The sequence below is a fragment of the Chrysemys picta genome, chromosome 13 (assembly GCF_011386835.1).
Source record: "Chrysemys picta bellii isolate R12L10 chromosome 13, ASM1138683v2, whole genome shotgun sequence".
In the NCBI taxonomy this organism is placed as follows: domain Eukaryota; kingdom Metazoa; phylum Chordata; order Testudines; family Emydidae; genus Chrysemys; species Chrysemys picta.
In genome coordinates, this window is record NC_088803.1 from 15873033 (window position 1) to 15945121 (window position 72089).

General features: G+C 44.2%; 1 protein-coding gene across 1 annotated transcript; it reads left to right on the top strand.

The window, feature by feature from the left end:
* Positions 1–21182: 21182 nt before the first annotated feature.
* LOC101952898 (olfactory receptor 5J3-like) lies at positions 21183–29806 on the top strand. Its single transcript, XM_065565206.1, has 6 exons — positions 21183–22073; positions 25385–25413; positions 26087–26154; positions 27728–27793; positions 28443–28628; positions 29775–29806. Exons 1-6 carry the CDS (start codon positions 21183–21185, stop codon positions 29804–29806), a joined length of 1272 nt encoding a protein of 423 aa, XP_065421278.1.
* The last annotated feature ends 42283 nt before the right edge of the window (positions 29807–72089 follow it).

Consider the following 72089-nt stretch of genomic DNA (forward strand, 5'->3'; position numbering starts at 1 on the left):
CCATTTTCTCTTTATTCCAACTCACGTTGACTCCATGGGAGCCATGCATGTATTTCCATGGTTAGAATTTGGCCCTGATATCCTACACACATGCAGTCAAATAAATAATCAACTATCCTAACAAGCACCACCCAAGATACACAAGGTTATGATAGTACTGTTCTGTATTCTCTTGCAGATTGTAGAATTCTCATCCACAGATTTGCGGAATGGTAGCTCAGTGACAGAATTCATTATCCTCAATTTGAGCAGTACCTGAGAGATACAGGTTTCACTCTTCATCCTCTTCTTAGCAATGTATCTCCTCACCATAATGGGCATAATCACGTCACTAAGGATGGACAGCCGACTCCACACCCCCATGTACTTCTTCCTGGGGAATTTGTCCTTTCTGGACATGGACTACACCTCAGCCACAGTCCCCAAGATGCTCCCATCCTGCTCACACAGGTGTGAACTATCTCCTTTGCTGGCTATGTATTGCAATCTTACTTCTTCTTCCTTGGCACAACTGAGTGTTTCCTTCTGGCGGTGATGTCCTATGACCAATACATGACCATATGTTACCCTCTCAGATACTCAACCATCACGACCAAAAGGACATGCACACAGCTGGTGATAGGCTGCTGGATTGGGGGCTGCCTGTCACCACTGATGCCAGCCGTCCTACTGTCTGGTTTATCTTTCTGCGGCTCCATTGTGATCAACCATTTTTTTTGTGATATCCCACCGCTGCCGAAGTTGGCGTATATGGACACCCGTGTGACGCAAAAGCTCATATTCCTGCTTTCTGCCCTGGTGATTTTAGGGACCTTACTGTCTATGGTGGTTTCCTACATCTACATTGTCATCACCATTGTGAAGATCCCTTCAGCAGAAGGCAGACATAAAGGGCAAGTTTACACTGGCAACTCTAAAGTGCTGCCATGGCAGTGTTGCTGCAGCAGCGCTTTAACATGGCTTGTGTAGTCACAGCAGAGCGCTCTCCCATCACTCTAAAAAAACCACCTCCAAGAGGGGCGTGGCTACCAGCACCGAGTGCACAGCTCCCACTGCTAGTGCAATGTCTACACTGGTGCTTTACAGCGCTAAAACTTGCTGTGCTCAGGGGTGTTTTTTCACACCCCTGAGCAAGAAATTTGCAGCACTATAAAGTGCCAGTGAAGACAAGCCCAAAGTCTTCTCTACCTGTGCCTCTCACCTGACTGTGGTCTTGCTCTTCTAATTGCTTTTTCTCCAGCTCCAGTTCCTGCCTTCCCCTTACCACTTCAACCATGTCCGGACATGCATAAAATAATGCCCATGCAGCAGCCACATCCTTTGCACTACCCTGTGGCTTAAAGGTTGTCCAATATTGTTCAAAGCTCAGACTCACTTCAATAAAGGGATTCTCACCCTTAAAACAACCTATTTCCCAGGTGCATTTCCCCTTCTTCATTACCCATATCTCTAACCTGCTGGTTTTCTCCTGTCTCAAGTGAGCAGCCAAGGGAATTTTTTCAGCCATCTCTACTTCTCTTATCTCACTAATGATACCTACCAAAAGCCCTTTCAGGTAGTCACAGTATTGCTCTAAAATCTTTACTTTTAAGACACAACTCTTTAACTCCTTATTGCATGGTCCTACAGTTATTCTAAGCACGATTTTTAACTTAAAAGTTACAGGACATTACCAAATATTCTATGAGAGAGAGACCTCACTAAAGGAGCTTAGTCTAAAAAAGGAAAAGACAGTTTGCTCAGGTCTGTGCCTCAGTTTCTCCACTTCACAGCAACTACTCAACAAGTACCACATGATCACGTGCTGCCCGTGTTCCTCCACCAATTCATTACCAGATTTGCCCATTACTTTGTGGTATGCTCATTTATTAGGGTTATTCTTCTGGGGTGGAGGTTCCTGTACTTGTGTCAATGTACTGCTTGTGTCACTTGTGTTCTCATACAGAGCTCTACTTCTCCCTGTTGCAAGTTCCCTCCCAATGGAGCTATCCTGCAGGACCTAGGTTCTCCAGGGCTGAGTTCATCCACCCACAGAATCAGATGAACACACACATATACACACATGCACACACATTAACAGAGTGCATCTGAGAGTACTAGGTTAATCAGCAGTCCCAAGCTGACCCTGGACTCAGTAGACTGGGTTGAGCATCACTTCCAACCTGTCACCCTCATATGCCATGGGCACCGCACCAGAATAGAGCACACCTGAGCAGACTGGGTCGAGCAGCACTTTCAATCTGCCACCCTCATATGTCCCAAGTTCAGCACATCTCTATCCCCACTTTCACATTACAATTGTTCTGGTAGTAACCCTCTTGATGAGCAAACCCCACAGGATTTTTGGGCACTGCAGGGATCTTTTAGCTTAGGTACAAGGAGTGTTGCTACAGAGCAAATGAGGAAACCAAAAAACACCCAGGGAGGTGTGGGGTGGAGGAGTGTGAGAGAGAGAGAGAGAGAGAGAGAGAGAGAGAAGCAACCAGCTTAATCATGAACGTTATTTATTGCCAGGTAATAGCCACAAAACATTTATAATATTAAATCTAACTTGAACTTGATTATAAAAGTCAAGTTTAGACATTCCATGAAGCTTGAATCAATCGGGGGTCCTAGGTGGTGGTGGTAGCTGAGGGACCAGAGTACTGGAGACAGGCAGAGCACCCAGCATGATCAGTCAGGAGAAGATGAAGTCCCAATGGAACTGATGCAGATTTTGGATCCAGGCCTCAGAACACTTACTTGAGCATGGGTAGGGTTTTTCATAGAGAAACAACAGTGGTTCAAGGGAGAACACTAGATTTATTTATGTGTAGACTGATGGCTCAAGGGAGTGTACCAAAGTTGTTTTGTTCAGGTTAGACAATGGGAGCTGATCATTCCTGGCTTTGGGCGGGGGCTCACAATGCAATTAGGGAGCTTCACTATTTTGGATACCAATAAAGGATTTATTTCTAGAATTGGTCTAATAACTTCTGAGCTGGGTGTGTGCAGTCGTGGGTTCATTAACATATAGAGCAGAGATCCCCCATGATGCAGTGCTTCCCTGATTTTCTGGTCCCAGAGCTCCTTGCAGTTCTTGCCTTGGAATCTCTGTTGTCCATTTTGTATGCTAATGGAGATGCCTCCTTGTCTCATCTCCGATGCAAAGGAGGCTAGGGGAGTTTCCTTAATTCTATCATCTCTATCCCAGGGGGTTAGGTGTGTCTCCCACTGCCTTTTCATTGCTTTTTGTAAGTCTTTCTTCTGATTAGTTTTGGTTCAAGCAGAGGCTGGGTGGGGGGAGGTCTTTTGTGAGTCAGACAGGCTGGGTATTGCACCCTGGTTCCCCAAGAACACAGAGCCGCTGGGTAACAACAGAAGTTTGTCCAATAAAAGCAGAATGTTTTAAAGCCTTCAAGATTCATCGCTAATGTCAAGCGTGCAGCACTTCATATCTGTTGTAACATATAACACTCATTTAATGTAAGTTACTATGGGTCATATTGTGCCATCAGTCTTGAAGTAGAATTCTCCTTTGAAGTTGAGTTCTACTTAAAATCTGATAGTATGGAATTGACCTATCAGAGTAAGAAGAAACAATAATAGGCAGTGTGTGTAATTACTTACAATAAAACTTATCAGAGATCAGATGTGTGACTGAAATAACCTAACACTTCCATTCCCAAAATCCTGACCATCAAGGAAACTTAGAGTTCCAGAATTTTAAAATGTAATTCTGTGTTGTAGATGTTTTAAAAAAAAAAAGAAATCAATGTTTTAAATCCCTGGATTTCAATAGTTCACTATAAATAACTTAATGAGAATTTATCTTAGGGCTTGTCTTCACTAGGGAGAGATCAACGCTGCTGCAATCGATGCAGCAGGGGTCCATTTAGCGAGTCTAGTGAAGACCTGCTAAATCAATGTCACGGTGTTCTCTGGTCGACCCCGGTACTCTAGCTCTCCAAGAAGAGTAAGTGAAGTCGACTGGAGAGTGCCTCCCATCGATGCAGCACAGTGAAGACACCGGAGTAAGTCGACCTAAGCTTCGTCAACTCCAGCAGTAACATAATTTAGATTGACTTACCCAGGTAGGAGACAAGCCCTTAGGAGTGGATCACAGTTCCTTCCCACCAAGTAGCAATTGTGTGAGTGTGGTTATTACTGGCTTTCTCTGCTGATATCCAAAGGGATGCCTCTGTTAGGAATAAAGAAGAACAGGAATACTTGTGGCACCTTAGAGACTAACAAATTTATTAGAGCATAAGCTTTCGTGGACTACAGCCCACTTCTCATGAAGTGGGCTGTAGTCCACGAAAGCTTATGCTCTAATAAATTTGTTAGTCTCTAAGGTGCCACAAGTACTCCTGTTCTTCTTTTTGCGGATACAGACTAACACGGCTAGTACTCTGAAATCTGTTAGGAATGTTAAAGCTTTCATGAGCCATACCATGAACTTTTCTAATTGTGGTACTGAGATCATTACATGGGCTGGATTGTTTCTCTCTTGACCTTGTTGAGGAAATCTCAGTTGAAAAAGTCTAACTTTTGAAAAAGATATTGTAAGATACCTAGGGAATGAATTATCAGGAGTGCTAAGGTTCCACAAACACTAATACATTGCAGTTTTTCAGTTGAAGAACTTTAGCACAGAGAGATAACAGATTTGCCCAAGTTTTCACAGATCTGGGAATTTAATCCAAAGAAAATGATTAGGGGGCTGGGGCAAATGACTTATGAGGAGATGCTGAGGGAACTGGGCTTATTTAGTCTGCAGAAAAGAAGAGTGAGGGGGGATTTGATAGCAGCCTACCTGAATGGGGGTTCCAAGGACGATGGAGCTAGGCTGTTCTCAGTGGTGGCAGATGACAGAACAAGGAGCAATGGTCTCAAGTTGCAGTGGGGGAGGTCTAGGTTGGATATTAGAAAAAACTATTTCACTAGGAGGGTGGTGAAGCACTGGAATGGGTTACCTAGGGAGGTGGTGGAATCTCCATCCTTAGAGGTTTTTAAGGTCTGGCTTGACAAAGCCCTGGCTGGGATGATTTAGTTGGGGGTTGGTCCTGTTTTGAGCAGGGGGTTGGACTAGATGACCTCCTGAGGTCTCCTCCAACCTTAATATTCTATGACTCTATGATTCTATTAATTCCTATCTAGCTCCTTAATACAAAACCTGCTTTTCACTTCCCAGGCTAATAAGGCCATATGTTCAAAAGAGCTTTTGTCACATTTGGATAATAAAATAAGTGGTTATGTGAAATGCTGGGTGCAACTTGGCTATTGAGCTCTGTAAAATATCTGGCCATAAGTCTCACTCTGGGAACTTTGGGATGCTGAGAAATTTTGAAAACATGCCCGTTAGTCGGGGGCTGAAATATGAGCTGTGCTCTTTTGAAAATATGTCCTTGACTCTTTAAATCTTGATCGAAAGTGGAACAGCTTCAACAGGAGAGATTAGAAAGCTCCACAGCCCAGTGGTTAGGTAGGACACTTACTTGAGATGCAGAAGATCCTGTTCAAATCCCTGCTCCCTGTCAAGCAGGGGAGGGGACTTGAACCAGGGATCTTCTACATCCTGAGTGAGTACCCTAACCACTAGGTCAACATTTACCAGGCAGGTTGACCTTCCCCAGGTCCCAGCTGCTTAGGCACCTGACTCTAAGCGAGGCCAGAGAATCCCAAGCAGAGACTGACTTCTTCTTCAGCTGAGATTTATATGCCAAACTCCTTAATAGGGGAAGGGCTTAGGACACATCCATCACCTTAGCATCTCCCATTGCCTAACTTAGGTGGCTTCCCATTTGGCTTGCTCATTTCTATGAATCCTATTCTGGGGTGCCAGCTTCTTCCCTGTCATTGTGGAGGGAGCCTACATTCCTAACTCAGGCCAGGTGAATCTCGTTGACTTTCTAGCTGTCTATAAATGAGGTGCTGCAATGCCCAGCATGAGAATGCCTAAGTCCCTTTGTGAATCTAGCCCTTAATGGGGTTTTGAAAAGCATCTAGGCATTTAACATCCATTTAAATCAACAGGTGTTAGGTGCTTCGGTGATTGTACAAATCACACTTGGAACCTAAATACATTAAATATCTTACCCTTATCTCCTATTTGTGCCTTTCAAAAATCTTCCCCAGACTTCTTCATTATACACAAATAATGCAGTGCACCCCCTCTAAAAATAAAGCACTTTCTCTGTATATGTTTTAAATTATGTACAAGGACATTTCTTAATTAATTTTAGAGTTGAAATTATGGTAAAAGCTGTTTTATCTGCACTTCATCAACCAGAAAGCTCTATAAACTGGAATTTTTGATCTTCATTGAAATTCCAGTTTATAGGCCAATTGGCGCGGGACCGGCAGGGTGTTGGGGAGTGGGAGGGCGTGCAGGGTATAGGCTCTGGGAGGGAGTTTGGGTGCAGGAGGGGACTTGGGCAGCAGGTTGGGGTTTGGGAGGGAGTGCTGGATCCAGGGGCCGCTCCCCTCGGGTGACTCACCTCAAGTGGCGACCTGTCTCGGCTGCTTCTAGGCAGGAACCGCAGCTAATGGGAGTGACAAGGGTGGCAACTGCAGGCGGAGGCAGCACACAGAGCTGCCTGCTGCGCCTCCACCTAGGAGCAGCCGGGACAGGTCGCCGCTTGCGGGGACCCTCCTGAGGTGAGCGCCCCCCATATCCGGCACCCCGCACCCCCTCCCAACCCCAGCCCCACACCCATACTCCCTCTTAGTTAACTGGCATTTTTAAGTTACCGGCACCCCCCATTCCCCCAACATGACAGATAAAACAGCTTTTACTGTAGTTCAAAATGGTTCCTTTGAGAAAGGCAGCACTTGTGTTCTCTTTGCTTTGTCTCAAATGATATTAATAATGGAATAACAGATTCTGTAAGCTTTACATGTAATGAAAATCACTGAAAACTTATGTGGCTCCTGTTGAAGAAATGTGGTTGCAATCACGTTAAATAACAGTATTACTACAGTGAGAGCTACTTTAGCATTTCAGCCCATTGAGTCTCAGATGTGAATTTCCATTGCTTCAAATGTTAGAATTTCTTTTGAATGTAATTGTAAATTGAAGCTGTGACGAACTGGGACTGTTCTTACTGTGGTCTGTGAATGCTGACAGGGGAGTGTGGCTAGGATAGTCTGCATTGGGGGATGGGAGACTGCCCGAAGGAGAATACCTGAGCATGTAACATGAGAACCCAGGAAGGGGTTGGAGGCCAGGTGACACCTTGGCCTGGGAAACTGAACAAAGGCTGTGGGAGGGGTCGCTGAAGGCAGAGTGTTGGAAGCTGGCTGGTGAGATGGCTGGGAGGCAGAGATGGCTCTGACCTCCCAAGGGGTGCTGGGATGCCCTGGGACCCCAAGATGGACCTAACTGAGGGGGTCCTGTTGTCTGTGCCTGCAAGACCTGTCTTGGACTGTATTCCTGTCATCCAAATAAACCTTCTGATTTACTGGCTGGCTGAGAGTCATGGTGAATCGCAGGAAGCCGGGGGTGCAGGGCCCTGAGTTCCCCCACACTCCGTGACAGAAGCGTCTTGTAATATTTGTTTTTGAGATAACTACTGCATTTCGTGATTTTATTTTATTCTTAATTTCCTGATGATTATTCTCAACTTTCACTACAATGTAACACAGATGGCTCTTTTTTTTTTTTTGCCATTTCTCCCTCAGACTTTTTTAAAATTTATTTTAATACAATTTAATTAATTTTAATTTTAATTGATCTAATTTGATTTACTCATTTAAATGTATTTAAATTTAAGTATAAATAGAACAGGAAAAGTTTCCCTTCTCTAGCCTTGGAACTCTAACAGTGAACCCAGACAGCAGCATAAGGAGCCCTCACACCTCAAAACTGAAATCAATATATTTTCTAGCCAAGCAGTGTACCACCACACTCAAAACTCCCAGAAGCCAACAGATTCATGATATTGTGGGCTTCTTCTGGTATAGGAAGGAGACAGTCTGGGCTGGTTTAAATTGCAGTCAGTAAAGACCTATGCTAAACTCCAACTCCTGTAGTCAACAGATTATGTTTAGGCTTGGACAGACATTGGTGGGTCTATTATAGATCACTGACCAGAGAAGAGCAAGAAGAATGATTAAAGGTCTTGAGAACATGACCTATGAAGGAAGGCTGAAAGATTTGGGTTTGTTTAGTTTGGAAAAGAGAAGACTGAGAGGGGACATGATAGCAGTGTTCAGGTATCTAAAAGGGTGTCATAAGGAGGAGGGAGAAAACTTGTTCATCTAAGCCTCTAAGGATAGAACAAGAAGCAATGGGCTTAAACTGCAGCAAGGGAGGTTTAGGTTGGATATTAGGAAAACGTTCCTAACTGTCAGGGTGGTTAAACACTGGAATAAATTGCCTAGGGAGGTTTTGGAATCTCCATCTCTGGAGATATTTAAGAGTAGGTTAGATAAATGTCTATTTGTCTATCAGGGATGGTCTAGACAGTATTTGGTCCTGCCATGAGGGCAGGGGACTGGACTCGATGACCTCTCGAGGTCCCTTCCAGTCCTAGAATCTATGAATCTATGAATCTATGACACCAATATCCTTCCAAGATCATGATGAGCTAACTCCTTCACTATCAGTCTGTAATATGTGAACATTACATTTGTATTATGGAGAACTTCAATTTGGAAGAAATATGCAGATGTAAGAAAATTGCATTAGTGTTTCTAACAAGTACAGATTATAATAAAGGTTATTTCATCCCACATGAGGTTACTATACATTGGAATTCATTATGATGGAGAAAGATGAATTAGTCACTGGACTGGAGGTTGGTGAATGCCTAGGGACCAGTGATCATGACTTGGTTGCACTCAATATGAGCAAATGAAGGACAGTCTCAATCTGTAATGTATATATATACTGGATACTTCAAAAGGGCTAATTTCCCAAGGATGAGGAAAATTATGAATGAAACTTATTGGATGAGGGAAAAAAGAAGGGCAAATGTGAATGAATTTTTAAAGTACTTTAAGAAGAATTTAAGAAATGGCCCAAAAGCCACGATTCTAACATAGACCACCCTCCGACTCCCTATGAATGTAATACATTGTTATTATATTTGTTATTTTTCCAGAATTTCCTCTTCCTAGTGTTTTTAATCATTTACATAATAACTATACTTGAGAATATGGTGATCATGCTGGTGATAAGGGCTGACTCTCATCTCCCCCCACATGTACTTCTTCATGTCCCATTTATCCTTCAATGATATCTGCTATTCCTCAAGCATGCTGCCTTACATGCTGGAGAATTTCCTGGTGGAACAGAAGACAATTCACTTTCATGGCTGCATTACCCACATTTTCTTTTTCATTCTCTTAGGAGTTAGCAAAATTTTCCTCCTCTCAGCCATGGCATCATACTGATAAAGTGCATATGTGACTCATTATGTTATATGCAGACCATGAGGGAGCAGATCAGCAGCCAGCTGATGAATGGTGCATGGTCCATTGGTTTTGTATACAGTTCTGTGGGACCAATGAAATCAGACACTTCAGCTGAAAGCTACTTCAGCTCTTAGGCCTCTCCTGAAATGAGAGTTTTCTCCACCCACTTCCAATGTACAGGGCATGCATATATATTATTTCTATTGAAAACCCTTGGCACACAGACCTTTCTGCCATATACAGGTTTATGCCCTGTGCATTGGAAAGGGTGGAAATGGGGCCTTACTGGAGCTCTGGGTAAGCCAAGCACAACTTCTCCAGAGTCATATGGTGGAGGACTAACTCTGATCCATAGGATGGCACACAAGGGCTCTCACCTCACCCCACTGTGCTCTTCCTTCTGCAACCACTGCCATGTTGGTAAACTCCTGGGAGTGAACTGGGGACATCCAGAGCTGAAAGCACCAGACACCACTATGTGAGGTAAAGAAGCATCTGCTGTAGCTAGTGCCTGTAACACAATCACATCCTGTATGGATCAGAGGGACAGGTAAAGCCAGTAGATTACATCTGAACCCTCTAAGACAGCACCTTCAGGAACACTTACAAGGAGCAGGGATTATTTTCCTAAACACAATTCTGCTCAATCCTGGTGTAGAAGTAAATGTGGAAGGGGCTTAGAATTGCTGTGTGCATTCTCATCCCTTGGTCACTCGTGCACAACATAGCCTGTAGCCCTTGATCAGACATTTCAAGGGAATTGGCTTTTGATTTTCTTCAAACATGTCTTGTTTTATAGATCTCGCTGAAAGCTGAAATTCAACCCAGTTTTGAAGAAAATAAATCCAGTTATTATTATTAATCATATATTTAAATGTTGGGTGTCATGCTGCCTGGAGTGGCTCGTGACCATGAGTGCCTGTCTCAGGGCAGACTGTTAGAAAACAGGGCAGACACCCCAAAATGGTGGTGTGTTCTATAACTAGATTCCACCAAACCAGTATGACATGTGAACTCCTGGATCATTATACCATTATAACCATGGAGTCATAGACAGTTCCCTGAGACTCTCCAGTCTATCTTGCCACCCAAACAAACTGGAATTTGTAATAATTTGTCACTTACAGCAAAAATCACAAATATTCTAGGTTACTTCCAGTCCCAAGAGACCAGTCACTTACCCCAGATCAAGTAGTATCCTAGATCTTACACCAAAGACAATGCTGGTAGCCAATTCCATAGTAAACTAACTAAAGGTTTATTAGCCAAGGAAAAGGAATGAGCCTTATTGAGTGGTTAAAGCATGTAAAATGTATTTACAGGTGAGTCACAATCTATTATTCCAAATGGTAACAGAGATGTAGTAACCTTCTAGTTTCCCAAAAGTCTCTCAGGGTTACCCAGAATAACTCTGGGAATCTTCATCTTCTTGTTCAGTTGTTTCACCCTGTTAGAATCCAAAGAGTCCAGAGATGAAGGCTCTTTCCCTGAACCTATACTTATAGCTTCTTCTCAGAAAACAAGCTGACATGTGTCTACCCACATGGGCTCTTCCTTTGATGACAGAGAGTGAGGAATGCATTTTGAGTCTTTGACCTGTGATCATCACACACAATAACCACATGCTTTGAATTTAGAACTTTTCTGTTAAAGCATTTTACTTGCATTCCATAAAACTTCTTTCTCATTTGGTGGGTTATTTAGTTACAGGGGAATACACAATGCAAATGTTTGCAACTACATTATAACAGGATACAGATAATGTATGCAATATCCCGTGCAATAACAATGTATGCAATATCCCATGAGTTTTCATGAAGTTTAAACATCAAAGACAGTCTTATACATTCAAAAATCACTTTAATCTATACTAGTGAATTGGCCCACCTTTCAGCTATGCATTTGTAAGCATTCATTCAGTGTGGCCTGGGCCTTTGGCATGAGCTGGCACCTGGTCTACCATCATCACATTGGTCATAACCTTTCTGAAGCCAAAAAGTGAGCAGTTGTGATTTTGTATATTGGCCACAACAGTAGGTATCAGAAGCCCTGACTCTGCCACTTCTGCTGACTTCATTGTGTGCCATGCTAAATTAAGGTGCAAGGCTCCTGAAATCATGTGTGCTAGTGTATAGGTCTGTTTGTTAACCTGGGATAGAATTTTGGGTTTGACTTTTTGATATTCTTATATGTTATACTAATATGTGTAAACAAAGGACGAAGACTGTGTATGTTGCCTCTGCCTAGACAGATGGATTTGTTAGTACAATGGAAACAGATAAGAGCAGTTAAAGTGTTACTCAAGAGCACACCTTAAGATTGTCTCAACCCCTATCTCAAGGCAAAGTCAAGCAACCCATCTGGAGGGGCAAAGGGGGTTGGGGGGAAGGTATAAAACACTAAAAGATAAAATAAATGCCTGTCCCTGACCGCAGCAAAACCTCTCTCCTTACCCCTCCGATAGGGTACAAAAGGGGTGGGACTGTAGACGTGCATTGCAGGTATATTTGGGCCTGCTAAGAAGGAGAAGGGGGAAATCAGGAATGGGAAATGAGAATAGGGAATGGGGAATAGGGGAATGGGGAACGGGGACACAGATAAGGCTCTGGGGCATCAGAGCTGGGAAGATGGACATGGGGTAAGTGCTCTGCAGTGTCAGAGCTGGGAACGGAACACTGGGGAACAGCCTCTGCCGGTGTGTAGAGCTATGGATATGCTTGCTTGGAACTAACCCCAATAAACATTGCATTGCTTGCACTTCGGACTTCTGGTCTTCTGCTTTCTGTCTGCATGACAAGAACAAGGGGAGGGGGTGAAGGGAAAGCCCTCTAACAAAGTGATCACCAGAATCTGAGCTTGCATTTTAAAAAGCAAGTTTTATGATTGGTTTGAAAAACTTGAAAGCATGACCCAAATGTAACTGATACAGTGATACCTGCCTGAGTATGCAGAGAGCCTGGAACAAGAGGTTTAACAACTACACATCGCTTGATCCAAGCCCTAAATGTTGAATGTAGGATTCTTGCTTTGCTGTTTCCAGCTCTTACCAGTAGACTACACTCACTCTATGATCTGACAGTCTCCATTCATATAATTCACAATAACTATTTCCTTTCTGAGCCAGGAAAAGAAACCAGAAATCTTTAGTAACAGAGGGGTAGCCGTGTTAGTCTGAATCTGTAAAAAGCAATAGAGAGTCCTGTGGCACCTTTAAGACTAACAGAAGTATTGGAGCATAAGCTTTCGTGGGTGAATGCCCACTTCATCAGATGCAAGTAATGGAAATTTCCAGAGGCAGGTATAAATCAGTATGGAGATAATGAGGTTAGTTCAATCAGGAAGGGTGAGGTGCTCTGCTAGCAGTTGAGGTGTGAACACCAAGGGAGGAGAAACTGCTTCTGTAGTTGGATAGCCATTCACAGTCTTTGTTTAATCCTGATCTGATGGTGTCAAATTTGCAAATGAACTGGAGCTCAGCAGTTTCTCTTTGGAGTCTGATCCTGAAGTTTTTTTGCTGCAAGATGACTACCTTTACATCTGCTATTGTGTGGCCAGGGAGGTTGAAGTGTTCTCCTACAGGTTTTTGTATATTGCCATTCCTGATATCTGACTTGTGTCCAATTATCCTCTTTAATCACACTCCCTAGCTCTTACTACAAGACATTTCCTTCTTTTAGCCCTCTGCTCCAGTTATGTTGTGATTCTGGGGCAATGGTTCACATTTCCTTTCCAGCAGCCACTACCCTGCCATATTCCTATGACAATGTGGCCATGGCTTTTTGGAGTCATCAGAAAGAAGAGCAGAGCTCCAACCCAGCCACCCACAAAGAATAGTTTCTCAGAAGGATACCACACAACTTAAATAGTGTGGAGGAACTTGTTTAAGTTGAATCCCTTGGCAAGAAATTTGTTCCAGTGCACATGGCCCAAAAGTCCAGACTGTCCAACAAAGAAATTATGAATTACTAATTTCTATACCAGACTGTAAGTGGGGAGAAATAGCAATATTTTGACTTCTGAACCCAAACTGAAAAGATCTGTTGCTTGCTTGAGCCACAACCAGCTTAAGTCAAATGGTATAGTCTGTAGTTTCTAATTAGTTCTGTCAATGTGATGGGAGGTAAAGTGTGATTAATTACTGGCCCAGAATAAGAGGAAAATTGTTTAGCAGGATAAACATCAGGGATTAGATCTTAGGGGAAAGAGGATTTTTTTCATACGTTCTTAGGGTATAAAATGTCAATCTCTCAGCCAGATGGGGTGGGAGTCTTAATTTTTCAGCGATTGTTCAAGGCTCTACAGATCTCCTCCCTTTGCAATAATTTTTCAACAAAGGCTGAGTTTTTGAGTGACGTTCCATAGAGGAATTAGATGTGTACATGAGCAAGTTTCTGGATGGCACTGAAACGTCATATTGTCTGTGATCAGTGTCTGGATTCTCGGTGAGCTTCATTCAGTTGAATGTTGGTTTATTCCCTTTTCATCTTCTAAAGAAAATGAAATAGTGACCAATGGCATTCAGGAGGCCTTGGCTTTATTCCCAGTCCTGCCATGGAACATAGGAAAGTATTTTTCTTCATTTTTGCCCTTTTTAATGACACTTTTTAATGACATTTAACCCCAATGTAAATGAACCAATGTAATGACACTTATCCCCAAGGTAAAGTGCTTTGAGGTCTATGGATGGAAAGTACTCTCTATTTTCAGTACTTATAGGACCACAGTATCTCACAGTTGTTAATGTCCTTATCCATACACCTCTGTGAGGTAGGGAAATGCTGTTAGCCCTCTTTATTACAGGAGAGGAACTGAGGCCAATAGAGGCTAAGCACGAGATTTTTAAAGATATTGAGATGCCTAAAGATGGAAATAGCACCAGTGAGATTTTCAGAAGTACCCAGATACTTAATTTTTACTGGAGTCAATGGGAGTTAGACAGGTAGACACATTTACAAACCCTCTAGGCATGTGACTGCATCTTTATGTGCTGGAATACCTTGAAAAATCTGGCTTATGCTGACATGCCAAAGATCATACAGGCAATCTATGGGTGTGCAAAGACTCAAACACTACTCTCTCTCAAGTCTGAAGCCAATGCACTAACCACTGCACCATCAACCAGCTTCATCTAGCTAGCACCCCACTTATTTATTAGATTATTGTTATTATTAGTAGCAGTTGTATATTATATAAAATCATTTATAAAAATCCAGTAATTATCTTATTGTTTTGCCTCTTACCATTCACAAAGAACATGGTCAATGAATGAGGGTTAGCTTTTTGTTCTGTTTTCTCTGCCCCAGACACTTTCCATTAATTTCTCTTTCTTTGGGACATTTTATTGCATTGATCTCAATTCCTTCCCTCTTCTTGTAATTAACATGATTTGCTATTTCATGGCAGACCCAAGCGTGCAAAAGGAAAGTCTCATTCCGCTGTCTCATTCTGTCATCTCAAGTGGACTGAGATTGATTTTTTGGGTAGAATTAGATCGGTCAGTTCTACCAAGTATTTTTCTTATTAGGCACCTGATTCATGGTGAGTTCAATTATTTTATTATTCCTGTTTTATCTTTGTGTACTTTTTGGGGGGGGGAAATGCAATTTTATCATCAGCTGAAACCAAGGCACTTATTTAACTGTTAATTACTAAAAACAAACAAAAAAGATTAGCATGGGCAAACATTTGATTAACAGGTAAAGAATAAAGACTATAAATTATTCTGGAATGCCCACTGATCACAAACTGCTTCATTTATTTATTTCTTAATTTCTGTTTGCCAGAAGCTGAGAATGGGCAATAGGGGATGGATCATTTGATGATTATTTGTTGTGTTCATTCGCTCTGGGGCACCTGGCATTGGCCACTGTCAGAAGACAGGATTCTGGGTTAGATGGACTTTTGGTCTGACCCAGTATGGCCATTCTTCTGTTCTTAAGTTTCCAAGGATAACAGAGTGGAAGGAGGAGACATTTTGGTATGGGATGTTGCCGCACTTACTTGATAACCCACACACCTCCTAGGTGTGGTGTTCTGTACCATGTAGTGGCACTGAGACCACTTAGAGATTAATGAGTATGTTACAGCCTTAGCTAAGGACCATGTGGCTTTTAGCTCATGTAGTATAGGCTTGTGCATTTAGCTCCAGAGTCCCAGGTTTGATCCCACCCACCAATGACTGGGATTTGTTGGTGTTACACTTGCAGTTCAGATGATGATGATGATTAGGCAGGTTTCTAGCAGGAAGCCCAATTAATGTTGTGGTCTGTATTGGCATGTGCCCTGAACAGATTAGTAACAAAGGAGAGAGTCTGGACTAGATTCTCAAGGAACTTAGACATTTGGGTGCTGAGCCTAGCAGCATTTAGCTTTCGGGCACCTAGAGAATCTCTGGGATTCACAAAGCCTCTGCTCAGCACCCAGGCTCCCTACACAATGAAGGGAGGGAGACAGATGCCTAAAAATGAGATTCACAAAAGCTGGCACCCTAGGCAGCTCCTTGTCCCTCCAAGAGAGTTCAACACCTAAGTCTGGGATGCATGGACGTGCCTCCTTCTGCTTGGGAATCTCAGCTATGAGCCTCTCTCAGAGTTTGACATCTAAGACATGATTTTTGCAAGAAAACAGGAATGGCAGCCTCATAATATTTGGCTCAGTGATAAGTATATTCACCTGGAATATGGGAGACCCCTGATACAAGTACTCTTTTCATCTGAAAAAACATGAACAGGGATCTAGTGCCTCTCACACAAGCGCTCTAGCCAATAATCTATGGGCTATTCTGATGTGAATCTCCAACTGTCTCTTCTGTTGAAGCTGTTCCATTGTGCATAAATAATTAGCCATTGGAGCAGGGGAACTGGGTAGTAGAACCTGGATCAGTATTCTAACCACGAGGGTGTAAAATCATCCATTTTCATGCTTTCCTTTTCTCTCTCTGGTCCAAAGGGTCTTAGAGATTTATCCAGAAGAAAACAGCTTTACCAGGAGATATTGAGAGAGCCCCACATCAAAATAGTCCATAGCCCAGTGATTTGGGCACTCACCTGAGAGTGGAGACTTGCACTAGGGGTCTCCTACATGTGGGTGAGTTCACTAAACACTGGGCTAAAGGTCATTTTTGGTGGAGTTAGAGGTGTGGTTTGAGCATGTCTAAGGGGCTCACAGATGTGTTAGGTGGAGGAACACCTGCGTTTTCCTGGTCATGCATCACCCTGGGGCATAGTCTGGAGGTAGGCATCAAGTGAGCATCACTGCATATGCCCAGTCATGGAAACAAATATCCCTAGGAAGATTTGATTGTGAAAATGTAGGTGCTGAGTGAGTTTAGGTGCCTACAGCGTTCAGGGGCTGCTGAGCAGATGTTTTGTGAGGTGCCCAGTTGCACCTAAATCTGGAACTTCTGCTCCTAAAATCACTGTTAGATGCTTAAATCCTTTTGGGAATCTAGCTCCCATGGATGAGAAAACTTTTAATCTGGATGTCTGGTAGGATACAAGTAGTGGATGAATTATAATACTAATAATACCTGCTTGTATATATAGTAGGACCTCAGAGTTAAAGACACCAGAGTTACAAACTGACCAGTCCACCACACACCTCATTTGGAACTGGAAGTCTGCAATCAGGCAGCAGCAGACACACAAAAAAAGCAAATAAAGTACAGTACTGTGTTAAATGTAAACTACTAAAAAAATAAAGGGAAAGTAGCATTTTTCTTCTGCATAGTAATGTTTCAAAGCTGTATTAAGTCAACATTCAGTTGTAAACTTTTGAACCAACAACCACAACATTTTGTTCAGGGTTACGAACATTTCAGAGTTTCTAACAACCACCATTCCTGAGGTATTCATAGCTCTGAGCACTTTTCATGGACTGGTAGATTCCAAAGTCAGAACAGATCATTGTTGTCATCCCGTCTGACATCCTGTAAAGTAGAGGCCAGAGAACTTACCCAAAATAGTTCCTAGAACAGATATTTTAGAAAAAACATCCCCTCTTGACTTAAAAATTGTCAGTGATGGAGAATCCACCATGACCCTTTTTAAATTTCTGCTCCCACCATTTCAATTTATGCCTTATTTCCCATCTGAATATGTCTAGCTTTAACATCCAGCCATTGGATCATGTTATACCTTTCTCTGGGAGACTAAAGAGCCCATTATTAGATATTTGTTCCCCATATAGATTCATATAGACTGTCATCAAGTCACTTCATTACCTTTTCTTTGTTAAGTTAAGAAGACTGAGTTCTTTGAGGCTATCACTATGTGGCATCTTAGAGACTAAAATCCACTTCATCGGATGCATGCAGTGGAAAATACAGTAGGAAGATATATACACACAGAGAACATGAAAAAATGGGTGTTACCATACTAACTATAACAAGGTGTGAGTAACAGTAGGGGAAAATAGCATGGGGAAATAGTTTTTACTTTGTGTAATGATCCATCCACTCCTAGTCTTTATTCAAGCCTAATTCAATGGTGTCCAGTTTGCAAATTAATTCCAATTTAACAGTTTCTCGTTGGAGTCTGCTTTTGAATTTTTTTTGTTGGAGTATTGTGACTTTGAGGTCTGTAACCGAGTGACCAGGGAGGTTGAAGTGATCTCCAACTGGTTTTTGAATGTTATAATTCTTTACATCTGATTTGTGTCCATTTATTCTTTTGTGTAGAGACTGTCCAGTTTGGCCAATGTACATGGCAAAGGGGCATTGCTGGCACATGATGGTATACATCATATTGGTAGATGTGCAGGTGAATGAGCCTCTGATAGTGTGGCTGATGTGATTAGGTCCTATGATAGTGTCCCTTGAATAGATATGTGGACAGAGTTGGCAACGGGCTTTGTTGCAAGGATAGGTTCCGGGGTTAGTGTTTTTGTTCTGTGGTGTGTGGTTGCTGGTGAGTATTTTCTTCAGGTTGGGGGGCTGTCTGTAAGCGAGGATTGGTCTGACTCCCCAGATCTGTGAGAGTGAGGGATAATCCTTCAGGATAGGTTGTAGATCCTTGATGATGTGCTGGAGAGGTTTTATTTGGGGGCGTTCTGTTACTTTCTTTGTTTGGCCTGTCCTGTAGTAGGTGACTTCTGGGTACTCTTCTGGCTCTGTCAATCTGTTTCTTCACTTCAGCAGGTGGGTATTGTAGTTGTAAGAATGCTTGATAGAGATCTTGTAGGTGTTTGTCTCTGTCTGAGGGGTTAGAGCAAATGTGGTTGTATCTTAGAGCTTTGTTGTAGACAATGGATCATGTGGTGTGGTCTGGATGAAAGCTGGAGGCATGTAGGTAAGTATAGCCATCAGTAGGTTTCCGGTATAGGGTGGTGTTTATGTGACCATCGGTTATTAGCACTGTAGTGTCCAGGAAGTGGATCTCTTGTGTGGACTGGTCCAGGCTGAGGTTGATGGTGGGATGGAAATTGTTGAAATCGTGGTGTAATTCCTCAAGGGCTTCTTTTCCATGGGTCCAGATGATGAAGATGTCACCAATGTAGCGCAAGTAGAGTAGTTAGGGGATGAGACCACACCACATGATCCATTGTCTACAGCCAAGCTCTAAGATACAGCCGCATATTCTCCAAACCCTCAGACAGAGAGCAGACTGCAACGAGAAACTGCAGAACTGGAATTAATTTGCAAACTGGACACCACTGAATTAGGCTTCAATAAAGACTGGGAGTGGATGGGTCATTACACAAAGTAAAAACTATTTCCCCATGCTAATTTTTCCCCTACTGTTATTCACACATTCTTGTCAACTGTTGGAAATTGGCCATCCTGATTATCACTACAAAAGTTATTTTTTTTCTCCTGCTAATAATAGCCCACCTTAATTGATTACTCTTGTTATAGTTTGTCAAGGTTCCTTCCCCACTCTGAACTTTAGGGTACAGATGTGGGGGACCTGCATGAAAAGCTCTAAGCTCAATTAACTGCTTAGATCTGGTCTGGCTGCCCCACTCCCAAGCACTAATTCCCTTCCCTGGGTAGCCTTGAGAGACTCTTCACCAATTCCCTGGTGAACACAGATCCAAACCCCTTGGATCTTAAAACAAGGAGAAATTAACCACCCCCCCCTCCTTTCTCCCACCAACTTCTGGTGGATCCAGATCCAACCCCCTTGGATCAAAAAACAAAGAAAAATTAATCAGGTATATAAAAAGGCTTTTAATTAAAGAAAAGAAAGGCAAAAGAAAACCCTCTGGGAGAGATTAGCATACCAGCTACTCTCACAGACAACAGATTCCAAACACAGAGGATGTTCCCCTGGGCAAAAACTTACACAAAAAATACCCAAATACCCAATTTGACTATTCCTCTAATTGCACAAGACAGGTTACAAAGAAATAAACATAAACCGATTTATTTCCTTCACTAATACTCACTACTTAATAAGAGTCTGAATTCTGGAGCTTTCCCACTCCAGTCCAAAGTGAAAACTCAACAGCAAGGGGAACTTCCCTCCTTCCCTTTGAACCATCTTGTCCTCCCATTGGTTCCTCTGGTCAGGTGTCAGCTAGGCTAGGTGAACTTCTTAACCCTTTACAGGTAAAAGAGGCATTAACCCTTAACTATCTGTTTATGACATAGTTGGTATGGCAATACTCATTTTTTTCATGTTCTCTGTGTAGATATATCTTCCTACTGTATTTTCCACTGTATGCATCCGATTAGGTGGGTTTTAGCCCATGAAAGCTTATGCTCAAATAAATTTGTTAGTCTCTAAGGTGCCACAAGTACTTCTCGTTCTTTTTGCTGATACAAACTAACACAGCTAGCACTCTGAAAACTGTGTGTCATGTTTTCTAATGCTTCAATCATGCTTGTGGCTGTTCTCTGAAAGCTCTCCAATTTATTCACATCCCTCTTAGATTGTGGGAACCAGAACTGGACACAGTTTTCCATCAGCAGTCATTCCAATGCGAAATAGAGAGGTAAAATAACCTCTCTGCTCCTACCCTAGATTCCTGGTTATAGATCAAAGGATTGCATTATCCCTCTTGACCACAGCAGTACACTGGGAGCTCATGTTCAGTTAATTATCCACCCTGAGCCCCAAATCTTTTTCAAAGCCCCATGCTTCCCAGGATAGAGTTCCCCATCCTCTAAATATAGCCTACATTCTTTGTTCCTAGATGTATACATTTACATGTAGACATATTGAAAAACACATATTTTTGTTTACCAAGTGATCCAGATTGCTCTGTATCACTGACCTGTCCTCTTCATGATTTACCTCTCCCGTAATGTTTATGTCATCTCCAAACTTTATCTGTAAAGCTCCATCAGCAGATCTCAAAGCCCTTTTCTAAAGGAGATCCATATAATTATCCCCATGTTACAGACGGAGAAACTGATGCTCAGGCCTTGTCTACACTATGCAGCTAAAATGGCACCACTGCGATCGATGCAGTGGCATCAATTTAGCGGGTCTGGTGAAGACGTGATAAGTCAACGGGAGAGCGCTCTCCCATCAACTTAATTAATCAACCTCAGTAAGAGGTGGAAGCTATGTCAATAGGTGAGCATCTCCCATCAACAGAGCACAGTGTAGACATTGCGTTAAATTAACATAAATTACATCAACTTAAGTTACGTAGCTTAACTAGCATAATTTAGATTGACTTCTAGCATTAGTGTGTACTGGGCCTCAGTCTTGCGAAAAATGACTCACCCAAGATTGTGGTAGGATTGAGATGCTAAGAATTATGTCCTTGTTTTGTTAATTTTATTATGTTAATCCTTCATTTTATGAATTACAGCTCTTAATTTGGAGGAATACATGAACATGGAAAACCAAACCATGGTGACAGAATTCATTTTCCTGGGACTTTCCAGTGACCCGCAGCTCCAGATTTTCCTCTTCCTGGCGTTTTTGGTTATTTATGTTATAACGCTGTTGGGGAACATGATGATCATCCTGGTGATAAGCGCTGATCCTCAACTCCACACCCCTATGTACTTCTTTCTGTTCCATTTATCCTTTGTTGACATCTGCTATTCCTCCGTCACTGTCCCTAAGATGCTGCAAAATGTCCTAGCAGAGAGAAAGACAATATCTGCCAATGGCTGCTTTGCACAAAACTTCTTTTTTCTTTTCTCAGGTGGCACTGGAGTTTTCATTCTCTCAGTGATGGCTTATGATCGATACACTGCCATATGTAACCCACTGCATTATGTGGGAACCATGAGTAAGCAAGTCTGTTGTCACTTGCTCAGTGGCTCTTGCATATCTGGGTTCTTGTACGCACTGGCCAACACTCTGTCTGTATTAAGCTTACACTTCTGTGGTCCCAATGAAATCAACCATTACAGCTGTGAGCCCCCTTCACTCTTGGTCTTGTCCTGTTCTGAGACACTGACCCCTAAAGTGGTGCTTCTTGCATCTATTATAATTTTTGGATCAAGCTCCTTCCTTCTCACTCTGGTCTCCTACATTCACATCATCTCCGCGATCCTGAGGATACGCACTACAGAGGGCAGGCATAAAGCCTTCTCCACCTGCAGCTCCCACCTTGTTGTGGTTATTTTATACTATGGCACAGGTTGTTTCCGGTACATGAAGCCTACTTCTGAAGCATCTGTTTTTGATAGAATAATTTCCATTCAGTACAGCATCTTAACCCCCATGTTAAACCCCATCATCTACAGCCTGAAAAACAAAGATGTTAAAACTGCTCTGTGGAAGTTATTTGTAAAATTCAAGTTTCCTAAGTGTAGAAAAAAAGACACATTGAACTGGTGATATATGTCTGAAAAATCCAAGGTTGTGTAATGGACTAAGTATTTGTATTTACAAATTGTGTCCAGAAATCTTTTAGGCTGAAACTTTCAAAGTTACCAAAGGGATTTGGGAATTCAGTTCCTATAGGTGAATTTGCAAAACTCAGAGATAATTTTTCAGAAAATCAAACATTCTGCACTTTATTCTACGCTTCCTCTTCCTGGAATACATATGGACTAACTCTACTAAAGTCAGTGAGATTGATTATCCTCTTTCTTGCCCCCGTGTAAACCCAGAGTAACTCCTACAGCTGGTCAAAAGTTTTTACCTCAAACTTTTTTTTCTATCAAATATTAACTTTATAGATTTTTTTCGTAAGAAGTTGTATATTAGTGCATTTTAATGGAAAAAATGAAACAACATTTTTAAAAAGTTGTTTTGTTTTAACCCTGCCAAAAGAAAATGTTTTGTTTGGGTTTTGAAAACAGAATAAGATGTAGGTTTACTCTTTGGTTTTCAATATTTTGTTATTGATTTTCCAATTTCCCTCCCCCTTGTTTACTCTCATTTCTACTGGGAGAATAAAAAAGGGAGAGAAAGTGTGGGTGAAGTAAGTTTTTTTTTCCTATTTTTTGTACATTTTTTCTTTCACTTTTCTAGGTTTTTCACTCTTACTAGGAAGAAAAAGTGAAATCTGAAAACAGAAATATACTTTTTTGTTTGGGTTTGAAAACAGAATCAAACAATGAAAATTACAATTTGAAATAAAAATATTCACTTTTTGGGGCAGTCCAAAATATTATTTTTTTCACCTTTTTTTAACAAAATTCTTCTAGATATTTACGGGAAATAAAATAGGATTGTTCAACCAGCTCTAATAACTCAATTTGAATCAAAGGAGTTTCACTTGTGGAAAATCAGTGTAAATGCAAGGAGAGTTAGCACCTTACGGCTGGTCTACCCTAAAGTTGTAAGTCAACCTAAGTTATGCTACATCAGTTACATAAGTTACTGAAGTTCACGTAACTTAGGTTGCCTTATGGCAATGTCTACACTCTCCCGCTAACTTACCTTCCACCTCTCAGGGAGGTGGAGTACTGACATTGACAGGACAGCGCTCTGTCATTGACTTAGCTTGTCTTCACCAGACCCGCTAAATCGACACCACTGCATTGATTGCAGCAGTGCCAATTTTGCTGTAAATATAGACAAGCCCTTAGTGCCAGAACAGATGTTAACGATGACATTTATGGACTCCACACACCCTCGGAGCAGTGTGCCCAGAATGGATGCACAGAAAAGGAAGCCTGGAGAGAGATTTGCTTTGTCTTAAGCAATGATCTTGTTATAGCCTTATGCTGGAGATGGCTCAGCATTTAACTGCCTATACTCTCATCCTCTCTGCTGCAATTATTGGTGTCATTTTCAGTGCTGGTAGGCATCCCCAAGTCAGCTCTGATCTAGCTACCACACTAAAAATGCCAGTGCTGCTATGGTGGTATAGGATTCATTATGGGGCTAGTAACGTGAGTACGTACTCAGAAGCGTTGGCTGGCTTGTGCAGCCTGTGCTGAAAAGGGCACCATGTGCATTCACTGGACATTTTGGTATGCAAGATGGATTATGGGGTTATGGTTACCCCACTGCAGACTACACCCTGAACATCTCACACCAGCTATTAGCTTCAAAACACTGTCATATAGGGAGGCCAAGCAGTCAGTTTCACATCAGACAATGAGGTTTTCAGAGCTACCCAAGGGATAAGAACATAACATAAGAACATTAGAACGGCTATACAGGCAAAGACCAAAGGTCCATCTAGTCCAGTATCCTGTCTTCCAACAGTAGCCAATGCCAGGTGCCCCAGAGGGAATGAACAGAACAGGTAAACATCAAATGATCCATCCCCTGTCGCCCATTCCCCACTTCTGGCAAACAGAGTCGAGAGACACCATCCCTGCTTATAGCCATTGATGGACCTATCCAAATCCCATCAAAGTAGGATTTAGAAGCCCAGATCCCATGATGGGAGATGAGTGTCCAAATCCACAAGGAACTTTGAAAATCCCACTTTGCAATCTAAAAGGATTTGACACATCAGTAGGTAAAATTGTGTCTTAAAAGAAATTTGGGGTGAAAGAAGAAGATCTAGCACTTATACAGCACTGTTCATCAGTGCATCTCAAAGCATTTCACAGCTCTTAATGTATTTATCCCCACAATACCCCTGTGAGGTAGGGAAGGGTTACTATCCCCTTTGTACTGATGGAGAACTGAGGCACAGCGAGGCAGTCAGGAACGAAGGCCTGCAATGGGGCCTGAAAGTAGCTAGCTAACTGCACCTGAAACCCCTAATCAGCCAGATTGCCTCTAATCTGGACAGATCTGGATTGATCAGGACGTGTGAGTGATAGAGGACAGATTCAGGGATGGATAGATGGATTGTAAGCACCGGGCTTTAGTTTTATTAAAATTTAACATTGGGAAGAGTTTGCCCAATTCTATGTGTAGATTCCTGACAGGACATTGTACTGCTTCTCCAGAGAGATGATGAAACAGAGAGAGAGAGAGAGAGAGAGAGAGAATCTATCTATTTATCTGCATCCACCCTATCTATCTATCTATCTCATTCTCTCTGAGACGGCTTATATCTGATATGTGGCTATATGCCACCTCGTATATTACATAAAGATCATGAGCAGACCTTCCTCTATTCAGATGGTCATTGGTGCTTAGTCCTTTGGGCTTCTGAATGCACTGGTGAATGTCCTCTCCTTGAATTGCTTAGACTTCTGTGGGCCAAACAGACTCAGTCTTATCAGTTGTGAGATCCCTCCCTGGCCATATCTGTCTCACACAGATACCTTTCTCAAAGAGCTAGTGATCCTCATCTCCAGTGTTATCATAAGAATGGGCTCATTTCTGATCATCCTAGTCTGTTATGTCTACATCATCTCAGAATAAAGGCAGCAGAGGGTAGATGCAAATCCTTCTTCACGTATGGATCACATCTCACTATGGCTACATCATTCTTTTTATCTGCCTTATATAAGTGCTTGAGGATGGCCTCAGTCTCTGATGCATCTAGATGAGAACATACAAACACAAAAATGGCCATACCCAGGTCAGACCAATGGTCCATCTAACCTAGTACCGTGTCTTCTCTCCGTGACCAATACCAGGAGCTTCAGAACAAAAGGAATGAACAGAACAGAGCAATTGTCAAGTGATCCATCCACTGTTGTCAAATCCCAGCATCTGGCAAACAGAGTCTGAGGGACACCCAGAAGTAGTATAAGGGCCCTACCGTCAATCAAACCCTAACCCAACCCCCTTGACCGCTTAAGCCCCGCCCCTTGACCCATCCCTCCTGTCACCGGAAATCCCACCCCATGGGGTACTACTTCCGGGGTCAAGGTGCCACCTGACCGGAAGTAAGCTGTGTCATGTGACCCCTCTAAGAACTCCGCCCAACGCCCTCTACCAATCAGGAGGGGTTTCGTGCCGACAGGACCGCCCTGAGAGGAGATGTTGACCAATCAGGGTGACTTCTGGGTTGGTGTGACCCCTCTGGAAGTGAGTCGTGTGATCCCACTAAGAACGCCTCCCAAGGCCCTCCGCCAATCAGAGTGCAGCACCATTACCCCATAAGTCCCAGCGCCAGACAGAGGAGGAGGCCATCTCTTACCAAGGACACGTGTTTTTGAAAGCATGGAAAGGCTGCTGAGAGGAAACATGGACTCTCACCACCCCCGTGAGAACTTCGGAGTTTGTTTTTGCCCTGAGGGTCTTTGACCATCCGCGGAGAAAGCGTTACATCAGCGACAGTTCCGAGGAGGAGGAGGGAGCGACCGAGGGGAGACCTTTGGCCCAGCCGTTGCTGGATATGCCGGAACCCGACCCCGAAACCCTCGTGAGACACCCCGATGAGCATGGCGGTCTCTCTTTATCCACCCCCTCAGAGGTGGAAAGGGATTGCGGCTCGGGGGAGTCACCGGCGGACAAGGTGAACGGAAAAGACGGCGCTCAGGTAAATGAATGCTTAAGAAGCGATGGTCGAGGAGGGGTTGGTAACTCTGAGGATGATGGCTCATAGGAGGCGGCTTGGCATAGAACTAACTGAGCCAGTGCCACGTCGTGAGCGTAAAAAAGTCATGCGGACTATTGTACGCATTGCTGTTTATGCTATCCTTAAACACTGCCCTAGAGAAAAGCTTTTTGAAGATTATGAGGGCTGTGTCATAGATGCACCAGGCCAAAGGCACCATGACTGTGTGACTTGGACTTCAGTGGATATAAACTACAAGCTCTGGGGCCTGTGTGCTGAGCTGTGTTTGGAAAGCTTATTAAACACGGTTGTTGCCATAGGTTATGGTATGCAATGTCTGTGCCTAACCCAAGAACATTTAGCGCAAGGGGTGACCTTGATAAATGCTGTGCAATTCGGTGCAGACCCTGACCGTCTTCTAAAGAAAATGACCAAACCGGAAGATGCCTGCTTAGAGCGTTACATTGACCGTTTAGTCCGCACAAAGAGTTACAGAACCCTGCTTAAGAAAAAAACGATTTGTAATAAATCTAAATGGATTAAGTTAGAGAATGGTGAGGGGACAAATATGCGATATAAAACTTGGTAGCTGTAAATGTTTTAAAAAAGGTGGGGTTTGTGACTATCTGTGTTTTGTTAGAAGGCCTTTGGCCCTTAAGTGAGCTAAAAAGTTTTAATGAAGCATCTTGGTTTGTTTTCAAGGAGCTGTATGTTTTTAAATAAAAAAATTAATTGTTTGTGAGAATTACTTCTTGTGGTTTTTGTGTGTGTGTGTGTGTATAGCAAAAAGCTGAAATGTCTGTTGTGGGAGGGGGAAAAATCCTAAAAATATGCTTACAATAAAACAAACAAGGCTAGTTCAGACATGTGTCTGAGTACAATAGAGTTAATATAGAGATATACTTATCTCATAGAAATGCCTTTACTAGCAGGACCACATATTGATTTTGCCCCAGAGCCCTAAGTGGCCCTCTCAAGGCTTGAACTGACAACCCTGGGCTTAACAGGCCAATGATTAAACCGCTGAGTTATATTTAGTCTGTCGGATTGAATGGGGTTTTAACCACACACATCCAGACAAAATGGCTTCATTACTCCAGATCACAAAAGGGAATGCTATGGGAGGGGTGATTAAATTAACCTGTTAGCAACTATGTTGAAGTTTTGTTTGAAACAATGGGCTAAGAGGGTATAAAAACTTCAGGTATGCTGCAGTTTGTCCTTTTCAGCAGAAAACTTTCTTGGATAGCTGCTGGACTGCAAAAAGAGGTAAGACTTGCTGCCTTTAACTCTGAAACTATATATTATACTAGGCCACTCTTTGCCCATGCTGTCTTAGTAAATAATGGTGCCTATGTTTATTGCAGTCTGATCTGTTTAGCATGGAACCAGTAACTTTAAACTGCATTTCACCAACAGGCCAAGGTAAAAACCATTTTAACTATAGTTGTGCTTAATACTGTTGAATTAAAAAAAAAAACAAAGTGTTACACAGGCTGTATAGGGACTTGGTGGTAATACTAACTACGATTTTTGCTTGTTCTTGAACCTGAAGGCCCAAGCACACGTGAGGGGGAACAGAACAAGCATGTACCTGCAACACTTTATCCCATCGTGAAAGGTAACTTTATTTTTTATTTATTTATTTATTTATTTATTTATTGCAACAAACTTTTAAATGCATGTGGGGTTTTTGAAAAGTATATGGCTGCAAACTTGGTTTGGTGTGTTTTATAAAGCTGTATATGGCTGCAAACTGTGGGTTTTAAACTGGTGGTATGTGTATTTTAAACTAACAAGGGTTTCTCTGCAAAATGGATTTTAAAAGCAGTTTTTGTTTTTATTCTGCAAAAAAGAGATGTATTTAAAAAACCTGTTTGTTGTACAGCCTGAAATGCATTATTTTGTTGTAATGCTATGACTTTTTAAATAGAAAAACACCCTAATGAAGTAAGTGTGTGTGTGTGTGTGTGTGTTTACAAGACAGTTTCATGTGTTTTATAATAATGTTGTTGTTTGCTCCACAGTACAGTCAAAACATGAGATCCTTAGACCAGAAGGAAAACAAGCTGAAAAGAAAAAGGAAAAAGACCGCTGAAAAGGAAAATTCACCAGCATCAGTGACTGATGGATGGATGAAGCCCTGTAAATATATTTTGCTTATTGGTTTGGTTGTTCTGAGGTTTTGTATTTTAAGTAAATACATAGGTGTGGGTGAGAGAGGGTGGTAAAGTTCAGTTTTTGTAAAATGTTGTTTTTCCCCGTCATAGGTCTGGGCAATTCTTCTGACAATGCTGTAGTCAGAGATACAAGGACATCTCCTCCAGAACTGCCAACGAACCAGGAATCTGCTTTGAGACCTTTAACAACGCAAAACAGCACAAGAGTGCAGCTGAAACATCCGGGCGGTCCAAACCTCATATACGTCAAACCCAAGGACAAAACAAAAGACTCTGGTAAAAAACAACCATGCCACCACAACTCCAGTTCCTCAGTGGCCACCACCACACCAAGCCCTGAGGAAACTGTGCGCGAAAACACCCACATTCACAAACCCGGAGCATGTGCTCTAGGGGTTGTGAATAAAAAACCAAGAACTGACAAACCATTCTCCCAAAACCATAAGCTTGTCCCAGTTCCCCCATATTCTAGTAGTTGGGAAGGGGTTGAGTCTTCCCTCAGAAAAGTGGTGGAGGATGTATCCTCGGGTAGTCTAAAAGAACAGGATTCTAGAATGAAATGGGAAAAATATGATGCTTGGTTTAGAGCCATGATGAAAAACATAAGGGCTGGAAAGAGTGGCTCTGAACAGGCATGACTAGTCGTGAAAAGGGGCCTGGGTAAAAGGGGCACCCTCCAGGGTACACATCAGTTCATGTGTAAACAAAAGGTGGGACAGCGCTTGGGGGATAAACAGATGGCTGCCAAAAAGTTCCAGGCCCGGGTTGTTGTAAAATTTTTGAAAAGGGCTAAAGAGGTAATGAGGAAAAAGAAACAAAAAAGAGATGCCCCCTACCGCTATGCCGAACCTGTGTGGAAACCGAGCAGCGGGAGACATGCACCCATACTGACGAGGAGCGGGGGCCATCCCTGGGTGCAAGGTGGAATTGAACGCGGCCATAGCGGGAACATAAGCTTGCCACCCACTCTGCCAGGTAACAATGGGAAAAAGAGGCCTCGGGGGGGGTACACTTTAACTTTTGCAATTCCAAAATAATTTGCAAGGGGCCCAAATTTGTCATAGACTATATCGGGGTGTCCGATAGGGTATTCTTTGGTTTTGTTTACGAAAGGGTACAGGCTGGTAAAATCACAATAGTGGATTTCTTCCCTGGGGTTAGGCTTGTAATATAGGAGGATAGCGTTTGTCCTCCCCACAAAAAGAGCATCCCTAGGTACGAGAGGCTGGGGTAACTGGGCTCGGTTTAAAAAGTCTGCAAGCTCCCTGTCTATTTGTTTTCATCACCTCCCATGCGTGCTCCCAAAGAGTCCTCACTACAAAACCAAGTTGTTTCAGATAGTTGGTCTTGAGCTGCGTCTTCTAATAAAGAAACCCAAAAGATGTCCCTGTCATAGGATTTTGTGCTTTTTCACAATAACAGGTGACACAGCCGTGGAAAAAAACACCCGTTAGACTCAAAGGCTCTGCGTACCCCATCAACATCGGCCTAACCGTCTAAAAAGTAGGGGCCTACCTGTAGTTCCCCAACCTGTAAAGCGTGCCGTATTTGTATATTTTCTTTGTGAGAGATATACAACAGCCACTGAATAGATGGGGTCGAATATCTCTTTTTCTGCCTGTGATAGTTGTCTGGAGGGAGAAGAGCTACCATGTTAGGCTCCAAAAACATAAACCTGTACATATCGATGCAGACAGATGCCAGTGTTATGTACCAGAATGGATCTATACACAGTTTTATCTCAGTGAATTTACCAGGTTCTCTCTCTACTTCATCTCCCTTCTCCGTCATTTTCATAATCTTTTCTGTATAGGATACAGGCCTGTCTCAAAATTTTTACATCCTGCTAACAGTAATACACAAGCTCTTTCTGCAAGTCAAACGCCTCAGAGCTGTGGTCCCGATACCAGTCGAGAAACTCTGCTATTTCTCTGGGCATCATGCTTTCTACACCATTGTGCTCCATACCGGGCATAGGCCCCACGTAATTTTGATTTTCTAATGTGTTAAAGTGTAGAAAATACCCTTTGCACCCTTCAAACCCCATCACCTGCGGTAGCTTGCTAAGCTTCATGGGCAAGAAGTTTAAAGAGTCTATAAAACAAATGCCCAGGGCCTTAACTTCCACGCACATTAGTTTACTACCCTTAGTGATCAGTTCTAGGCCCATCTTTTCCTTGAGTAACTGTTTAACAATAAAGTATGCATCATAACCTTTAGAATTATGTGCTAGGAACGTGTAGTCCCGAAACTCTTTGCCAATAAAGGTCTTCACAAACACAGAAAGACACTCATCGCCCTTAAATTCCCAGGATTTTTCTGGCTTTAGGGACATAGCAAAAATGTAATTGGGAGTGTGCACCCCGGTCTCCTGCGTGCATTCAAAATCATAAAAAATATACTTTTCTGAAGATTCGGGCTTTCTAAGGCTGTCCATAAAACAGAGGTGACCGTCTACATCACCAACGATCAAACCCTGACACTGCTTACACCGTCTCCCTCTACACCTATGCCGCTTGTTCACCTAAGACTGACACTTCTCACACAAAGTTTTAGACAAGCTTTCAACTTGTTTTTTTGATGCACAGTCGATATGTCTGTCTAAACACTCTTTGGACCGACAATACAGTCTACAGCTAGGACACCGCTGCTGCACGCCCACGCTGTCTGAGCATGTTACGCTCAAGCAGAGGCGGCAATGATACCTGCAAAAGTGGTTGTGGTTGTACACCATGTGGCAAAACTCACAATAATTTTTTGCTCCGAACAACTTTTTTACATCCAGAACCCCATAGTAATGCTCATCGTTGAACAGGATAAAATAAGGCTTGGGGTACACTGTGCCCCCCGTTTTTAAAAAGCCCCAGCCACCTTTCGCCGTATACAGCACCACCTGTATGTTAACTCCTAAATGCTGTTCAAACTTTGCTACGTCGCTGAGAATAATCTTTTTTTGATCTGACCACCCCAGTTTCTCATGTAACTTTCTCACCTCCACTGACAATTCCGCGTCCGTAGGTTTACGATCAGACATGACGGCCAAGAGCCCACCCGCAAAACATAAATTGGTACCGGTGTAAGTCAGGTCTACTAAACACTGTCTATTTTTATGAATAATTTGACTATTAAGGATAGTATTTAAAACTCTACGAGCGCCCCCACCCCTGTTTTTTATAACTGTCACAACAAGGCGCAACGTCCCATCAAGATGCAACTCTCTATTACTCTGTAGCAGTTTTGAGGTCTGATTTAAGAAATCCTCAGCAGACAGCTCATCCCTAGTTCTTTTGACCCAAAACAAAGAGTTAGTTAAATTACGGCTCTCTAAACGTAATTGAACATAATCATCAGGGCCTACCCTGCCATTAATGTCATTGAGCACTAACTGTATTCCCCGGTGTATGGCTTCAACAACCTGCGGAGCTGAATTTATTTGCTCAAGATTAACGAAACGAAATTCCTCACAATACACCGATCCCCCAAATCTGGATACTTCACGATGCCAACTTCTCACTCTCTCCATATACACCTCAGCATTTTGGGGGTTACTTGGGGGTTCCTCTACGGGATCATTAGCAGCATCTTCTACATCAGATGCTACTTGAGAGTCAGACTGAGGCGCCTCCATGAGGGTCATTGAGAGTAGAACGGGACCCGTCTAGAGAGCCCTCTGGGGAATTTGCTAAACCAGAGTCTGATTCCGCCTTCCCATTTTCAGACAAGCCAGTTTGAGAGCCTCCAGTAGGGGGCATCTCTTTTTGTTTTTCTTCCTCTTTAGCCCTTTTTAAAATTTTTACAACAACCCGGGCCTGGAACTTTTTGGCAGCCATCTGTTTATCCCCCAAGCGCTGTCCCACCTTTTGTTTACACATGAGCTGATGTGTACCCTGGAGGGTGCCCCTTTTACCCAGGCCCCTTTTCACGACTAGTCATGCCTGCTCAGAGCCACCCTTTCCAGCCCTTATGTTTTTCATCATGGCTCTGAACCAAGCATCATATTTTTCCCATTTCTTTCTAGAATCCCGTTCTTTTAGACTACCCGAGGATACATCCTCCACCACTTTTCTGAAGGAAGACTCAACCCCTTCCCAACTACTAGAATATGGGGGAGTTGGGACAAGCTTATGGTTTTGGGAGAATGGTTTGTCAGTTCTTGGTTTTTTTATTCACAACCCGTAGAGCGCATGCTCCGGGTTTGTGAATGTGGGCATTTTTGCTCAGTTTCCTCAGGGCTTGGTGTGATGGTAGCCACTGAGGAACTGGAGTTGTGGTGGCATGGTTGTTTTTTACCAGAGTCTTTTGTTTTGTCCTTGGGTTTGACGTATATGAGGTTTGGACCGCCCGGATGTTTCAGCTGCACTCTTGTGCTGTTTTGCGTTGTTAAAGGTCTCAAAGCAGATTCCTGGTTCGTTGGCTGTTCTGGAGGAGATGTCCTTGTATCTCTGACTACAGCATTGTCAGAAGAGTTGCCCAGGCCTATGACGGGGAAAAACAACATTTTACAAAAACTGAACTTTACCACCCTCTCTCACCCACACCTATGTATTTACTTAAAATACAAAACCTCATAGAACAACCAAACCAATAAGCAAAATATATTTACAGGGCTTCATCCATCCATCAGTCACTGATGCTGGTGAATTTTCCTTTTCAGCGGTCTCTTTCCTTTTTCTTTTCAGCTTGTTTTCCCTCTGGTCTAAGGATCTCATGTTTTGACTGTACTGTGGAGCAAACAACAACATTATTATAAAACACATGAAACTGTCTTGTAAACACACACACACACACACACACACACACACACACTTACTTCATTAGGGTGTTTTTCTATTTAAAAAGTCATAGCTTTACAACAAAATAATGCATTTCAGGCTTTACAACAAACAGGCTTTTAAATACATCTCATTTTTGCAGAATAAAAACAAAAACTGCTTTTAAAATCCATTTTGCAGAGAAACCCTTGTTAGTTTAAAATACACATACCACCAGTTTAAAACCCACAGTTTGCAGCCATATACAGCTTTATAAAACACACCAAACCAAGTTTGCAGCCATATACTTTTCAAAAACCCCACATGCATTTAAAAGTTTGTTGCAATAAATAAATAAATAAATAAAAAATAAAGTTACCTTTCACGATGGGATAAAGTGTTGCAGGCACATGCTTGTTCTGTTCCCCCTCACGTGTGCTTGGGCCTTCAGGTTCAAGAACAAGCAAAAATCGTAGTTAATATTACCACCAAGTCCCTATACAGCCTGTGTAATACTTTGTTGTTGTTTTTTAATTCAACAGTATTAAGCACAACTATAGTTAAAATGGTTTTTACCTTGGCCTGTTGGTGAAATGCAGTTTAAAGTTACTGGTTCCATGCTAAACAGATCAGACTGCAATAAACATAGGCACCATTATTTACTAAGACAGCATGGGCAAAGAGTGGCCTAGTATAATATATAGTTTCAGAGTTAAAGGCAGCAAGTCTTACCTCTTTTTGCAGTCCAGCAGCTATCCAAGAAAGTTTTCTGCTGAAAAGGACAAACTGCAGCATACCTGAAGTTTTTATACCCTCTTAGCCCATTGTTTCAAACAAAACTTCAACATAGTTGCTAACAGGTTAATTTAATCACCCCTCCCATAGCATTCCCTTTTGTGATCTGGAGTAATGAAGCCATTTTGTCTGGATGTGTGTGGTTAAAACCCCATTCAATCCGACAGACTAAGTATAACTCAGCGGTTTAATCATTGGCCTGTTAAGCCCAGGGTTGTCAGTTCAAGCCTTGAGAGGGCCACTTAGGGCTCTGGGGCAAAATCAATATGTGGTCCTGCTAGTAAAGGCATTTCTATGAGATAAGTATATCTCTATATTAACTCTATTGTACTCAGACACATGTCTGAACTAGCCTTGTTTGTTTTATTGTAAGCATATTTTTAGGATTTTTCCCCCTCCCACAACAGACATTTCAGCTTTTTGCTATACACACACACACAAAAACCACAAGAACTAATTCTCACTAACAATTATTTTTTTTATTTTAAAAACATACAGCTCCTTGAAAACAAACCAAGATGCTTCATTAAAACTTTTTAGCTCACTTAAGGGCCAAAGGCCTTCTAACAAAACACAGATAGTCACAAACCCCACCTTTTTTAAAACATTTACAGCTACCAAGTTTTATATCGCATGTTTGTCCCCTCACCATTCTCTAACTTAATTCTTTTAGATTTCTTACAAATCGTTTTTTTCTTAAGCAGGGTTCTGTAACTCTTTGTGCGGACTAAACGGTCAATATAACGCTCTAAGCAGGCATCTTCCGGTTTGGTCATTTTCTTTAGAAGACGGTCAGGGTCTGCACTGAATTGCACAGCATTTATCAAGGTCACCCCTTGCGCTAAATGTTCTTGGGTTAGGCACAGACATTGCATACCATAACCTATGGCAACAACCAAACACAGCTCAGCACACAGGCCCCAGAGCTTGTAGTTTATATCCACAGAAGTCCAAGTCACACAGTCATGGTGCCTTTGGCCTGGTGCATCTATGACACAGCCCTCATAATCTTCAAAAAGCTTTTCCCTAAGGCAGTGTTTAAGGATAGCATAAACAGCAATGCGTACAATAGTCCGCATGACTTTTTTACACTCACGATGTGGCACTGGCTCAGTTAGTTCTATGCCAAGCCACCTCCTAAACTCCTCATAGCCATCATCCTCAGAGTTACCAACCCCTCGTCAACCATCGCTTCTTAAGCATTCATTTACCTGAGTGCCGTCTTTTCCGTTCGCCTTGTCCGCCGGTGACTCCCCCGAGCCGCAATCGCCTTCCACCTCTGAGGGGGTGGACAAAGAGAGACCGCCACGCTCATCGGGGTGTCTCACGAGGGTTTCGGGGTCGGGTTCCGGTGTATCCAGCAACGGCTGGGCCAAAGGGCTCCCCTCGGTCGCTCCCTCCTCCTCCTCGGACCTGTCGCTGATGTAACGCTTTCTCCGCGGATGGTCAAAGACCCTCGGGGCTAAAACGAAGTCTGAAGTTCTCACGGGGGTGGTGAAGGAGTCCATGTTTCCTCTCAGCAGCCTTTCCGCGCTTCTGAAAACACGTGTCCTTGGTAATAGATGGCCGCCTCCTCTGTCTGGCGCTGGGACTTATGGGGTAATGGTGCTGCACTCTGATTGGCGGAGGGCCTTGGGAGGCGTTCTTAGTGGGATCACACGACTCACTTCCAGAGGGGTCACCCCAACCCAGAAGTCACCCTGATTGGTCAACATCTCCTCTCGTGGCAGTCGTATTGGGACAAAACCCCTCCTGATTGGTAGAGGGTTGTGGGGGGAGTTCTTAGAGGGGTCACACGATCCACTTGCGGGCCCTTCACCCCCACCCCGGAAGTCACCCTAATTGGTCAAAATCTCCTCTCGGGGCGGTCCTTTCGGCACGAACCCCCTCCTGATTGGTAGTGGGTGATGGGGGGAGTTCTTAGAGGGGTCACATGACACACCTTGCTTCCGGTCAGGTGGCACCTTGACCCCGGAAGTAATACCCTCATAGGGTGGGACTTCCTGTGACATGTGGGAGGGACCAAGCGGTCAAGAGGCGGGGCTGAAGGGGCCAAGGGGCGGGGTTAGGGTTTGATTGACGGTAGGTCCCTTATACTACTCCCAGAGCATGGGTTTCCATTCCTGTCCATCTTGGCTAATAGCCATTGATGCGCCTATGTTTCAGGAAATCATTTAATTCTTCTTTGAACCCAGTTATAATTTTGGTCTTCACAACACATAATCTTTGTTGATGAAGTTTGTAGATGACACAAAGATGGGCAGTGTAGTTAATAATGGGGAGGAGAGATTACTGTTAAAGTGGAATCTGAATCTCCTGGTTAAATGGTCACAATCCTAGAAAATGTGATTTAACACAGCCAAATGCAAGGTGACATATCTGGGAACCAATAACTCAGGCTGTTACCTACAGGATGGGAGATTCCATTTCGGAAAGAAGTGAATTAGAGATGGACTTGAGGGGTCCTCCAAGATAATCACCTCAACAAATTCATTGGCCAAAAAACTTTGGGGGAGATTTAGGTGCCATTCAAAAAATGGCAGCAGTAGCTGAGGCATTGCCTTTCTTATAACATTTAGCCCAGTGGTTAGGGAGCTCATCTATGTCACAATAGTGGCAGTACATTGTCATTCATAATGGCATTGAGACAGACAGGGAAAGTGCTTGACTCTAGATTGATAACTGGGGCATGCAAGGTGAGTCCCTGTTCCAATAACTGTTTACACAATGTGGAACACCTCTAACAGGAGAAACTCAGCTGGCCCCCCACCCTCATCATACTAGCCAACACACTCTTATGTAAGGCAGGAAACTGTGGCCACGGGCTGCCCATGGCCCTGCCCTGATGTAGGTGGGAAATTAAACCTGGGTCATCCACATCCCGAGTGAGTGTCTTAAACGTTGGGCAAAAATTTATAAGAAGGGCACTGTTATTTTCTGAACAGTGCCTAAGTCCCCTTACACCCTCCCCCCCAAAAAAATCCAAAATTATTTGGCAAATTTGTGAATGGTTCTATGTGAATTAAATTATATTTTTTGGCAAATAAACTATTCATGCAGGTATCTGGGTAAAATGTAGTGGCCTGTGTTCTACAGGAGGTTACCCTTCTGGCTCTAAACACTAAAAAACTATGAAAGTATAAAATGTCCTATCACTCCTTGTATATTTAAATCCCTTCACTAAACTAACAGGCATCATGTTAACTTCCCTGGGCCTCTGTTTCTCTCCCTCCCTTTGTCTGTCCTGTCTAGTATTTATATTATAAGTAATCTTGGCAGAGTTTGATTTTTTTATCTTTTTATTTCATCAGATAATATTGATGATTATTTTTAAGTATTTTTCCCAATTTGTATTGATTTTTACACTTTTCCAGTTGCAGGAAACCAAGAGGAGATCAGGCAATGATAGGTGTGGGGGGGCGGGTGTGCTGTCGGACAGTAACAATTTAATGACAGAAAGAACGAAGAGTACTTGTGGCACCTTAGAGACTAAAAAATTTATTTAGGCATAAGCTTTTGTGGGCTAAAACCCACTTCACCGGATGCATGCAGTGGAAAATACAGTAGGAAGATATATATACAGATAGAACATGATAAAATGGGTGTTACCATACCAACTATAACAAGACTAATAAATTAAGGTGGGATATTATCAGCAGGAGAAAAAAAAACTTTTGTAGTGATAATCAGGATGGCCCATTTCCAACAGTGGACAAGAAGGTGTGAGTAAATCCATCAACTTCATGGAAAAACTCACAGACTAACATGGCTACTGATTTAATGACAGTTGACACTGAGTTTCAAACAATTCAAGCTTTATAATCATTAAAACACAAATGGTCAACATGACATGTCATAATATACAAGGAAAGTAGAATTAGATCAAACTGCAATGAATTCTCAAGCAGCACTTTTCTTATCTGTAAACTTCAATGAACTATAGATTGAAATATTTTTGTTGGCTTGTGTGTATTCAGCGAAATTGATATTTACCAATAAAAATTAATCCTTCTAAGCCTAATTATAAGGTCTTGGGGGCATGGGTTTTTTCTCACTATGTGTTTGCACAGAACCCCATGCAACTGCAACGTGGCCTTGATTTTGACTGGAGCATCTGGCTGCTGTAGTAATGCAAATTAATTAAATACACATGCCTGTTAATTTTCATTCCAAGGTACCATCCAGTTCAAATGAATTATATTATAAACTTTTCTCTTCCCCCCAAAATATGAACCAGGATCCCTGAGTTTTATTCCTGGCTCTGCCATTGACCTGCTGTGTGACCTGGGGCAAATCACCTCCTCTTTCTGTGCCTCAGTTTCCCCTTCCTCCCTTTGTCTGCCTTCTCTATTTAAGCTGTAAACTGTTTGATGCAAGGACTGTCTCTCTCTGCTTTGCTACAGAGCATAGTGCAAAGGTGCCCAGATCGAAGTTAGGGTCTCTGAGTGCTATAATTATCATCATCCTAATATAAGGGCTAGAGTTTGCTTAGACTACTTTGAAAATCACCTATTTGATGACTATCAATAGCTAAAAGTAATGGTAATTCAATCATAATAGTAATATAATCAATGGATTTTTATTTATATTCATCATTGTCAGAGGAGCTGCCCTTTTCTGAATTTGTTTTGTAAAAGATCTGCTCTAGTTCAACCACAGCTATTGGACCTGAAGCAGCAATTAATTCAGGCTGTCGTATGGTCTGTGTGTAAAAAAGGCAGTTAGACGAGAATATCACAATGGTCCCTTGTGGCCTTAAAATCTATTAATTGTCTCCTTCCATCCAGTTACTCTATTGGTGTTTCCTTTTCATTTTTTCACCTTTGCTGCTCTCTAGTAATCATAAAGTCACTATCTCCAGCTTTTCTTTTTATGATCCATTTCCAAAAACTTTCCTGTTTGTCAGTCAAAATAGCTTATGGCACATCCACCACTGCTATTAGTAAATATCTCCAAAGGCTAGAGAAGAGATGCTACATGAGGAGGGCTTCGAGTTATTACAGAGAATTCTTTCCCATGTGTCTGGGTGATGGATCTTGCCCACATGCTCAGGGTCATACTGATTCCTGTATTTAGGATTGAGATGGAATTTCCCCCCAGGTCAGGCTGGCATAAACCCTGTTTTTTTCCCCCTTCCTTTACAGTGTGGGGCACTGGTCACTTCCTGGTTTGAGCTATAGTACATATTGGGTACAGTGTAACCTGAAGTCTTTAAATAAATAAAGTGGGTGGGTGAGGGTCTGTGGCCAGCAATGTTCAGGGGGTCAGATTAGATGATCATGAGGTTCCCTGCTGGCCTTAAAGTTTGAATCTAAAATTGCAAAACCAAAACATCCCATGTTGGGGCACTCAGAACGTGGGTCAGATCACAGTGCTCCAGGCACCCAGAGAGATTTGCGTCTGTAGTGTTAATTCATCAGCACGAAACACAGGTAGGCACAATGCTGATACCACTGAGGCCAATGAGAACTTTGTCTTTTATCTCAGTGGGGAATCAGGTTTCAGGCCCATTGGTTGGGATTACAATATCCATGTACGTAGATAAATGATGCCAAACAATGGAGAATCTGAGCACGCCATACCCAGTGATAAATGTAACCTCCATCATTCATGTGAGGTAGGGAGAGGACATTAGCCCCATGTTAAAGGGAGGGAAACTGAGGCACTAAAGGCTAGATCCCCAGATGCTGCAAATCCACCGTTGTATAATTTCTAGGTGTTTACCTAGGCCTCATCACTATAGTATTTGAGCATCTATCATTGATGAACAGACTTTAATATCATAACACCCCAGTGAAGTTGGGAAGTGTGATTATCTGTATTTTACAGATGGGGAAACTGAGGCATGGTGAAGTTTAAGTAATTTATGCAAAGTCACACTAGGAGTTTGAGACTTCAGTGGAGTCACAGCAGATTTACAACAGCTGGGGATCTGGCTCCAATGGAGCTATAGCTGATTTCTACCAACTGAAGATCCAATCCACAGCATTTAAGGTTGAAAATCTTTCTAGCCTGCTTGGGGGATTTGAACACACAATTCCCACTAACTTCGGTTTGTAAACTTCAACCTGTGTCTCACTAAGTGCCAAATATGCTGCCCATGGCAAAGCCAGGAACTGAGCCAAGAGTTTTTAGTGACAGTTAAACCCAAGATCAGACTTAATTTCTGTGCAGGGATGACTGGGTGTCAGTGTCATGCCATGCTGTTGGTAATGAGCCCTGTTCTGTGTGTGTGTGTGTGTGTGTGTGTGTGAGCCCTACCCCGAAGGAAAAACAAATCCCTTTCAGGGTGTAGGTGCATTTTGTCAGTGTGTTTGTGTCTCATTACTTCCCTTCTGGAGATGTAAGACTTGCTCAGTGTGTGCACATGTGCTTACACCCCCTGTTGGATGGATTGAGACCTGGCACATGTGTGCACAATGAAAACAAACAGCAAAGTTTTGTGCAATGTGGAGTGTCTTGACAGATGGGTGGGTCACCAACTGAGATAAGCTTTGTTGATCCATGTGTCTGTGTAAGTTAAGTGATTATAGGGGCTGTTCTGGGTAAAGCCCAGTGTACTTTGGTACAGCTAGGCGGGGTTCAGGACTAGCACAGCGGTATGAACATGTACGTAGGGGATGGGAAGTGCAAGCTACTTTGTAATGCATTGAGACAGCTCATTTCCACCCAGGCTGGCCTATCAGGTAGTGTTATGGGTCAGAACTCAGCAGAAATACCGGAGCTGTGAAGATGCAGAGCCTGGCCAGCAGGGGGCACCGCCTGGACTGTATGCAAACACAGGACTGGAACACCTTGGGGAGCAGCAGGTCACACCCATGGTGCATTCAGAGAACTGTGTGTGTGTGAACCTGATGAGCAGAGCGTCAGGATTGAGGTAAGTGGTTGTGAATTCAGAGATGGAATAGTGGAAGGGGCTGTGGGTTAGGACTGAGAACATAGACAGAGCTGGGGGTGTGTGGGCAGGATAGCAAAGCCTGACACAGGTACATTGGCTGATCTCTGTCACTGAGGCCTAGACACCTGGAGTTGCCTTTTGCTCTCTGCCCATGAGTGTGTTGCTGCTAGTAACCTAGTGGGAATCTAAGGTTTGTTTACATGTCAGTTTCACTGCAACCTCTTCTCCCCCCTGCATTGCCTCACTACCTGTGATTCTGGTGGAATTTATGAAGGAAGGGCTCACCTTTAGCAGGGCTGGGAATGAATGGCTTGACCCCTTTCACTTCCCCCATAAAGGGAGTTTATGACAAGAACAAACCCATTCCTTCCTATGTCCAATTTTAATCAATGCCTCTGCCTTTCTTTTCTAATCAGCCCTGATGGGACTTCCACTGAGGCCTGCATTTCAAGACAACATTTGCATTCTAATGGCTCTCCTGGGACCCATTAAAATGACAAGAAACTTTGTTTCTGCCACTGGCTTGCAATTCCTTGAGAGGTTTGTTAGATCTCTGCTCGGTTTGATACTTCTCAGAGTCTCATGTGAAGTTATAACTATCGCTGTGTGCTACTGTAAATCTTTAGGGTGTCACAGGTGCTGCTTGGCTAATTGGGGAGATTTCTTTGTAGTAGCTGTGTTGCTAATGGGATGGTTTTAATCAACACATAATGAAGCAGAGTTTTGTTTTGTTTTTTGAATTATGTTCTCCTAAGCAAAGCATCAGTGAAATTAACATCTTCCAAATGAAACTGCTCAGGGCTCCTTCCTGCTGGGGATATGTCATTTCAGATCTGTGATCAGACAATAGAGATAGTTGCATTCTTAAGGTCAAGCACCTTACACACTATTCATTGCCACTTCCCTGATCAGCCACCAGGGATGGAGAGAGCTCTTGTTACAGTCCATCCTGTTGCCAGGGCCGCCCAGAGGGGGGGGGGGGGAAGTGGGGCAAATTGCCCCAGGCCCCACAGGGGCCCCCACGAGAATACAGTATTCTATAGTATGGCAATTTTTTTTAATGGAAGGGGCCCCCGCAATTGCTTTGCCCCAGGCCCCCTGAATCCTCTGGGCGGTCCTGCCTGTTGCCACTGCTGCCCTTAGCAGAGTGTTTCAGTCACACTCCAATTCCCACCTGCGTTGCCTGTGAAATTAGCATCACACAGAATGAGAAGGAATATTCCTTAATTACCAAAAATCAGGATATATCTTTAAATTTAATTTAGAGACTATGACATGTCCCCACTTAGCAGCCCTGCCCACTAAAGTCCACTTGCCCCAGAGATGGGTCCATTATGATAGATAGGTAATGGGAGTGTAAACAGGACCGAGAGATGATTGGACAGATGAACAGCTTGCAAGGCAGATTTACACAAGTACAGGCAAGCAGTTAGCCAGACCAATGGGTAAATAATTGGATGGACAAATAGCAGAAGGAGGAAAAAATGGATTGACATCTTGATGGACAGAGACAATAAAAAGGACAATTAGGTGGATGGACAGATGATTATACAGACGGAGGGACAGCGAGATAAAGAGATGGATAGATAGATCAGTCCAGTGGCACCTTAAAGACTAACAGATTTATTTGAGCATAAGCTTTGAAGAAGTGGGTTTTTTACCCATGAAACTTTATGCCCAAATAAATCTGTTGGTCTTTACGGTGCCACCAGACTCCTCGTTGTTTTTGTGGATACAGACTAAAACGGCTACCCTCTGATATTAGATAGAATAGTGAGGATACAAGCTTTCTCTCTCCCAGCAGGCAATGTACTTCAAAAGTGCCTGGAAGTGATTATTTCTATGGGTCAGAACCCAGAAGTTTGTTCACAATGCATGTTTATCTTCCCTTGACATGGCTTCTGAGCCTGCCAGGAAGGGGGCCAATTGGTGTGGACCACAGGAGGGTGGTTTGCACGTGACTGCTTGTCGAACTAATAAGTAGCGAATGGCCAGTCCTATGAAATTCAATTCTGGGTCCTGGGTCTCACCAAGTTTACTGGTGGTATTCAGAGCTGACGATTTTTTCTCAGATCCTGAAATCCAGGAAGCCTCATTCAGGCCCATTGCTGCTATGAATTAGACTGACACCACCAAACAATTCACAGCGGTCTGCACAGTGGTAATACATAATTGCTGCCCATGATGCAGATGACCCCAAATTGTGCCGGGACATCACTGGTACAGGGGAGAAATCAGGGAGACATTTGGAACATCAGGGTATATCCTCAGACAGTGAAAATGAGCATAACCCAATTGGCTTCAGTCGAACTACATTCATTTACACCAGCTGAGGATCTGGTTTCAGCTGCCTGTTACACAGCAAATCACAACTCACACGCACCAAGCAGTCAAACACAATGTTAACCAAGCACTCATTTCCCAACACGCGCACTGAGACACATGCAAGCACAGGAAGACTGACACAAATTACACACACACACTTAGACATGCACAGTCCACATAAGGAGGTACACACATAAGACCCCCATACATGATATGGACACACAGAGATACAAACAAACACAAAGCATGCACACGCACAAAGAGTATCACTCTAACACATACAGAAACTCTCCTGCAGTTTTTTATGAATTTTTACCAAAAATGTCCCAGATTTTCCCAAAAGCTATTATTTTAACAATTTTCACCTTAATTTTGGACAATGATTTTTAAGAAACTCCAATACATAAACATTAGGGATTTGTTTATGTTAATAATAAATGAGTCTAAGGGTGCAGGTATGTCTACACAGCAAGGCATAGCTGCAGCTGGCCCTGGTCACCTGAATCAGGCTTCTGGGGAGCTAAAAATTGCTGTGTGACCTTCAGGATCGGGTTACAGCCTGAGCTCAGGATCCATGTGAGAGCGGAGGGTCCCAGACCTCGGGCTTCATCTCGAGCCCAAACATCTACACAGCAATTTTTCACTCCTGGGACCCAGGCCGCATGCATCAGAGTCGGCTGAGCTGGGCCAGCTGTGTTTTTTTTTTTTTTTACCCTGTGCACATATACCCTAAATGTGAAGCGGTCTCTTAAAGTAAGATAATGTAGTGGAAGATGTGCATGCATTAACTGCTTTTACTTTCAATACCCTTCCTTTACTCCATTTGATGCTTATATCTGTCCTGCCAACCCTAAATATTAACATCAATATTTACCCAGAAGCTGAAGTTAATTTTTTGCATTGACTTTTCACCTGATTTTTAATTTTTGTCATCAAGATCCATAAATTCCCAGGAAATTATTTAATAAAATAAAAATAGAAAACAAACAGCCTTGCACTTACGTCATCAACTAAAACAATAATTCACCAACTCTTAATTAGCATTTCACCTGTCATTTCATTCAATCATGTGAAGATGTTCGTTTTCCCACCCACTCATTCACACTAATTCACATATCTATTCGTATGATTTAATTTTCCATTCACATTAATTCACAAAATTTCACAGTTATAAACATACAGGTGTCAATAGAATTCCTCCTGATTCACAGCAAGCAGGGTAAGTTCACGTACTTTAAATTTATAGCAACAGAACTCAAGCGGGCGTAAACCAGAATAAACTAGTTCACTTCCCCATCCCTCATTCTCTGTATAATGGGCACCATAGTGTCCCATATCCAGTACAGCCTCCCGTTCCCAACCCCTCACCCTCTGCTGCCCCATAGTGCCTATTATACAGTATCATAGAATCATAGAATATCAGGGTTAGAAGGGACCTCAGGAGGTCATCTAGTCCAACCCCCTGCTCAAAGCAGGACCAATTCCCAACTAAATCATCCCAGCCAGGGCTTTGTCAAGCCTGACCTTAAAAACCTCTAAGGAAGGAGATTCCACCACCTCCCTAGGTAACCCATTCCAGTGCTTCACCACCCTCCTAGTGAAAAAGTTTTTCCTAATAGTCAACCTAAACCTCCCCCACTGCAACTTGAGACCATAACTCCTTGTTCTCTCATCTGGTACCACTGAGAACTGTCAGAGGGGTGAAATATTGGAACAGCCTTCCGAGGGAAACGGTGGGGGCGAAGGACCTGTCTGGTTTTAAGATTAAGCTAGATAAGTTTATGGAGGGAATGGTTTAATGGGATAATGTGATTTTAGTCAAATGAACAGCGTGCCGTCGCTGGTAAATAGTATCAATGGCCAATGAGGGTCTGGCTGGAGAATCTTGCCTACATGCTCGGGGTTCTACTGATCGCCATATTTGGGGTCGGGAAGGAATTTTCCTCCAGGGTAGATTGGCAGAGGCCCTGGAGGTTTTTCGCCTTCCTCCGCAGCATGGGGCAGGGATCACTAGCTGGAGGATTCTCTGCTACTTGAAGTCTCTAAACCACAGGATTTGGGGACTTCAACAGCAGAGTCAAGGGAAAGGGTTGGGACGGCTTTGAGGCCTGCATCATGCAGGAGGTCAGACTAGATGATCATAATGGTCCCTTCTGACCTTTGAGTCTATGAGAACAGTCTAGATCCATCCTCTTTGGGACCGCCTTTTAGGTAGTTGAAAGCAGCTATCAAATCCCCCCTCAGTCTTCTCTTCTGCAGACTAAACAATCGCAGTTCTCTCAGCCTCTCCTCATAAGTCATGTGCTCCAGCCCCCTAATCATTTTTGTTGCCCTCCGCTGGACTCTTTTCAACTTTTCTACATCCTTCTTGTAGTGTGGGGCCCAAAACTGGACACAGTACTCCACATGAGGCCTCACTAATGTCAAATAGAGAGGAATGATCATGTCCCTTGATCTGCTGTCAATGTCCCTACTTATACAGCCCAAAATGTTGTTAGCCTTCTTGGCAACAAGGGCACACTGTTGACTCATATCCAGCTTCTCATCCACTGTAACCCCTAGGTCTTTTTCTGCAGAACTGCTTCCTAGCCATTCGGTCCCTAGTCTGTAACAGTGAATGGGATTCTTCCGTACTAAGTGCAGGACTCTGCACTTGTCCTTGTTGAACCTCATCAGGTTTCTTTTGGCCCAATCCTCTAATTTGTCTAGGTCCCTCTGTATCCTATCCCTACCCTCCAGCGTATCTACCACTCCTCCCAGTTTAGTGTCATCTGCAAACTTGCTGAGAGTTCAGTCCACATCATCCTCCAGATCATTAATGAAGATATTGAACAAAACCAGCCCCAGGATGGACCCTTGGGGCACTCTGTTGAAACCGGCTGCCAACTAGACATGGAGCCATTGATCACTACCCGTTGAGCCCGGTGATCTAGCTAGCTTTCTATACACCTTAGAGTCCATTCATCCAGCCCATACTTCTTTAACTTGCTGGCAAGAATACTGTGGGAGACCATATCAAAAGCTTTGCTAAAGTCAAGGAATAACACATCCACTGCTTTCCCCTCATCCACAGACCCAGTTATCTCCTCATAGAAGGCAATTAGGTTAGTCAGGCATGACTTGCCCTTGGTGAATCCATGCTGACTGTTCTGGATTACTTTCCTCTCCTCTAAGTGCTTCAGAATTGATTTCTTGAGGACCTGCTCCATGATTTTTCCAGGGACTGAGGTGAGGTTGACTGACCTCCTTCCCCATCATTCACCTTCTGCTAGCTCTAGTGCCCATTTTAAAGTATAGCCGCCCCTTCTCCATCTGCCACCCTCTGCTGCCCCTAGTGCCTGTTATATAGTATTGCAACCCCTTCCCCGTCACTCATCCACTGCTGCCCATAGTGCCCATTATACAGTATAGCCACCCCTTCCCCATCCACCACCCTCTGCCGCCCCTAGTGCCCATTATACAGTATAGCCACCCCTTCCCTGCCCCTCACCCTCTGCTGCCCCACCGAGGCCCATAGCAGGCCTGGAGCACATCCCACATGTGGTGTGGCACTACAGTTAACCTGCCTCCATTTCAAAGTTATGATTTTAAAAAACCAAAACCAAAACAACAACAACAACAAAACAAACAGCTGTGTCCTTCAAAAAGCCAGGTTTAGTTTACCCTGGAACAAAGGAAGGAAAGTAGAAGCGGTGGGAAGTTACCCAAAAGGCATTATGAAGGTGAATAAGGGCTTATACACACTACCTCTTTTGTCAGCATAGCTTATGTCACTCAGAGGTGTGAAAAAACCACACCCCTGTGCAACATAACTTACACTGACAGAAGCACTGGTGTGGACAGCGCGATGTCATTGGGAGAGCTTCTCCCACCAATGTAGCTACCACCATTTGGAGGTCGTTTATTTATGCTGACTGGAGAACTCTCTTGTGTCGGCATAGAGCGGCTACATGAGCGCACTTACAGCAGTGCAGCTGCATTGGTACAGCTGTGCCGCTGTAAGCTCTCTATTGCAGATATGGCCTAGGAGGAGTTTACATAAATACATAGGCAGAGGGGGACCAGACAGAAAGATGACATGTGGGGCAGAGGAGAAAGCAAGGTCACAGAAGCTGTGCGAGGGGCCACATGGAGGGGTAGACTACCCAGCATATAACAGCCTGCTTGAGGCGGGGGAACTCTGCCTTCCTGGACAGAGATGGTCGGTAAGCCCTCCCACAGGGAGGGAGAACCAGTGAGAGATACTGCGATTTCAGCTGTTTATTGTTTTATAGGATCTGTGCTCTCCTGTGCTTTATATGGTAAATATTAAACTTGTTAGATCCTGGGCAAAGTGTCTCTCTCTCTCTATATATATATATATATTAGATGATTCACCGCTGCTGCATGCCTCTGGAAAGAGGTAAACTGTGAGCAGAAGATTCACGCTTGGGAGTGGAGTTCTGGGAGAGGGGAGTTAAAGTACAGGGCAGCCTGAAGAGTTGCCATTGCACCCAGGGGGCAGCAGGTTCCAGCTGTCAGCTGGGGGTGAAGGGTAGAAGGGCTGTGCCCTGGCAGCATGCCTAGGGACCCCAGGATAGGGCCACTGGCTGGACTGTGCAGTCTCAGAATGCTGAAATGACTCAGAGTTCCAGAGCATAGTGGCGGGAAGGGAGTTCCTGGCCAGATCTGTGACACTACCTTCTACCATAGGCTCTGGTCCTAGGAAAAGGGCTGTTTCCCCTGTAGCCACAAGCTGACCCACTTCTCCTTTTCTGGGCCCCTTCCTATATCTGCTGCCCTCCTTCCGGGGCCTTTGGGACAGGACTCCACAGCCTTCTCTCCTGGGACTATGCTTCACCTCAGATAGGGCTTGCCCTAGTGCCCAGCTTCCCTTGGGACAGGGCTCCACAGCCCTCCTTAGTGGGTCTATGCTGTGGTCCTCACCGACTTACCAAGCTCACCCTCCGTCAGGATTCAGGTTCTGCCCCAGAGAGACTCTCTCACAGCTTCCTCAGGCGCTAAATTCCCCTTCACTGAGCTCCACACCGTCTTATGACCTTTGTAGTCACCTGGCTAAAATGCCTGTCTGCAGATCCTCATGTGGGTTGGGGAAGAATGAAATACCTCGGCCTTAACTAAAAATCCAACAGATAGAAGCACTGACTTTGAGAAAAGAAGTGAGAAAACCCATGTGTGAAAAAGAGAAGAATGTTCTGCCATTAAGGTCATGTTGTTGCCCATTGCTTTCCTACCCAAATAAAACAAAATAAAAGTTAATGAATAATTTAGGGTGAGGCATGTGCACTGAGATCTTGCAACACCGATAGACCCCGGTTGTCGGTGGGCAGGATCAAACCTGGGACCTTTGAAGCTTAGTGCATGAGCCTCTATTGCATGATCCAAAAGCCACATGCCCCTTAGCTAAGACTGTAGCAGATTAATTAATCTCTAACTGATCTTGGTGCCACTAGAGGAGACAGAACACCACACCCAAGAGGTGTATGGGTTACACTTCAGTACAGGGCTGGCTCTGGCTTTTTGGCCGCCCCAAGCAAAAAAAAAAAAGGGGCAGCAAGAATGGCAAAGCAAAAAAAACAACAACCTGCGGCGCGGGTGCAGGGGGACCAGCGGGGGGGAGGGAGCAGGCGGGAGAGAGAGAGAAGGGGGCGGCCAGGGCTACAGCAGGGGAGCTGCCATGCGGCCCCTCCTGCTGCACTGCCGCCTGCCGCAAGGGCTCCACTCTGTTCAGCAGGGAGGGAAGGAAGAGGACTGCCCTGCAGGGCACTCTGGTTCTCCGCACCACTGCCCCCTACAGGGAGGCCGGAGCGGAACAAGAACAAAACAAACAAAAAAGCGGCCATGCCGCCCTAGGATTGGGCAGAATGCTGCCTCCAACAATCTGCCGCCCCAAGCACCAGCTTGCTCAGCTGGTGCCTGGATCCAGCCCTGCTTCAATAGCCAAAGATGAAAAATAGCTGAAGGGATCTGTTTCATTTAATGATAGCTTAATGGTGATAGAATGTTAATGATGTATAATAGCATAGCCTGCAGAATGAAAAATAATTTAGGAAAGTTTAGACCAGAGTGTAATTGGAAGAAAGCTAATGAATATGTAATTGAAGATGATTCTAGACTTAGACGGGACAAATTAATATATAAAAACCAAGTGAACAAGGTCCAAGTTGGACAATATCAGGCCAGAGACTGAGATGAAGTGGAAAACTTCCGGGTACCTTGAGCCCATATCTGTTCCATCTAATCTATCTATCAATGATGATTCTGTCTGAAAATTTATAAATAAAGGTCAAAATTGATTAAGACTAAACTGGATGGACTCATGTCTTAGTTTCCCTCCTTACATACAGAACCTTTATCCTTAAATGTCCATGTCTTGGCCCAGTGTGACTTGGGAGCCTAACTGTTCACACTAAAGGCTTGATCCAAAGACCACTTGTGCAAAAGGGCATCCTTTCATGGGCTTCGGCCCCAGTGGATGTCAGCCCTTGAAGGGGAAAAGCTGGCTTGGGCCTCAAGGCTGGAAGTCAATCAATATGGGTCTATTCACAGCTCTGTCTTTAAACCAGCCTGTGTGTCAGTTTCCTCATCCTCAAAATAGGATAATAATAATAATAGTAATACTAATTAATAATTAATAGCCTTCATGGGGAGATCTGAAGCTTAGGCTGGAATTTTCAGATGAACTTACGGGCGTTAAGTGCCCAAATCTCATTTAAAGTCAAGAGGAGAGTTGGGAGTCTAAGGGCCAGTTTTGTCAAGGCATTTAGGCACCTAAGGATGCAGATAGTGGGATTTTGAAAAGCACCTACTTTCCTAACATCCATTGAAATCAATGGGAGTTAGCCACCTGATGCTTTAGAAAATCCAGGTAGGCACATAACTATCTTTCAAAATCTGGCCCTAACCATTTAAGGCCCCACCAAAGAAACCACTTTTCTATAAATATGTGTCTCATTCACATTTGTTTTATGTGATGATATTTACGATTATCTTCAGGGACTCAGATGCTCCATTCTGAACATTTAAGCTGTGATACAGCTGATTCTTCTCTCACTTCCCAAATTGTAAATCTGGAGTGACTCTGTTCAAGTCAGTAGGAGTGATTCTCCAATCACAGCTTTCTAAATTAAGAATAGTATCAATGTGGTTTCCTCTGTGTTAAACCAATATAAGTGATTGTACATCCAGAACTGTTCACCAGAGGCCAAGGAGGCTGATATATCCATTTTAATTTTCACCAGGCCTCACCAACTGGATTTTGGTTTGGCCAAAGGAAAAACCCTAACCCAAGGAATGTGTGGATCCAGGATCTGGTTTAGATGAAAAATCAAAAGTCTGAGAGGCTGGACTAACCTTCCAAACCTGGTCTGTAGTGTAGCCAGTAGAAAGGTACCCAACCCAGCTGTATGGAGTTGCTGCACTACTGTGCTACCCCAGTCCCCTAGACATCTGGGGGAGCACTGGGTGTACCAGGACCTTAGAAGCACCCCCTGTACATGCTCCAAAAACAAGGCTTTTCTGGCTCCAACCGTTGATGGACTCCCCAAAAATGCTCATATATTCAAATTAAGTAAGGAGAGTCTTTCAACAGTTGCAAGAAATGAACAGTTGCAAATTTCCTTGGCATTACTTTAATGGTTATAAAGTAAATAAGATATACCCAACAGTTCCCAACCCAGCCCCTAGGGGCAGCCCACTCCTAGGGTATAAAAGGGTCCCAGTAAACTATTCTGCACCCTCCTCTTGCCTGCAGGCTGCAGCTCTGGGCTCCATTGCTGAGGCTATTGCTAGCCCCCGGGCAGCAGCAGGGTGTGTCAAAGTCTGGCTGTCGGGCCCTACACTTTAAACACTAAGGGTTCTGCTACCTTGCCTTCCCTCTGCAGCCACCTCTCAGGTTGCTGCAGCTGCTTCCATGCAACCTCCATCTCCCCCCAGCATCAGCCCCTCTCTGAGTTCAGGATATTTCTCCCTCTGTCCTGTGCTGTAGGGAGTGTGGATGTTGTGCTGAGGGTTAACACAGTGCCCAGCACTGAGCCAGCAGGTTTGTTCCAGGTTGCATTTTCAAAAAAGTCTAACAGAGTTTGGCACCCAAATGCCATTGTACTTCAGTGGGAATTGTGCACCTAACTCCCTCTAGGCCCCCTTCTAAAATCCCATCTGCACCTCTGTTTACTCCAGCTTTGTTCCTGTGTGATGTCATTAGATGGTGCGGGCTGAGAAATAGGGAACTTGATGGAACCCGTGCAGGTTCCTTCGAATTGTCACACTGGATCAGACCCGTGGTTCTATCAAGTCCACTATCCTGCCTCTGACACCAGGCAGCCCAGATGTGCATCCCCGGTAATGAGTTTTGTCTACATTGATTACACCCAAGTCTCATCTGTTCCCCATGGGGAGAAATTCACCCCTTTCCCTTGGGCCAGGACAAGGTCTAGGCATTATTAAATAATAATGGAGATATCCTATCTCCTACAACTGGAAGGGACCTTGAACGGTCATTGAGTCCAGCCTCCTACCTTCAGTAGCAGGACCAAGTACTGATTTTGCCCCAGATCCCTAAGTGGCCCTCTCAAGGAGTGAACTCACAACACTGGGTTTAGCAGGCCAATGCTCAAACCACTGAGCTATCCCTCTCCCACACAGAGACCCTCTTTAGCTGTCCAATTCCCATTAAAGGGAAATGTGTGAGCTGAATCTCTGAGATGACTTCACAAAGCCCAAACATTTAAATGAACTGCCATTCATGCTATTTTCCCATACATCATAGATGCCAAGGACAGAAGGGACGACTGTGATCATCTAGTCTGATCCCATGTGCAGCACAGGCCTGAGAACCTGCCAGAATAATTCATAGAGCAGATCTTTTTTGGGGGGTGGGGGAGGGTTCCAGTCTTGATTTAAAAATGGTCAGTGATGGAGAATCCATCACAATCCTTGGTAAGTTGCCTCAATGGTTCATTCTTGTCTTGAATGTGTTCACATACGATGGTGAGTTTTTCATTCATGCTGAAATTCATCCCTGTGAAGATGTTCAGCACAAAATATATGCACCAATTAAATGTGGCATGGTTGAGATTAAGGGAATAAGTCATCCAGCTGCTATTAAATTCCATTGGCTGTGCAGTGTCTAATGACATAAATAAATGTTAATAAGTGGTCGGAAGGATAACCACTGAGTAATTACTTACATTGTAAGTGCTCTGCAGCAGGGACCATCTCTTTGTTCTGCGTTTGTACAGTGCCTATCAGAACAGGGTGTTGGTCTACGACTGGGGTTCCTGGAGTAAGTCTACACCACCTGTGGCAGCAAGACTCAAAGCCTGAGTCAACAGACTCAGACTCACAGGGCTCATGCTATCATGCTGAAATTAACTGTATCAATATTGTGGCATCTACACACCTATTTTTAGTGCCATAGCATGAGAAGGAGACTGTTGACCCAGGCTCAGAGGGGACATAGTCTCACTACCTCTAGAGGACAAAGCAAGGCACATGATAATTAATACAACTAAGTGCAAACCCCATTAGGAATTCAGGATTTTCTGGTAATGCAGAAGCTGGGTGGCAGCAGGAAGTGTAAGCTTCTGACCAGAGCACAAGACCAGGACTCAGGACACCTGGGTTCTATCCCTGACTCTGCCATCCCTGACCTGCTGTGTGGACTTCGGGCAAGTCATTCACCCTCTCTCTTCACCTCTATTTCTCCCCCAAAACACCCTTTACCTGTCTTGTCTACATAAACTGTAAGCTCTTTGGGGCAGGCATGGTCTGTCTGGTGTCCATTCCCACCTCTGGCACTGATGTGGATCAAGTCATTACTCTGCAGCTTGGTGTCACCATTCAGTGCAATTGCACATCTATTTACACTTGTGGTTCAGTAAGGGCACCCGCTCTCCACCTCTGCCTCCCCAGCTGTTACCTCTTTTAGGTGGAGACACATGTCTCTGCCACCTGGACCTGGTTTTCCCAGACTGCACTGTTCCCTGTGCACACTGTGAATTGTCCAGCAAGTCAGACTGCCTCAGCGGGCCACTATTATGGTTTGCCTTCTCTTCAGAGGCCATAAACAGCGTAACTACTCACAGTTCAATCAGCACCCAGCTCTTTCCAAGCAAGCACATTTATTCTTAAGGTGAAAGCATAACAGAGGAAAACATTTTATAACAATAAAAGAACTTACACACATGCTAATAAGCTTACCAGAGACCATTCCAGCTCTAACAGGAGCTCTGGCCAGTGAATTTCTTCAAGCCCTATACAAGATCTTTCCTGTGGTCACAAGTTCATAATAGCTGTTAACTGAGAACAAGAGCCCCCAGGAAGATTAACATACATAAAACAGAAATTTACAGAGAGGAAAAGAAAAAGAAAAATGCTGCTTGACCACTTATTAGAATAAAAATTTAGGCTTTTGTACTAGGCTTGTTACAAATGGACTACTAGAAAATGAGTAGTAAAAATGTAGGATTTGTTGATTAAAGGATATTTAACTTGTATATTTTGATATGTGATGTTGACTACTTCTGTATAAACAGATTATAAAACTTAACTTATTGACTCTCTATGTCTACTACCAATAAATAATTGTCTCCCCCCCACTTAATTAACTGCAACTGAAAATTTAAATCATTTTAAAAAATGAAAAAAAACTTACAATACACATGTACATTATTCACTGAATTCTTTCATGTCATTGTATGTAACTTTAACCACTCAGCTTTTAATTTAAGCCAGTGGTGCTACTCATGTGAATAAAACAATTACATTCTGGGCTGCTGAACTCCAGAGATTTTCTACTTTGTCCTGTAATTATTTTATAAAGCAGATTTCCTGTTGTCTTACTTAGATTGTAAGTTGTTTGGGGTAGGGAGTATTGTTTTGTTCTGTGTTTGTATGGCACCTCTCACAATGGGGTCCATGAATGAGCTACTGAGACTTCCAGTTAGGATTAGGTTTCTCACTGGGAAATATGTGTTGGGATTTTCAAAGGGACACCCAATTCCCATTGAAAATCACCATCTAGTTAGTTAGCCGCTCTGAAAATCCCATTTGAGAAGTTGCATAAACTTTTTCCCATCTAAAGAATGATCCTACATTGGTGCGACAAGTTATTGGGCTAGCAAGTTCAAAGATGGCTTGGGTCCTGCCCACATCCCATCCCATGCCAAAATGGTGTGCAGGTGCAAATAGGCCACAAAGGGTCAGCAGTGGGCCAAGAATGGGTGTGTCCATTGGTGGGACTCCTCACATCGTTACCCTAACTCCACACATTGAGGGCACTGGAAAACTCCTGCTTCATTAAAGGAATAAATGAAGATACACTCCTGAAGTCACTGGAAGGAGGGCTAGGTTTCCAAAGTCATTTAGGAGCATAAAGATAAACATAGACACTTATCAGAGGGATAGCCGTGTTAGTCTGGATCTGTAAAAAGCGACAAAGAGTCCTGTGGCACCTTGTAGACTAACAGACGTTTTGGAGCATAAGCTTTCGTGGGTGAATACTCATTTCATCAGATGCATGACATTTAAGCACTTAACTCCCGCTGAAATGAATGGGAGTTAGGCACCCAAATACCTTGAGGAACTTGGCTTAATGGGGTTTTCAAAAGTGCCTAAGCAGATTAGCCACTTAAGAGTCAATGAGTGTTAAGCACTTCATCAGTATAGCTGATTTGGAAAATCTCACTAGGCACCTGTTTACTTCTTTCTGTGCCTACACACTGTTAGAAATCTGGCCTACAAACTCAAAGTATGAGTGGGCCCCTCAAGGTCTGGCTGCTGTTGCTTCTGTGGAGGGTGTCTGGTACATGAGCAGGGAATGACAAATATTTTGTGATGTGTCTTGTTTTCCTGTGTTCCAGTGCAACAAAACACTTTCTAACTTGACTGAATGACGGAAACAGATCTTCCCAAAAGGATTTTTTAACCTTATTTTAATAAAGGAAATGTAAAGGATCTTTAAGAATGAAATGCAGTGTCCACTAGATTTCAGCCCAGGGCAACAAAATGAGAAATGGGCACGTACAGTCACTGATTTCCCAGGTCAAACTGGATCAGATCCCCAGTTGGTGTAATCTAGCATTGCTCAATCAAAATCGATGAAGATATGCTGATGTACACAAAGCGAAGCTCTGGTCCATGTGGTTTGAATAGGTTGTGATTCCCTAAACTCCTCCAAGAATCAGGCACATGAGGTGTAAACATGGGGTGAGATTCTTTTCCTATTCCAGTGTAAACCTTGAGGAACTCCCCTGAAGTCAATGCAGTTTTACCTGTGTAAAACCAGAGTAAGTGTGTGGATGATGAAGCAAAGGGTCTCTGCTATTTTGGGCCATGGGAATCAATGGTCCTGATTCTACTTCTTTTTGACCCCAGTGTAAATCAGAAGTAATTCCATTGCAGTCAGTGGGGCTCTTTCCCCCTCACTCATTCCAGCGTAATTTGTCCACTTTCTGTGCCTCGGTTTCCCCATCTGTAAAATGAGTATAATGATACTGACCTGCTTGGTAAAGTGCTTTGAGATCTGCTGACTGAAAGCCCAGTATAAGAGTATTATTCTTATTGCCTGTCTGGCAAAAGAATCTGTCCCACTCTGCTCTTTTATTCAGCCCACTCTTTTGGGGATAATATTCATGAATAATGAATGGAGGTTTGACATGATGCAAGAGCATGTAAAATATGTTCAGAATGTAGAGCAGGGATGTCTACCAAGGTAGGAATGTGAGTTCAAAAAAACAACAAAGGCACGTGGGATTTACATAGGGTGACCAGATGTCCCAATTTTATAGGGACAGTCCCGATATTTGGGGCTTTTTCTTATATAGGCGCCTATTACCCCCCACCCCAGTCCTGATTTTTCACACTTGCTATCTGGTCACCCTAGATTTACAGCCAGCATCTCTGAGAACTGGCCTGACTTATTTATTTAATGACTCCACAAGCAATTTGCTCTGTAGTTATGAGAAAGTCCGTGAATTTCTCAGAAGATCATGTCCCAAGGTGTCTCCTGAGCAGATGAATTAAGCCATCCTGAGTCGAACACTTCTATTTTGCCTGAAGAGAGCATATAAGAAAACAATAGCATATGAGAGAGAGAGAGAGAGAGAGAGAGAGAGAGAGAGAGAGGTGACAGTGGAATAGACAAAGAAAGAAAGAAAGAGTAGCATATAAGATATATATTGTTCATTTTCAAATATAAGAATATATCCTATTAAGGATATTTGATGGTTGACTCCATTAGAGCAAGTTGAGTGCTTGAACCTTTTGACAAATTTCAAAAAGTGTGTGTTTGAGAAGCAGCATTATTGTCTGCTTTTTTAACATAATAACTGCACTGGCTTTCTCTCCATGCTAAGAAATCACTTTCTGCTGCATTTGATGTGATATCAAACATTTTTCCAATGTAGGATGCATGCACAGATCTACCACCCACACAGTGTGTATATTTTGAAAGTTCTTGAGTATCTTCCCAGAATATTTAGGATTTAACCAGCTTAACTGAAATCAGAACCTGATGTTTTTATTATTATTATTCCTAGCATTAATACTAGTTTAGATTTCTTAAACAGTACAATTTTTGCACTTTGATTTTCTTTTAATTGTTTGTGCTGGTTTTTTTAGAGCTGGATTTTCATCGAATTCTAAAGGAGGTCGATGCACAAATCCCACTTAAATCCAATGTTTTTGGGGGTGTAATTCCCTCGAGTTGCCAGCCTATGCTTCTGCATTGTGCTCTCTCTCCAGTATAAAAACATGTTGGACAATTTCACTTGTATTTATAGTCAGTTTCTGGTCATCTTCTTGTCTTGTAATAATTGTAATTTTGCAAATAATGCAGAAAGACACTTTCTGAAATAAAGCAATCTTCCCCCATTTTTACTCTGGGACTTTATGGTGACTTTAGAGAGAGAAAAAATAAGTTTTTACTTCAAACAAACAAACAAACAAAAAAAACAGAAATGGCCCTGCAGTCATCACAGCTCAAAACAGACCATGGATTGCATTCCATCTTGTGTATCACCAGCAGAATTATTTACTAAATTCACATCAGTTATGCTTGTGAAAACATCCTGAAGACAGTGCAGTTTGCAGAGTGGCTCATGAAAGGGAAGAAAATTGGCTCACCCTTTATATTAGAGTTCCATTTATAAACCCTTTATAAATAAGCGCTGAAGAAATAGAAAATTACCGGAAATGCTGATTTCATTGTACACAAAGAAAGTGACATAAAAATATGTGCATCAATCATCTAAATGTATAGGTAAGCACAGAAAGGAGAATGCTGCTAGAGAACTTGAATTTGATTTAAGGCCATTCCCTTTGTATATTTTGACGTGATGTTGACAGTTTGTGTTTTAACAGTTATAAAGCTTTAGCTTTTTGAATCTCAGCATCTACTGTCATTAATTATTGTCTGCCCCTCCCCATAGATAACCAGAAATGTGAAAAATTTAACCAATGAAAATAGAAACAAATGCTTCATACCCAAAACTTTGTGCAACTATGAAAATCTAAATAAGAAAAAGTGGAAAAGCAATGCTTAAAAATAAATATTGATGCTGTCCATTTAAATTATGAGAAAATCTAATTCTGCCATGCCTATTTATAAAGTTTAATAGATTACAAGACTGGTAAAGATATGGGTAAGTGGCTTCTTGACTGTTTCTGTACCAGCGTTTCTGATCAGAAGGTTGACCTCCTGCAGCCCTTGTTGAGATGGTGTATATTACTCTTTCCTTTATTGTTGTTTTGGGGTCCTGTGTGGTTACCCTCATCTCCTACATTTACGTCCTCTCCACCATCCTGAGAATCCCATCTCCCCAACACTGGCAGATGGCCATTTCCACTTGCTCTGCCCATCTCACCATTGTGGTTATATGGTATGGCTGCTCCATATTTCTCTACATCAAGCCTTCTAAACAGAACTCATTGAATATGAACAAAATTGTCACCCTCTTGAACACTGTCATGACACTGTTGCTGAACCCTTTTTTATACACTCTAAGGAACAAAGAGATCAAGGAAATCTTGACAAAGGCTTTCATGGTTTGTGTGTGTGCACAAGGCTGATATGAGATATGTCTCCATTTTACCCAAATCGTTGCTTGTGACACTTAGCACACTAACATTTTTGACTAATCTCTATATGCATTGACATAATTTTGCTTACATTCCAGAAAATGTTTATAAGACTCTATGAAATTTTGGATGCAATTGCAAAATTGTGACAATACTTTTTTTCACATCTGTCAACACCTCAATGTAAATCTGACAGGCTTTAATAAACTTTTACATAATTTGACATCTCTCTAGCTCTATCGCATCCTTTTGACAAAGCTCTATGGCCCACATCCTCAAAGTTATTTAGGCACTAAAATCAGGCTCACACATTCAAAGGAGCCTATGGAAAATAGGCAACGCACTTTCATTCAATTTTGACTGGATTTGTGGGCCTAACTTTCTTAGGCTCCTTAAAAAAAATACAAAAAACAGTAAAAATTATAACGAACAGTAAAATACAAATATGGCTCCAGATGTTGGTAAACCTCACTTTTACAATTATGTTTAAATAAATTGGAAGGATTAGTTTTCTATAAGTAAGGCCTTGTCTACACTACAGAGTTTTGTCAACAAAACAGTGGTGTTGCAATGCCACCACCATTTGCCAACAAAACTCTCCTGTTTTGGTGACAAAATAACATCACCGCAATGAGAGGAATAGAGCTTTTTGTGGCAAAGCTAGAAAGTGAGACAAATTCTCAGTGCCCTTGGCTTTGTTGCTGTAAATGGCCTCCAGGAGGTGTCCCACAATGCCAATCCTGACTGCTCTGATCAGAAGTTCAAACTCTGTTGTTCTGCACCCAAGTACACAGGCATCCACCCCCTCCCCCTTTAAAGGCTTGGGAATTTTTGAAATTCCACTTCCTGTTTGCTTGGCATGGAGAGCTCACATCACATTTTCCCAGGTGATCATAGCAGCTCCATGCAGCAAATGTTCTCCCGCTTGGACAACAGCTAAGTTATTGTATCTGCTGAGTATATGGGGAGAGGAGACTGTCCAGTCCCAGCTCCAATCCAGCCATAGAAACTTCAGTAACTACAGGCTGATTTCTCATAGCTTGTGTGATAAGAGCTACAAATGGGACATGGTGCAGTCAAACCAGAAGGCAAGGGAGGCAAATTGTTGCTCTGATGCCGTGGCAAAGACCTGTGCCTTCTATAAGGAGCCGGACACCATCCTTGGCAGCAACCCCACCTCCACTGCCAAGATTCCTGTGAATATTTTGGTGGGGCTGGAGGCAGTGGACAGTGGACTCAACCCTGAGGATGAAGTCGTGGACGAGGAGGTCAAATTGGAAGACATGGAGCACATGGGAAGGTTGTCCAGTGGCGCATGGAGTCAGGAACTCTTTTCCACTCTGAAGGGGCCTAGCCAGTCCCAGCAGTCCATCTCTGGCATGCATGATGCAGAAGAGGAGAGCCCTGGTATGTGAACTTTTTTTGTTGATGCTGCTCAGTTATATGAGGTAGGGCTCATAGACTCATAGACTTTAAGGTCAGAAGGGACCATTATGATCATCTGGTCTGACCCCCTGCATGATGCAGGCCACAAAGCCGTCCCTACCCTTTCCCTTGACTCTGCTGTTGAAGTCCCCAAATCCTGTGGCTTAGAGACTTCAATTAGCAGAGAATCCTCCTGCTAGCAATCCCTGCCCCATGCTGCGGAGGAAGGCGAAAAACCTCCAGGGCCTCTGCCAATCTACCCTGGAGGAAAATTCCTTCCCGACCCCAAATATGGCGATCAGTAAAACCCCGAGCACGTAGGCAAGATTCTCCAGCCTGACCCTCGTTAGCCATTATACTATTTACCTGCCATAGCACGGTATTCCTTTGACTAAAATCATGTTTTTCCATATAAACCATTCCCTCCATAAATTTATCTAGCTTAATCTTAAAACCAGACAGGTCCTTCGCCCCCACCGTTTCCCTCGGAAGGCTGTTCCAATATTTCACCCCTCTGACGGTCAGAAACCTTTGTCTAATTTCAAGCCTAAACTTCCCCACGGCCAGTTTATATCCATTCGTTCTCATGTCCACATTAGTACTGAGCTGGAATAATTCCTCTCCCTCCCTGGTATTTATCCCTCTGATATATTTAAAGAGAGCAATCATATCCCCCCTCAGCCTTCGTTTGGTCAGGCTAAACAACCCGAGCTCCTCAAGTCTCCTTTCATACAACAGGTTTTCCATTCCTCTGATCATCCTAGTGGCCCTTCTCTGTACCCGTTCCAGTTTGAGTTCATCTTTTTTAAACATGGGAGACCAGAACTGCACACAGTACTCCAAATGAGGTCTCACCAGTGCCTTATACAATGGAAGCAGCACCTCCTTATCCCTACTAGATATACCTCGCCTAATGCATCCCAAGACCGCATTGGCCTTTTTCACCGCCACGTCACATTGTCGACTCATAGTCATCCTGCGGTCTACAAGGACCCCGAGGTCTTTCTCCTCCTCGGTTACTTCTAACCGATGCGTCCCCAGCTTGTAACTAAAATTGTTGTTAGTCATCCCTAAATGCATCACCTTACACTTTTAACTATTAAATTTCATCCTGTTTCTGATACTCCAAAGGCTGTCCTTTGCTCTGTATATTCTAGAAGTGGCTGAAGGGATAGAAATGTGCAAGCTGTGTTTGAGGGTGCTCCCCATCCTCCTGTGTAGGTAAGCAGTGCAGCAGAACAGTGTGTTAATGCACACTGAGATTTCGCAGGAATTCTCCAGAGAGATCTCTAGGAAATTCTCCTGAAGGTACTTGGCAATCCTCTGCTAAAGGTTTCTTGGCAGAGTTGCTTTGTTCCTTCCCCCATGGTAGAAAACTTTCTAACACCACTCAGCAATCACTTGTGCAGGGACCAAAGCGGCACACAGGTGAGCAGCATAGGGACTGGATTTGAAACCACATGCATTTTAGTAGATGCACCCTTGCATCCTTGCTTACCCTCAGGAGAGAGATATCAGCTTCAGTGACCCCCTGCCTATGGAGGACGGTGGCAGAATTTGCAATATTGTCCCTAGTTTCCTTCAGTGATCCCCTAAAAACATCACCTACAACCTTTGGCCCATCCTGAATGCCTAACCCGACCCAGGCCAAACTCACCATGTTTAGAGTGTTCACCAAGATGTATGCTTGCCCCAAGGGTCAGTGAGAAAATGATTGGTATGTAACAAGAGGTTATTTAACTATAATTATTTAATACTGTTCATGCACTAACAATAATGCTTCTATGTATTGTTTCTTGTGCTTCTACAGATGTGGCCTTCAGGGGAACCCCCTACACATGAGTGGAGTGTCTTTGCCAAATAAGGAAGCAACTAAGGTGTAGCAAGGAGGACACGTTCTGAGAGGTCCTCCAATCCTCAGAGGCAGAAAAAAGAAAACACAAGTAAAGGCAGGACAGAAAGGAGAGTCAGGAGCACATTCTAAAGGGCCATGAGTGGATGATAAAAGTGATGGAGGAGCAAACAGAGATGTTGAAGTCCCTAATCATGCTACAGTGGAACAGATGTGTGCCTGACCCCCTGTAGCCGATACAGAACTGTTTTCCGGTCCTTACCCAAACTCCTCCCACACATTCCTTGCAACTTCCCTGCACATCTCGATACCCTGTTCACTCCACCCCTTTGGTCAGTTTCCAAAATGATAGCTGGATTTAGGCACAGCTCTGAGACCTTACACTGCCCTTCACTGATATCTCTTGTCCCACCAAGCTTTTAGTGTGAGTTAATTTAATAAAAACAAACTGTCTGAAACAGAACCAATCTTTATTTGTGTCCTACACATAGTGATTGTTGCTGATAGTAATGCATAGATGCAGTTTAATCATTTGCTTAGTACAAATCCCACTCAGGAATCATCACAATTTTTAGAAAAAAATAAGATAACTGAAGCATGGCAGATTCCTGTGTAGAAGTACACATTACTGGTCTTCATTATCACATTTTTTCCTCACAGCCTCCCTGATTCTAATAGCCTCCCATTGTGCGCATCTAATAGCCCTGGTATCTGGCTGCTCAAAATCAGCAGCCAGGTGAACCACCCTTAGCCTTACAAATATTATGGAGCTTGCGACAGGCTGCTATGACCATGGGAATGTTTTCCTCATTTAGGTTTAACCTGCCATAAATGCAGTGCCAGAATGACATGACTATGTGAAAGGCACATCCCACAGTCATTCTGCACCTTCTCGGGCTATTGTGGAAGCACTCCTTGCTTTTGTCCAGGTTTTCCATGTAAGTCTTCATTAGCCATGGGAGTAAGGGATACACTGGGTCTCCCAAGATCACTATGGGCATTTTCCACACTGGAATCTTCGGGTGTGGAAAGAAAGTCCCTTCTTGCAGCTTTCTGTACACGCCAGTGATCCTGAAGATGCATGCCATGAATGTTACCGGACCACCCCATGTTGATGTCAGTGAAACGTCCACAGTGATCCACTAGCACCTGAGATACAGTGGAGAAGTACCCCTATCTACTGATGTACTCTATTGCAAGATGGTCCGGGGCTAAAATTGGGATATGTGTTCCATCCAGGAGGTCATCTAGTCCAAACCCCTGCTCAAAGCAGGACCAACCCCATCTAAATTATCCCTGCCAGGGCTTTGTCAAGCCGGGCCTTAGAAACCTCTAAGGATGGAGATTCCGCCACCTCCCTAGGTAACCCATTCCAGAGATTCACCACCATCCAATAAAATAGTTTTTCCTAATATCCAACCTAAACCTTCCCCACTGCAACTTGAGACCATTGCAACTTGTTTTGGCATCTGCCACCTCTGAGAACAGCCGAGCTCCATCCTCTTTGTAACCCCCCCTTCAAATAGTTGAAGGCTGCTATCAAATCCCCCTTCCCCCCTCTTCTGCAAACTAAATAAGCCCAGTTTCCTCAGGCTCTCCTCATAATTCATGTGCCCCAGTCCCCTAATCATTTCCATTGCCCTCCGCTGGACATGCTCCAATTTATCCACATACTTTCTGTAGTTGAGGCAGGGCTGGCTCTAGGTTTTTTGCCGCCCCAAGCAAAAAAATTTTTGGCTGCCCCCCATCCCAGCCCTGGGCTTTCTCTTCCCCCCCTCCCACCCGCACCCTCTGCCACTCCAGCCCTGGGCTCTCTCTTACCCCCCCCACCTGCACCCACTGCTGCCCCAGCCTTGGGCTCCCCCCACCAGTGATGACTCTGCCCGCTCCCCCCTCACCTCCAGCTGGTCCGGGGCTGGCAGGGTCGGGGTAAGAAGCGGGGCTCCCGGGCCGTGCCTCAGCCCAGGGTCCCTCCATCCAGGGCTCCTACCTCCAGGACCCGGGAGGGCAGAGCTGGGGAACCGCCCCGGCAGAGGGCTGAGGAGCCTGGGCAGGGTAGCCCCAGAGGCAGCGGAGCCCCGGAGAGCAGGCCCCAGACCCCGCACGACAGCGCTTCACCCTCTATGGCCCCGCTGCTGCTGCTGCTTCTGGCCGCCCTGCAACAGTCCCTGGGCAGCTTGGGCTGCTTCACCCAGCCCTGGCTGCTGTGCTGGGGGTGGCCGCCCTCTGGCACCTGCAGGCGGCTCCGTGTGCCCAGTGGGGTGTCCCCCAGCCTGAGTGTCCCCCGCTCGAAGCCTGCCCGGCCCAGCCACAAGGTGTGGGCACTGCTCCCCCACGGCATGAACCGCAGCAGCTACAGGGTGAACCCCGTTCATGACGTGCTGCTGCTGCCAGGGCCGGCTCTAGGCTTTTGCCGCCGGAAGTACAAAGAAAAATGGCCTGAATGCTGCCCTTGAAAATGTGCTGCTCCAAGCACGTGCTTGGTTTGCTGGTGCCTAGAGCTGGCCCTGAGTTGGGGGGCCCAAAAGTGGATGCAATACTCCAGATGCGGCCTCACCAGTGCTGAATAGAGGGGAAGAACCACTTCCCTTGATCTGCTGGCAATGCTCCTTTTAATGTAGCCCCATATGTCATTAGACTTCTTGGTAGCAAGGGCACACTGTTGACTCATATACAGCTTCTCGTCCACTGTAATCCTCAGGTCCTTTTCTGCAGAACTGCCACTTACCCAGTTGGTCCCCAGTCTGTAGAGTGTGTGGTCACTCTGGACCCTATCCCTACCCTCCAGGATATCTACCTCTCCCTCCAGCTTAGTGTCATCTGCAAACTTGCTGAGGGTGCAGTCCAGCCCATCATCCAGATCATTAATGAATTAGGGAATCCCATTTCTGAAAAGCCATCCACTATTTCACACACATTGCCAAGAGTCACAGTCCTTCATAGCAGGAAGTGATTAATGGCCCTGCACACTTGTGTTACTGCAGCCTCAAAGGTCAGCTTCCCAACTCCAAATTGATTTGCAACCAACCAGTAGCAGTCTGGAGTCAAGTGCTTCAACCCAGCAATTGTCACGTGCTTCTACACCAAAAGGGCAGCTCTCATTTGGATGTCCTTGTGCCTCAAGGCTGGGGTGAGCTCTGCACACAGTTCCAGGAAGGAAGCTTTCTGCATCTGAAAGTTCAGCAGTCACTGCTTGTCATCCCAGACCTGCATAATGATGTCATCCCAGCATTCAGTGCTTATTTTCCGAGCCTGAAAGTGATGATCCACCGTGTACACCTGTTCCATGAATGCCAAAAGTAACCTGGTATTGTTTCTTTCTATGGCACACAGCAGGTCAGGCAACTCTGATTCCTGTTCAGATTGGAAGCTCATGGTATACTGCATGACCAGCCATGATGTGTTCATTATGGTGACCACAACAGTAGAGAGCAGTGCAGGATCCATCCTTTCAGAGATGGTGGGTGTACAGTAAACAGGAGCCATTGAAAAATGCTGTGAAATGGAGTTGGAAGCCCAGAAAGAACAGAATCATGGGATGTTAAGCCTGCCCCCATGATGCACTGTGATCCACTCCATCTTCCCACAACTCCTAGTTGAAGAAGGTGGTGAGTAGCATAGTGTGATAGCTACCCACAGTGCACTGCTCTCACTGTCAATAATAGAGCACCAAGTGTGGACAAGTATCAGAGGGGTAGCCGTGTTAGTCTGGATCTGAAAAAGGAACAAAGAGTCCTGTGGAACCTTAAAGACTAACAGATGTATTGGAGCATAAGCTTCGTGGGTGAATGTCCACTTCGTCAGACTCATGTAATGGAAATTTCCAGAGGCAGGTATAAATATGCAGGCAAGAATCAGTCTGGAGATAATGAGGTTAGTTCAATCAGGGAGGTTGAGGCCCTCTTCTAGCAGCTGAGGTGTGAACAGCAAGGGAGGAGAAACTGCTTTTGTAGTTGGCTAGCTATTCACAATCTGTTTAATCCTGATCTGATGGTGTCAAATTTGAAAATAAACTGAAGCTCAGCAGTTTCTCTTTGAAGTTTGGTCTTGAAGTTTTTTTGCTGTAAGATGGCTACCTTTACATCTGCTATTGTGTGGCCAGGGAGGTTGAAGTGTTCTCCTACAGGTTTTTGTATATTGCCGTTCCTAATATCTGACTTGTGTCCATTTATCCTTTTACATAGGGACTGTCCAGTTTGGCCCATGTACATAGCAGAGGGGCATTGCTGGCACATGATGACATATATAATATTGGTGGACATGCAGATGAATGAACCGGTGATGTTGTAGCTGATCTGGTTAGGTCCTGTGTTGGTGTCGCTGGTGTAGATATGTGGGCAGAGTTGGCATCGAGGTTTGTTGCATGGATTGGTTCCTGAGTAAGAGTTGTTATGGTGCGGTGTGTGGTTGCTGGTGAGAATATGCTTAAGGTTGGCGGGTTTTCTGTGGGTGAGAACTGGCCTGCCTCCCAGGGTCTGTGAAAGCACGGGATCATTGTCCAGGATGGGTTGTAGATCACTGATGATGCATTGGAGAGGTTTAAGCGGAGGACTGTAGGTGATGGCCAGTGGAGTTCTGTTGGTTTCTTTCTTGGGCTTGTCTTGTAGCAGGAGACTTCTGCGTACACGTCTGGCTCTGTTGATTTGTTTCCTTATTTCCTTGTGCGGATATCATAGTTTTGAGAATGCTTGGTGAAGATCTTGTAGGTGTTGGTCTCTGTCTGAGGATTTGGAGCAAATGCGATTGTACCTCAGCGCTTGGCTGTAGACAATGGATCGTGTGGTGTGTGCTGACAGAAGGAGGATAGTGTGAACATGCGCTAGTGATGTAATTATAGCAATCTTTTTATTGTTGGCATAACTTTTGTCAACAAAATTCTGTACTGTATACAAGGCGTAAATGTTGGTAAAGATCATTCTCACTGTACTCACGCAAATGGATGAAATAGATAATAGAAATTTACAGACAGAAAAAGTAAGAAAAATGCTGCATGACAACCTATTGGAATCGAAATCCAGTGATTAAACTTCTGTAAGAGGCTTGTTACAAATGGACTATGAATAATAGTGGAAATAAGTAGGAGTTCTTGGTTAAATGGTGTTTAATTTGTACATTTTGACATGAGATGTCAGCAATTTGTGTTTTAATGGTTTTTAAACCTTAGCTTATTGAATCTCAATGTCTACTGAGATGGGGCAAGACCAGATGGCTAAAGTAAAGTAGTGAGGAACAGGTATGTTAGCCCCAGGCTAAACAAATCCCTGGTACCATGGTAACCAAATGACAGTTGCTCCAGGTTAATCAAGACACCTGGGGCCAATTAAGATCCTTCTAGAAGGTAGTGGAGATAGCTACATTGATTGGGACACCTGAAGCCAATCAAGGGCTGACTGGAACTAGTTAAAAGCCTCCCAGTTAGTCAGTGAGGTGCGTGTGTGAGGAGCTGGGAGCAAGAGGTGCAAGAAGCTAAGGGGAAGTGCTGCTGGAGGACTGAGGAGTACAAGCATTATCAGATACCAGGAGGAAGGTCCTGTGGTGAGGATAAAGAAGGTGTTTGGAGGAGGCCATGGGGAAGTAGCCCAGGGAGTTGTAGCTGTCATGCAGCTGTTACAGGAGGCACTATAGACAGCTGCAATCCACAGGGCCCTGGGTTGGAACCTGGAGTAGAGGGCAGGCTCAGGTTCCCCCCCAAACCTCCCAACTCCTGATCAGACACAGGAGGAGTTGACCCAGACTGTGGGTCCACAAGAGGGGAAAATCACTGAGGTGAGCAAAATCACCAATAAGCACAGGACCCACCAAGGTAGAGCAGGACCTTTGCCACAACTGGTGTCAGGGGTGTGAAGTTGGTGTGCACAGCGTGGCGGAAGAAGGAGGGTGATTTAAAAAAAAAAAGGGAGAGGGTTTATTTTTTTTTACCACAATGGATGACTTAGTGTGGGCACCGATACAAGCCATGGCGGCCCAGCAGGAGGCTACCCATGTCCAGGCAGCCACCCAACAAGAATCAGTGCGGCTGCAGCAAGAGACTAATCACCTGCTGATGGACCAGGCTGCTCAAGACCGAGCTATATTGCGGGAACTGGTAAACCAGGTAAAGACCCTTACAGAGCTGAACCATGGCCATGATGGGATGCGGCTCATACAGTCCAGCCATTGGCTGCAGAAAATGACACAGGAGGATGATGTAGAGGCATACCTTCTGGCCTTTGAGAGGACAGCCCTACGGGAGGCCTGGCCTCAAGATCAGTGGTCTGGCATCGTTGCCCCATTCCTGTGTGGGGAGGCCCAGAAGGCCTACCATGATCTGCCTGAAGAGGCTGCAGCAGACTACCCCCAGCAGAAAGCAGAGATCCTGGCCAGATCTGGGGTAACAACTACAGTGCTGGCCCAGCGGTATCACGAGTGGAGGTAAGAGGAAGACAAAACCCCGCGGTCTGAATTATATGACCTCATCCATCTCACACAAAAGTGGTTGCAAACAGAGTCCCGGAGTCTGGAAGAGATATCAGAGGTTCTGGTCATCAACTGATACATGAGGGCGCTGCCACCAGATCTCCACAAATGGGTAGGCCAGAACAATCCATCCACCTATGACGAGATGATCACGCTGGTAGAAAGATGCATGACAGCCAGGGAATTGACCCGACTACCCAAGGAAAGCCTCTTTCATAGAAAACACCCAACCCCAACCCTGGAAGGTGGGACAGCCAAACCCCTGGGGAGTCCTAGGTAGAGGAAGAGGGGGGCTGAAAACCAGTGGAGACCCCAGAAGGAAGGAATTGGCCTGAGTGGGGGGAACCCTGGGACTAACCCCCCTAACCCACATGATAGGGGAATGATTAGAAACAATTATAGATGTTACGCATGTGGGGAGTGGGGACACATAGCAGCACAGTGTCCCAGCACCGAGGAGCCTATGCAATGGGATTGGAAGGTCCTGTGCTCCCTTATCCACCTTGCGGGCATCGCAATAGCCCCGCATAACTACACCAGGCCAGTGAAGATAAATGGAGCAGAGACTACAGTGCTTGTGGATTCAGGGAGTGCTATCACCCTTATATTGGGTAAGCTAGTAAAAAGTAGCCAGCTGCTACAAGCCAAACGCGTAGCAATGACGTGCATGCATGGGGCCGTGAGCCATTACCCCACCATCCCAGTGGAGATAGAGGTTCAGGGGAACCCCACTGAGGTGACAGTGGGCATAGTTTCTAAACTCCCATATCCTGTAGTCATTGAGAGGGACTATCCAGGGTTTGATAATTTACTCACCCCGGAGAGGCTGGAGGGAGGTGGGGACCCTGTTGGCAGTGACTCATCATGGGGGAATGACAACCCCCAATGTATTCTGAGTTTTCTCAGGATCTATTCTCAGCCCCCCAAAAGGCCCGGAAGACAAAAAAAGAAAGGAAGACCGTGAAGGCCTTGGGAACTCGGATCCTGACCCAGGGCCAGAAGACTGCGCTAGTAGGCAGATGGACACAAGCAGCCATCAGAGAAACTACTAACATGGAAGGTGAGCCGGAGGCTGACCCCAGCCGTGATGGTGACGAGCCATTGGAAGAAGCAGAAGCCAGCCCCTGGGAGCTCAGGCAGGTTAGTCCTGGGAGAGAGACTTTTGGGAGGGGCCAGGCAGAGGACCCTAGATATGATAACATCAGGAAAGAGGTGGCTGAGATAGATGGGATACCAGTGGAGGGGAAGGTCCAGGGTCCAGGACCCTACTTTATAGTGAAGAAAGATCTCCTGTACCGTGTGGTGCAAATGCAGGAGCAGGAGATACATCAACTTCTGGTGCCACAAAAACATCAAAAAGCCATATTGAACTTTGCCCACATTCACCTGTTTGGAGGACACCTGGGGTAGAGAAAATCCAGGCACGAATCCTGTGGAGGTTCTTCTGGCCAGGAGTACATGAAGATGTCAGGTGATACTGCACCTCTTGTCCAGAGTGTCAGCTACATAGCCCTCGCCCACACTTGCGGGCTCCTTTGATACCTCTTCCAATAATAGAGGTACCATTTGAACGCATAGCCATGGATTTGATTGGACCCCTAGAGAAGACATCTCGGGAGCACCAACATGTGCTGTTTGTACTAGACTATGCAACCGGATACCCGGAAGCCATCCCCCTACACAACACATTTTCCAATAGCTAAGGAACTAGTACAGATCTTTTCCTGGGTTGGGCTACCCAAGGAGATACTGAGTGATCAAGGCCAGGTCTACACTAACCCCCCTAATTCGAACTAAGGTACGCAACTTCAGCTACGTGAATAACGTAGCTGAAGTTCGAAGTACCTTAGTTTGAACTTACCTCGGTCCACACTCGGCAGGCAGGCTCCCCCGTCGACTTCGCGGTACTCCTCTCGCCGAGCTGGAGTACCGCAGTCGACGGCGAGGACTTCCGGGTTCGACTTATCGCGTCCAGACAAGACGCGATAAGTCGAACCCAGAAGTTCGATCGCTCACCGCAGAACTACCGGGTAAGTGTAGACAAAGCCCAAGGGACACCTTCCGTGTCCAAGTTGATGAAAGATCTCTGTGCATTGCTCCTACGGACAATGTCCAAGCCCTACGGACCTCTGTATACCACCCACAAACAGACGGACTTGTGGAAAGGTTCAATAGGACCCTGAAGGCCATGATCAGGAAATTGGTGAGCCGGGATGGGAAAGATTGGGATACCCTATTGCCTTACCTCATGTTCGCTATCCGGGAAGTGCCACAAGCCTCCACAGGTTTCTCTCCATTCGAACTACTATACGGGTGCCATCCCCGGGGCATATTGGATATAGCCAGAGAAACCTGGGAAGAGGAGCCAAATCCCAGAAGGAACATAGTCGAGCATGTACTACAGATGAGGGATCGGTTAGCCCGAGTTACACCCATTGTACGGGAACACTTGGAGAAAGCACAGGAGACCCAACGAACCCATTATAACCACCAAGCAAAGCTTTGACGGTTCCAACCGGGGATCGAGTAATGGTCCTGGTGCCCACAGCAGAAAGCAAGCTGTTGGCCCAGTGGCAGGGACCCTATGAAGTGATTGAAGCCATGGAAGAGGTAAACTATAAGGTGCGGCAGCCAGGCCGCAGGAAACCGGAGCAAATTTACCACATCAATCTTCTAAAATCTTGGCATGATCGAGAGGCATGCTTAGTCACCCAGGAGACCCTTCCCCAGGAGGATAACTTACATGAGCAAGTGAGGATATCACCCGACTTGACGCCAATCCAAAAGATCGAGGCAGCTGATATGATTAATCGCAACCGAGATGTGTTCTCTACAAAACCGGGGTGGATGACTGAGACCTATCACCATATCCGCATGATCCCTGGAGCCAAAGTAACACTGAGACCCTACCGAATACCAGCAGCCCAAAGAGAAGAAATCAAGGCTGAAGTAAAGAAAATGTTAGAATTAGGGGTTATTGAAGAATCTTACAATCAGTGGCGCAGTCCAATTGTTCTAGTGCCTAAATCTGATGGTACCACGAGATTCTGTAATGACTTTCGCTGAACGAATGAAGTATCCTAATTTGATGCATGCCCCATACCACACATCGACGAACTGGTTGACCGACTGGGTAGTGCCCAATTCTTGACTACACTGGGTCTGACAAAAGAGTATTGGCAGATTCCCCTGACCAAAGAAGCTAAAGAAAAGACAGCATTCTCCACCCCGGACGAGCTATTCCAGTACACCGTCCTCCCTTTTGGGCTACATGGGGCCCCGGCCACATTCCAGCGCCTCATGGATAAGCTGCTGCGCCCCTATACTAGTTATGCAGCCGCATACCTAGATGATGTCGTCATCCATATGCCAGACTGGGGAACCCACTTGGAGAATGTTGAGGCAGTACTATGCACCTTAAGGTGGGTTGGCCTCACTGCTAATCCCACTAAATGCACCATAGGGCTAGCAGAGGCTAGGTACCTGGGATATATTGTAGGAAGAGGTATAGTGAAGCGCCAAATTAATAAGCTAGAGGTGATTCAAAACTGGCCCCGGCTGACCCGAAAGAAGCAGGTCGGCGCGTTCCTAGGCATGGTAGGCTACTACCGACGTTTTATTCCCCACTTCGCCAGTAAGGCAAGTCCTCTAACGGACCTGGTGGAGGTCCGAGGTCCAGACATGGTGAAGTGGACTGACGCAGCAGAGGGGACATTCATTGACCTTCGGACGGCCCTGTGTAATGACCCCCTACTCATAGCCCCAGACTTTAACAAGGAATTTATTTTACAAACAGATGCTTCCGAGGTGGGGTTGGGGGCGGTTCTGTCGCAAATGATTGGAGAAGAAGAACACCCGATACTCTATCTAAGCAGAAAGCTGCTCCCAAGAGAAAAGAAGTATGCAGTAGTCGAGAGAGAATGCCTTGCTGTCAAATGGGCCATGGAGACACTGCGTTATTACCTCTTAGGCCAGCGATTTACTCTTGTGACGGACCATGCACCCCTCCAGTGGATGCAGAGAAATAAGGAAAAGAATGCAAGGGTCACCAGGTGGTTCTTATCCCTCCAACCATTCCAGTTCCGCATACAGCACAGGGTTGGATTCCACCACGGCAATGCTGATGGTCTATCACGAACACACTGCCTGGCATCCCA

Excerpts from the sequence above, each read along its gene's own strand:
- LOC101952898 (XM_065565206.1), top strand. The coding sequence starts at position 21,183 with ATGAACATGGAAAACCAAACCATGGTGACAGAATTCATTTTCCTGGGA. Across the intron at positions 22,074-25,384 it reads TGAAAAACAAAGATGTTAAA|GGCAAACAGAGTCTGAGGGA; the intron begins ACTGCTCTGTGG and ends ATCCCAGCATCT. Across the intron at positions 28,629-29,774 it reads GGACAAAACAAAAGACTCTG|GTGACACAGCCGTGGAAAAA; the intron begins GTAAAAAACAAC and ends TCACAATAACAG.